General features: G+C 37.1%; 1 pseudogene; it reads right to left on the bottom strand.

The window, feature by feature from the left end:
* Positions 1-39,670: 39,670 nt before the first annotated feature.
* LOC105728509 (dnaJ homolog subfamily B member 6-like) lies at positions 39,671-47,891 on the bottom strand (annotated as a pseudogene).
* Between the last annotated feature and the right edge of the window lie 24,198 nt (positions 47,892-72,089).

The raw sequence follows: 72,089 nt of genomic DNA on the forward strand, positions 1-72,089 counted from the left end.
AAGGTTATGAGTGTAAAAAGACCATAGCAGTAGATTGTGGAGAAAACAATGAATTTAGGAAGCATTTTAAAAGTAGTATAAGGCTGGGCACAGTGGCTCATGCCTATAATCTGAGAACTTTGGGAAGCCAAGGCAGAAAGATTGCTTGAGCCCATGAGTTCAAGACCAGCCTGTCACATAGGAAGACTTTGTCTTTACAAAAACCTTTAAAAATAGTCAGGAATGGTGGCATATGCCTGTTAATCCAGTTACTCTGGAGGCTGAGGTGGGAGAGCAGCTTGAGCTCACGAGGTCAAGGCTGCAGTGAGTTATGATCACACCACTGCACTCCAGCCTGGACCACAGAGTAAGACCTTGTCTCAATAGAAAGAAGAAAGCAAACAAAAACTACAGAATAAGCAGAACTTGGTGACCTATCAGGTCAAGGCTGCAGTGAGTTATGATCACACCACTGCACTCCAGCCTGGACCACAGAGTAAGACCTTGTCTCAATAGAAAGAAGAAAGCAAACAAAAACTACAGAATAAGCAGAACTTGGTGACCTATCAGCTGGGGGACACAAGTGAAAAGGAGAGCAAAGTATGACTCTCAGATAAAATGTGATGTCATCCAGTTAGATTTCCAGGAAGAGAAGGATTCAGAAGAGAGAAAAATGGGAAAAAAAAAAAAAGCTCATTTTTAGATGAGTTCCCATCTTTGATGTAGACTTAGTCAAAAGCAGTTTGTACACCAACATAGTGCAGCCAAACCTATATTAAAGCCCCTAAATTTGTCAGGCACAGTGGCTAATATCTGTAATCCCAGCTATTCAGGAGTCTGAGGCAGGAAGATCCTTTGAGCCCAGTAGTTCAAGGCTACAGAGAGCTACAGTCAAGTCATTGAATTCCAACCTGTACAACAGTGAGGCCGCATCTCTAAAAAATAAAAATAATTTTGTAAAAACTCTAAAATTTAAGTCCAGGAAAACATCTAGGTAGGAGTTATCCATGTAAGGGAGGGCTAGGTATTATAATTTCCTAGGTTTCTTTCTCTCTTGGATTAATTTATCCCTGAGGGTAAGATAGTCTCAAAGAAACCAGCACCCAAGGCTTGTTACTAAAGTCATAGACATCAAATGGCCTACAGGAAAAACTGAATCTGAGCCTAACTTGGGGCCGAGAAGGAATTGTGGTAGCAAAGAGACTAGATGCAGTTCCTTGTAAATAGATTTTTTTTCCCTGTTTGAGCTTTCTGTTTCTTATTTTAATGTTTAAGAAAAATATCAGTAATATGTGAAATAAGTAGTAGTGATTCATCAGTGTCTCATCACTTTTAATAAATCTTAATAATTTTCCATGCATGGGCCATTTTTTAATACATAAAACACTGAAGGAAAGTCACCAATGCACCCTTCCTAATGGCATTCCTTCCCTTCTTAAACACTATCCTAAATTTGGTGTTTATCATTTTCATGCACGATTTTGTAATTTTACTACACATGTATATGTGTCCATGTTAGGACATGTGTTCATGTTGGTACATGTGCTTCGAATTAACTTCTTTCATTTCATAATGGGCTAAAATTTCTTCATCCATTCTCCAATGGTGGATATGTAAGATGTTTCCAGTTTCCCCAATTACAGACAATGAAACAGGCAATAAAGCTTATTTATATCTTTTTGTACACGTATGCTGTAGTTTCTCCGGGATATTTACCTGAATATGTGCACATGAGATTTAAGAGAATGTGCTTGTTTTAGTAGGATTCCTCTGGAAATAGAATCCAAGCAGAGATTCATGTACAGTGTATTTGGGAGATGATGCCAGGAAACACCAGTTATGGAATGGGAAGAAAGACAGGGTAGTGGAGGGAGTGAATAAAGGATACATGATCAGACAAGTCACTGGGTAACCAGAGTCTAATCCCACAGAAGGACTCTGAGAGCCAGTGGAGAAAACAAGCCTTAAAGTTATTCCAGCCAAGAGAAAAGGGAACTGGGAAAATTATACACCAACTTTATCAGTTATTGGTTGAGGAATGCTCCTGGGGATGTTAATTTCCTAGCACTCCCAGGGCCAAGCAGATTTCAGCAACCAAAGAAAGGCTTCAGGTAAAGGCATGCAAGTGTTGGCAGCTGAGTCGGGCAGGTGTGTGCTTAAATATAAGGTGAAGGGTTATGAGGAAGGCAAGGAGAGCATCTGCTATAGGGTTACATTGTTTGCTAAGGTAATTACCAATTTACACTCTCCCAAGTGGTGCGTGAGGAGGCAAGTTTCTCCCAAGTGAGTTCATCCTTTTCTCTTCCACTATTACTTGCCTTAAATCCTGTTATCCAAATATATTACTGTAGTTCTACCAGCTTTCTTTTCCATAGTATTTTGTCAGTATATCTTTTTTTTTTATTGATGTGACACGTTCACAAACCCTATGAATTTTTAATGAAGGCACAATTTCCACAGTTAGATTAGAAATGAGGTTTTCTTTGTAGGCGCTCTTTTATATATATATATATATATTTTTTTTTTTAATTGCCCTTTAGGTTTTGGGGTACATGTGCAGAACATGCAGGATTGTTGCATAGGTACATACATGGCAATGTGGTTTGCTGCCTCCATCCCTGTCACCTATATCTGGCATTTCTCCCCATGTTATCCCTCCCCAACTCCCTACCCCCCACTGTCCCTCCCCTAGTCTCCCTCAACAGACCCCAGTGTGTGATGCTCCCCTCCCTGTGTCCATGTGTTCCCATTGTTCAATACCTGTCTATGAGTGAGAACATGCGATGTTTGATTTTGTGTTCTTGTGTCAGTTTGCTGAGAATGATGGTTTCCAGATTCATCTATGTCCCTACAAAAGACATGAACTCATCATTTTTTATGGCTGCATAGTATTCCATGGTGTATATGTGCCATATTTTCCTTGTCCAGTCTATCATTGATGGGCATTTGGGTGGGTTCCAGGTCTTTGCTATTGTAAACAGGGCTGCAATGAACATACGTGTGCATGTGTCTTTATAATAGAACAATTTATAATCCTTTGGAAATATACCCAGTAATGGGATTGCTGGGTCAAATGGAATTTCTATTTCTAGGTCCTTGAGGAATCGCCACACTGTCTTCCACAGTGGTTGAACTAACTTACACTACCATCAACAGTGTAAAAGAGTTCCTATTTCTCCACATCCTCTCCAGCATCTGCTGTCTCCAGATTTTTTAATGATCGCCATTCTAACTGGCATGAGATGGTATCTCAATGTGGTTTTGAGTTGCATTTCTCTAATGACCAGTGATGATGAGCATTTTTCCATGTTTGTTGGCCTCATATGTCTTCTTTTGAAAAGTGTCTGTTCATATCCTTTGCCCACTTTTGAATGGGTTTGTTTTTTTCTTGTAAATCTGTTTTAGTTGTCTTCATGTCTCATATAAGGAACATATTTTTATCCAAACTTATAAAGCTTGCTTTAATAGTTGCTGTTAGTCCATTTACATTTAGTATGACTACTGATACATTTGGACTCACTTCCAGCACCTCTGACATTTCTATTCAATATCCATTGTCTTGGCTTCTTTATTCATTTCTCTTTTTTACTTCTCGTACTCTTCGATGTGTCTGTGAAGTTCATTTATGCTGTTGCATGTTGCCATAGTTTATTCTTTCTTATTGCTGTGTAGTATTTTGTATGAAGGTACAATTTGTTCATTCCGCTGCTGATGTACATTTGGGTTGTTTCTGCTTTTTAGCAAGTTATTAATAAAGTTGCAAAAAAATTCATGTGCATGTCTTTTAGCATACATATGTACTCATATATCTTGGGTATATAGAACCAGTTTAGGCATGTATTTGTAGGTTAGGAATATATTTATACTTCTTGTATATTGTCAAAAACTTTTCAAGGTTGATTGTACCGATTTACAAACCGGGCAGCAATGTGGTCTGGTTTCTCCACATCTACCATAACACTTGTAAATATCAGACTACTTAATTTTAGGAACTCTGATTGTGTGCTGTTGTATCTCATTACGGTTTTAGTCTACATACATCTGATGAGTACAAATATTGAGAACTTTTTCATATGCTTATTGGCCATTTGGATACCCTCTTTTGTAACTTGCCTATTTAAGTCTTTTGCCCATTTTCTTCTTAGGTAGCTTAACTTTTTCTTATTAATGTATTGCAGTTCTTCATTCTGATATATAAATATTTGCTCTCTCTCTCTCTCTCTCTCTCTCTCTATATATATATATATATATACACATACATACATATATATAGACATTACAAATATCTTCTCATATTTTCAAATATTGGTTCAACAACATCCTTTCATTCTATTCTCCTTGAACTCCTATTAAATGGAATTGGCATAAAAACCCTAGAAGGAAACCTAGGCAAAACCATTCAGGACATAGGCGTAGGCAAGGACTTTATGACCAAAACACCAAAAGCATTGGCAACAAAAGCCAAAATAGACAAATGGGACTTAATCAAACTCCACAGATTCTGCAGAGCGAAAGAAACAGTCAATAGAGTGAATCGGCAACCAACAGAATGGGAAAAAATTTTTGCAGCCTACCCATCTGACAAAGGGCTGATATCCAGAATTTACAACGAACTAAAACAGATTTACAAGAAAAAAACAAACAAGCCCATTCAAAAATGGGCGAAGGATATGAACAGATACTTTACAAAAGAAGACATACATGAGGCCAACAAGCCTATGAAAAAATGCTCATCATCACTGGTCATTAGAGAAATGCAAATCAAAACTACATTGAGATACCATCTCACGCCAGTTAGAATGGCGATCATTAAAAAATCTGGAGACAACAGATGCTGGAGAGGATGTGGAGAAATAGGAACACTTTTACACTGTTGGTGGGAGTGTAAATTAGTTCAACCATTGTGGAAGACAGTGTGGCAATTCCTCAAGGACTTAGACATAGAAATTCCATTTGACCCAGCAATCTCATTACTGGGTATATATCCAAAGGATTATAAATCGTTCTACTATAAGGACACATGCACACGAATGTTCATTGCAGCACAGTTTACAATAGCAAAGACCTGGAACCAACCCAAATGCCCATCGATGATAGACTGGACAGGAAAAATGTGGCACATATACACCATGGAATATTATGCAGCCATCAAAAACGATGAGTTCATGTCCTTTGTAGGGACATGGATGAACCTGGAAACCATCATTCTCAGCAAACTGACACAAGAACACAAAATCAAACATCGCATGTTCTCACTCATAGACGGGTATTGAACAATGGGAACACATGGACACAGGGAGGGGAGCACTATACACTGGGGTCTGTTGGGGGGAGTCGGGGGGACAGTGGGGGGTGGGGAGTTAGGGAGGGATAGCATGGGGAGAAATGCCAGATATAGGTGAAGGGGAGGAAGGCAGCAAATCACACTGCCACGTATGCACCTATGCAACAACCTTGCATGTTTTTCACATGTACCCAAAACCTAAAATGCAATTAAAAGAAAAAATGGAATTGGCACCACTGTATTTATCCTACATGACTTTCATTTGCTCTTTTATGTATTTTTTACTCTTTTCCCTGTAATGCAGTCCCAATATAGTTTTTCAGTACATAAATTCTCTTTTTGCCTCTGACTAGAATGTCCTGCCTATAGAATTTTAATCTAAATAAATGAAATTGATAATTTTTAATCACATGGCTTTCAATTGGTTATTTTTAAACAACACAGTTTAATAAACTCTTGTTTAATATAATCTTTCTCTTTTTAATGAATGTGTTTTCATTCATCTATTTGAGTACTATAACACTTATTTAAAAGTTTTATTCCAATGATGTAATGAAATTTGTTTCATTGGGTGTTCTGAGCTACCTTAGAATTTGACTTCTTACTGTGTTTTATAATTTTTGTTTAGGAATTTCTCTTATAGCTTTTTTGAAATCTCTTCCTCTTGCATTCTTAAAATCCTTTCCTACCGGGTTCAATGACTTTGCCTGCCACTCATAATTTTCTCTCTCTGGAATCCAGAAGCATCCAGTCCATCTAGGTCTTAAAATGTCAACTCAGTGATCCTGTCTAATGACGTTTGGTGGGGCATCATAGATTCAGTACAAAATATACAAATGGGGCATGATTCCGTCATGGTCCTAAAGGTGTCTGTTATTCACATCCTTTTCAGACCTGCAGCTTCTTATTAGCTAAAGACTCAGTCAGCAGGATTACTTTAAAAAAAAAAATTAGTAGGCCGCGTGCTGTGGCTCATGCCTTTAATCATAACAGTTTGAGTCACTGAGGCAGGAATATCACTTTAAGCCAGGAATTTGAGACCAGTCTGGGCAACACAGTGAGAACCCATCTCTAAAAACAAAAAATTTTTTAATTAGCCAGGCATGGTGCTGCATACCTGCAGTCCCAGCTACTCAGGAGGCTGAGGCAAGAGGATCTCTTGAGCCCAGAAGTTTGAGGCTGTAGTGACCCATGATTGTGCCACTTCACTCCAGCCTGGGGAACAAAGTGAGACTCTCCCCAGATAAAAATATTAAAACTAGGTAATTTTTACTAATGCGTGCTCTTTCCATTTCCCTACTCCCAAGTAGTGAGCTTGACCCTAGTTCTTCTCCCTGCATAGCACAATTTTTAATACTTTGCCTTACAGATATCAAATTCCTGACTACCATACCTGCTTCCAGACCCATAGCCTAGCAGCCATATGGTTTCAGACTCATTTTCTTGTCTGCATTTCTGGTCCATTGCTGGTTCACTAAGTGGTTGTCTTGTTTTTGAGGTTGCCTCTATTTAACTGTTTACATTACACTTCCTCAATCATTGCTACTACTGTTGCTTATAGAAGAGTCCATCAAAGTATAAACAAACAACCTCAGTATCTTGAGCAGAAGCCTAAAAGGCTACAAAATTATTATATGACTCAGATCCCAGGTGAGTATTCTAAGAATTACAAAAAAAAAACACCGTAATTTAAAATCAAAAATAAGGGTCAAAATCTTCATATCAAATTCTGAAATTAGGAAGGTATTTTATTCAAGCTCCCACAAAGTTCATATCTGATATCAAGGGCCATTGTATGCAAAGAGATGGACACAGCATTCTTGGGAGTTTATTTTCCTAGAATCAGAGCTAATTCTGCAATACAGATTACTCAAGAACCAAACTAAAATTATTCTTAGTTACAGATATAGCAAGTCCAAAGTTCAGAATCATAGACGCAGATTCTGTGATTCTAAACAGATTTTAAGCTTTCTGCAATTTATTTTTACTTATGACTCTAAACTTCCATCTCTGCTAGATGCAATAATAATGATTTTAAAACAACAACAATAAACCATTCACTTTCTAATAAACTGAGTGAATTCCAGATTTTCATTGCTCTTTAAGAGTACATACTTAATAACTTGATTCTTTTTCTCCTTGCTTTCTTGACAGGTTTTAACTGTATCATGAAAGTTGGAGAGCAATTTAGATATCATCCTGGAATGGATTTGGGGATGGGGAGGACAAGGGGTTCTTGGCATCACTCTCTCTCCTCTACGGCTTTCAGTGAGATGTAACTCATGTATTCTTCCCTCATGTGTATGCTCAGGCTCCCAGGATTACCTAACACAATTCTCTGTTCCTGAATGTCAAGATCCTTTCAGGCGTACAGGCCCCCTCTCAGATTTCCCAAGCTGTCCCTGTAGGCTTGAGAACTTGATCTACGCTGCATTCCTCATACCATACTGTGGTAGATACCTTCTAAGGCTATCTAATTGCCCATCTCATAGATACCTCTCAGCCTATTTTGCTTTTCCTCTCTGGCAATGTGGTGGCCTAAGACGTCTGTATCAGATGTGAAGCCTCCCCAGGCCACATATAGGGAAGTAAAGCACAGTTTTACTCGGCTTTGAGACCCGCTTCATGACCTGAGTTTATATTTTCTACCTATCTAGGCCCAGGGGTTCAGTGCAGACAGGGGACACAGTGTGGGATCCACATGACTAACAGACCTCTTGGTAATTTGCTCTGCTGTCCCTTCTCCATGGGAGATAAGAACTCTTTGGCCCATCTAAGGAAGAGTTTACATGCCCTCTTCCTGAAGGAACTGGGGCAGGAGACTAACCAGGAAATTATACCCACATTATGCCAAAACTCGAACTCTTAATATTGAAAAAAAAATTTTATTGAGCTATTGCACCTACCGCAAAATCTATGCTAGGCTATTTGGAGGAACCCAGAGGCCAACACTTGACTATCTCTCCATATTGCCCCTAATATGAGAAAGAACCAATTCCTAAATGGTGAGGAGAGGAGATGTTAGGAAAGAGCCTTGAGTTAAAATCTCAGAATTTTGTCTGAGTTCATAGGAGCATATACTGTCCCCTTTTGATGGTGTGGCAGCAGAAAATACAGGAAATCTGGCTCAGGCTTTGATCTTGTGTAAGCACTTGAAGGTTTCTCATAAAAAGACCACATTTTCAAATTTCCTAACTCCCGGACAATTAAGTGAGAATCCACTGCCTTAGGAGAGATTTTAGAATGTCAATAATTGAGTGACTAAGGACCACAGTGCCTCTGGGCTAAAACTGAATATGAAATGGCCCCAGGTCATTCACTGGGCTTTAGGGATACCTGAGTGGACATCATTTCCCACTGCCTCCTTCCCTGCCATCCTATATTTGAGAGTCCCTTTAAAATATTTTAAACCCTGTTTTTTAAAATTGAATGGGGAAGATGTTTATGCTGTTTTCTTTTTCAAAGCACAATCAGCCTCACTGTGTGGTGCTGAGGTTGTCAAGTCTCTACTTAAAGGCTACTACAGGAAGATTGAGTCCCTCTCTCACTGTCTCTTTTCCCTCCCTCCCTCTCCCATTCAAGTGTCAGGAAAATTCTCTGTGCCTCTCTCCAAAGGCACCTCAACAGCTGTGAACTCATGACCTAATTGTTCTAATGGCATTCCCAAGCTCCCCTGCTCAAGGCCAGAGAAATCTCAGGCCTTTGGACCTCTAGCCAGTAATTCATGGTACTTAGTCCAACTCCCTCCCCTCCCTGCAGGCCCCCTCCTGCTCCCCTCCCACTCCCTCCTCCTGGCCTCTGCTCTCTCCTCACACCAGTATGAAGCAGCTTGATCACCTGCCAACCGGTATTGATTTTTGCTTCCCAATCTCCAGGCTGGATGGAAGGAAAAGATTAAAAACAGTTTGTCAGTTTGAAGTTGAATAAGAATTCGGCACAAGGGACGTCTTAGACATGTGAGGAAGTGGCGGGGAGGTTGGGAGTGTGGGCAGTCAAGGCCAAAGCAAGTCTTAAGGGAGTTTAACCCTTTATTGCAATCGGCCCTAGAATTTTTGAAGAGGATACGCTGCAATCCTGCATACTCCCTTTTCTTGTGCCTCATGTACTCACATCCTCTCATGATTTTCCTTTTGTCCACAATATCAAACATGGGTTTTATCTGGACTTTCCCAGGCCCAAGGATACCACCCCTTTGGCTCGCTGACACCCATGTTAAGTTTGCATTCCTCAAATCCCTGCTACATCCTGCTAGGTCATTCAGGCCTTAACAGGAGATAGTGCCTGAATTCCTGTGGCTCTTCAGTTGTAGGGAGCCCCGACCCTATGCATCTGAGCGCTGCCAACAGCCCCTGTTAGTATTCATGGAGCAGGTCTGTCCGCTGCTGTCCTTGTCAAGACAGAGTGGGGATATCAGGTAAATTTGCCCTTCAAAAAAATGAGTATCGGTGACTCATGAAGGATCCTTTTGGCTTCTTTGTCAGCTATAGAGATGACAAATGATTTACACGCGTCTGTAGAAAAGCTGAGGGGCTACAACACAAAGCGTCAGCATGGGAAGGAGCCAAATCTAAGGTGCTAAAATGTTACTCAAGGGCCAGGTGACTAGTCTTCCAAAAGCTCAGGGGCTGAGCTGAAACAGGAGGACCACCTTTCCCTTTCTTACCTTTCCTATGAACAGAGTGTTTAGAACAAGGTCATACTAACTTGTGGCCACAGAAACAGGGATAGGAGATTTCTGCACAATAATGAGGATTTTGCCAGTTCCACAAAAAGTTCAGTGACATCTAAGCACCTCTTCTTTCCCCATTTTTTCTACCCAATTTGGTATTAATGATTTGTGCAATATGTAACTGTCTTAGTTTGTTTTCTATTGCTTATAATAGGATATCAGAAACTGGATAATTTATAAAGAAAATGAATTTATTCCTACAGCTGTGGAGGCTGGGAAGTCCAAGGTTGAGGGGCTGCATCTGGTGAGGGCCTTAGTGCTAGTGGAGACTCTCTTTGGAGTCCTGAGCAGCACAAGGTATTACACAGTTAGCAAGCTGAGCATGTAATGTGCTAGCTCAGATCTCTAATCCTCTTCTTATAAATCCAGCAATTCCTCTTTCATGATAACCCATTAATCCATGAATAGATTCATCGATTCATGAAGACAGAGTCCTCATTACCCAGTCACCTCTTAAAGGCCCACCTCTCAATACTGCCACATTGGAAATGAAATTTCAACATGGGTTTGGGGAGGTATAAATATTTAAACAATTACAGTAGCATAACAAGACAGAAATCAATTTTGTTAACATGAAAGTCTAGATGATGTGCTGTTCAGATTGTTTTGCCCACTCTGTGCACTCACATTTTGTCACTATCAATTGTATTCTACTTAGTCCAAGTAGCTTATTTATTAAAAAATGGTATCTAGAAGTATTCTATAAATCAGAATTTATAGAATTCTGATGAAGAAAACAAAAAGATATTAAAGAAAACAAAAAGATATGAAGAAAATAAAAAGATATTAAAGAATGGTTAAAACTGTGCTATTAGAAATTTTGCTCCATTTATTATAAGTATTTAAGCAGCATAAATAAGTAGAATTTTGAGTTCTTTCTCAACACTCTTGCTAAGGAAGGAAGCCTGGTCCAGTCTTGATGTCTCCTGGTCTTCTCATACATTTCTCGCCTCATACCATAAGCTTTGTTGTATCAGCTTCTTTTCCCATGATTTTTAATACTTGATCTCAAGCTTATTGTCTGCATATGCTCTAACACAAAGGGCTGTCTTGACTTTTTCTCTGAGAAACTGTTTTCCTCCAATATATTCTTCAAAATACTACTTGTGATTAGATGATGATATAACCTCATACCTCTCAAAGCCTGGTGTTTTGTCTGTTTCCATTTTGATCATGATTTTATATTACTTCTATAGTGAACAGTATAGTCTATGGCAAAAATGGGATTAAAATCTCATTGCAGAAAAAATGCCATTTGGAACTGGGAATAACTGCCTACATAAAAGTGATCCGAAAATATTTATAGCATTGGGCACACAAATAAATGCCAGGATATTGTTTATATTAAGTCCTTAAATATTCACCAACCCTTCTCCCAAAAAGAGATTTATTGGCCTTAAAGAGGAGATACAGGAAGAGATAGGGGTAGAAAGTTTATTCAAAGGAACAATATCAGAGAACTTCTTTAACCTAGAGAAACATATCAATATTCAAGTAAAAAAAGTTTACAGAACACCAAGCAGACTTAACTCAAAGAAGTCTACCTCAAGATATTTAATAATCAAACACCCAAAGGTCAAGGGTAAAGAAAGGATCCTAAGGGCAATAAGAGAAACAAATAGCATACAATGGAGCTCCAATATATCTGGCAACAGACCTTTTGGTGGAAACTTTACAGGCCAGGAGAGAGTGGCATGACATATTTTAAATCTTCAAGAAAAAAAAAATAAAAGACCTTTTACCCTAGGCTATAATATCCAGCAAAAATATCATTTAAGCATGAAGGAGAAATAAAGACCTTCCCAGATAAACAAAGCTGAGGGATTTTATCAGCACCAGGCCTGTCCTACAAGAAATGCTAAAGGAAGTTCTTCAATATGAAAGAAAAGGTTGTTTGTGAGCAAAAGGAAATTATCTGAAGGTATAAAACTCACTGGTAATAGTAAGTACAGAGAAAAATAGAGAATAGTGTAACACTGTAATTATAATGTATAAACTTTTCTTGACTTATGTAGCAACTCTAAATAATAAGCCAATCAAAAATAATAACTACAACAACTTTTCAAAACACAGAGAAGGCAATAAAACAAGAAGAGAAACAACAAAAGGTTTAAATAGGGGGTGAAGTTAGAGTGTAGAGTTTCCGTTAGTTTGCTTTTTGCACATTTGTTTGTTTATGCGATCAGTGTTAAGTTGTCATAAGTTTAAAATAATGAGTTATAGAATAGTACTTGCATGGTACCTGCAAATCAAAAACATACAGTAGATACACAAAAAATAAAAAGGAAGCTATTAAACCATGCCATATGAGAAAATCTTCACCAAAAGTAAAACAGTATGAAAGGAAAGAAAGAAAAAAAAATCATAAAACCAGAAAACAAATAGAATGGCAAGAGTAAGTCCCCACTTATCAATAATAACATTGAATATAGATGGACTAAACACTCCAATCAAAAGACAAGAGTGTCTGAATAGATTTTTTTTAAAAGACTCAATGATGTGTTGCCTACAAGAATATGCTGCACCTATAAAGATGCACATAAACTGAAAATAAAATAATGAAAAAAGATATTCCATGCTAATGGAAACCAAAAAAGAGTAGGAGTCACTATACTTATATCAGACAAAATAGATTTTAAGACATAGTAGGAAGAGACAAAGAAGATTACTATATAATGACAAAGTGGTCAATCCAGCAAAGGACATAACAATGATAAATATATGTACATCTGACACTGGAGCACCCAGTTACATAGACCAAATACTATAAGAACCAAAGAGGGAGGGAAATAGACCCAATACAACAATGGCTGGAGATTTTAACACCCTACTTCTGCATTAGACAGATGTCCCAGACAAAAAATCTACAAAGAAACATTGGACTTAATCTGCATTATAGGACATACATATTTATCCAAAGGTTGCAGAATACACATTCTTCTCCTCAGCACATAAATCATTCTCAAGAACAGACTATATGGCATGTCACAAAACAATTCTTAAATTATTCAAAAACTGAAAATAATATCAAGCATTTTCTCTGACCACAATGGAATAAAACTAGATATTAACAACAAGAGAAATTTTGGAAACTATATAAACACATGGAAATTAAACAATATGCTCCTGAATGACCAGTGGGTCAGTAAAGAAATTAAGAAAAAATTAAAAATTTCCTGAAACAAATGATAATGGAGACACAACATACCAAAATCTACAGGATACATTCAAAACAGTATTAGGAGGGAAATGTATAGTTATAAGTGCCTACATGAAAATGGTAACGGTCAGAGCAGAAATAAATGAACTTGAAAGAAAGAAAACAAGAAAAAAAATCAACTAAATAAAAAGTTAGTTTTTTAAAAAGTTAAACAAAATTGACAAACTTTTAGCCAGACTATGAAAGCAAAAAAAAGGAGAAGGCCCAAATAAATGAAATCAGAAATAAAAAAGGAGACATTACAACTTATACTGCAGAAATTCAAAGGATCATTAGTGGCTACTGTGAGAAACTGTATGCCAATAAATTTGAAAATCTAGAGGAAATGTATAAACACATAGATACATAAAACCTACCAGGACTGAACCATGAAGAAATCCAGAACCTGAACAAACCAATAACAAGTAGTGGGATAAAAGCTGTAATAAAATGTCTCCCAATAAAGAAATGCCTAGGACCTGATGGTTTCACTGCCAAATTCTAAGAATCAGCAACAAAATGCTAGAAAACTGAATTCAGTAATACATTAAAAAATCATGCATCAAGTGGGATTTACCCCAGGGATGCAAGGATGGTTGAACATACACAGATCCATCAATGTGGTACATCATATTAAAAGAATGCAGGACAAAAACCATATGATCATTTTAACTGAAGTTGAAAAACCAACAAAATTCGACATCCCTGCATGACCCCATCCCTTCATTCATGTGAAACAACTTAAATACAAACAATGTTCATTTCAGCTGAAAAGATGTCAAAAATTTATAAGCAACTATAGTGTCCAAGAATAGAAATGTGGTTAATTATATTACACTACATTTTATATGTTACCATTAAAAATTTTGTTTTAGAAAACTGAGAAAATTAAAACATATTGACAATAGAGTTGACCCTTGAACAACACCGGTTTGAACAACCCAGGTCCACTTACAGTCAGATTTTCTTCTGCCTCTGCCACCTGAGAAGAAGCAAGACCAACCTCTTCTCTTTTTTCTCCTCAGCCTACTCAGTGTAAAAATGACAAGGGATTTATGATAATCCACTTCCACTTAGAAAATAACACAATGGATAAATGCTTTAGAGGATGGATACCCCATTTTCCATAATGTGATTTTCTCTTCTTTATGGTTTTCTAACTTTTTTTCTTTAGTTTACTTCATTGTAAGAATACAGTATATAATACAATAGCAACAAAAAGTTATGTTAATCAACTGTTTATGTTATCAGCAAGGCTTCCTGTCAAAAAATAGATTGCTAGCAGTAAGGTTTTGGGGGAGTCAAAGTTATACACAGATTTTTAACTGTACGGCAGGGATGAGGAGTAATAGGAGGGGTGTAAGCATCTCAACACCTGCAACAAAACCTGTATATTGTTGAATTCAGTGTAGTTATAAAACAATCCTGTAGAATTATAGTACTAGCCCAGTTTCCAAAACGTGTGTGTGTCTGTGTGTGTGTGTGGGTGTGTAAGAGAGTGCGAGTATGAGAGAAAGAGAGAGAGGCTATTAATGAAAATGCTAACAACAGCTATTGCTTTTACTAAGGAAGGTTTTTAATTTTGTTCTGTTATCTATATTTTCTGGATATAAAAGTATAACTTTTATAATAAGAGAAAAAAGTATATTTAAATCTCACTTATTCAGTCCAAAGGACCTTGGAAATAACTGTTTATAGTTCCCAAATTTGAAGGGATAAAAATTTATGTTTCAAAGAAATAGTTTTGTTATTTTAAAATATGCTTAAATCTCTTTTATTTACTTAAAGATACAAATTTTTCCCACTGTTTATTTCTACATGCTGCTTTAAAAATACAACCAATATTTCTAGGACTGAAGTATAAGTTTTGAATACTCAAGCATGGCATCTAGGCATGATTTTAAAGAAATCAGTTATGGGGAAGAGTTTTCAAATTATGATGGATTCCAAATAATTGGATAATGAGCACATAAATATTTCCTGTGCCACCAAATATCAAGTTATAACACAATAGATAAAAAACTTGTACAAAGTTTTGTTTTGAATGCTTAAGTTCAAACAAACAATCTGAAATTTACTATTTGTCAAAATCATAAGTTGTTTATAAATCTCTGCACTTTGGTTTCCTCGCAAATGGATTAATAATAATACCTCACAAGACTGTTGGAATAAACCAGTGTGATCATTCATGTGAAATCAAATTATCAGGTATAAAACATCATAGAGAACATTCGTCATTATTGAGAACAACCTACTGATTTCTATAAGCAGAAAAGTTATAGGTCAAATGAACAAAAGTCTAACCTGAATCAGAAAAACAGAGTCATGCATCAAGTCAATTCTCAGACTTGAGCCAGCTTACCAACCTAGAACCCTTGAATGAAGAAGAGACTAGGTCCCCTTGAGGAAGGAAACTAGTAAAAGTGTATACTGCTCATCTTTCTCCCAGCCTTTCCCAAAAGGATTTATGGCCTTTTGCCAGGGCAACTGGGCACTGGGGAGAAAGAAACAGCCCGATATTTTGGGGACTACTATAAACTGTCACTGAGCTGACACTAATTTCTAAAGATTCAAAATGTGTACTATGGGCCATCAGTCAGAGTGGGGACTTATAGAGAAGGTAAGGTGATTCATGGAGTTTTGGCTTAGGTACATCTTCTTGAGAGCCTGGGCCCAGTGGTCCCTCAATTCATCTTGTGATTATTTCCCAGTTCTGCAATTTATAACCAGAATATATTTACCCAGCAGCTGGCAGAATTCACACTGATTTTCTGACTTGTGGAGTGGGGGCTATTATGGTAGAAAATGCCAAGTCAAAGCCATTAGGGCTGTCTCTACCCAGGAAATAGTAAACCAAGCCAATGCTGCAATCCTGAAAAAAGTACAGAAATTAGTGTAACCATCAACGACTTGAAGTTTGCAAGGGTGGTCATTTCCACCAGCTCCCCATTCAGCTCACTTATTCAGTCTATGCAGAACATAAATGGAATCTGGAGAATAACCGTGGATTAATAGAAGTTTAACAAGGTGGGCCGGGCACGGTGGCTCAAGCCTGTAATCCCAGCACTTTGGGAGGCCGAGGCTGGCAGATCACGAGGTCAAGAGATCGAGACCATCCTGGTCAACATGGTGAAACCCTGTCTCTACTAAAAATACAAAAAATTAGCTGGGCACGGTGGTGCGTGCCTGTAATCCCAGCTACTCAGGAGGCTGAGGCAGGAGAATTGCCTGAACCCAGGAGGCGGAGGTTGCGGTGAGCCGAGATCGTGCCATTGCACTCCAGCCTGGGTAATAAGAGTGAAACTCCGTCTCAAAAAACAAAACAAAACAAAACAAAACAAAAAAAAAACAAGGTGGTGACTACAATTCCAGCTTCTGTATCCAGTGGGGTTTCATTCCTTAAGCAAGTTAACACTCAAGTACTAACTCTAACACACCTATTGATCTGACAAATGCCTTTCTCTCCATTTCCATCCATAAGGCTGACCGGAAGCAGTTAATTTTCAACTGATAAGGCCAGTATACACCTTCATTATCCTACCTTAGAGATATACCAACTTTCCAATGTTGTGTTATAATTTAGTTCTCAGGGATCTTGATAATCTTTCCTTTCCACAAGATATCACACTGGTCCATTACATCAATGGCATCATGCCAGTTGGACCTAGTGAACAAGTAGCAGCAAGTCCTCTAGACTTACTGGTAAAGCAGCTGTATATCAGATGGTGGTAAATACATCTGACTAAACTTCTGTGGCCTTATACGTCTGTCAAATTTCCAGGGATCCAGTCATCTGGGGCATGTCAAGATATCCCTTCCAAGGTGAGGGATAATCCATTGCATCTGACCTCTTTTAGAAGACAAAAGATGCAAAATACTTAGTGGACTTTATTTTGGATTTTGGAGGCAACATATTACTCATGTGGGTTTTTTACCCTGACCCATTTACTCACTGATCTGAAAAAATGCTCGTTTTGACTGGGGCACAGAACAAAAGAAGGCTCAGTAATAGGTCCAAGCTGCTATGTGATCTGCTCTACCACTTGGGCATGTGCTCCAGCAGATCCACTGCTGATTGAAGTACCAAAGGCAGATGGGGATGATATATGAGTTCTTTGGCAGATCTCTATAGACGAATTGCCCACAGACCACTAGAATTTTGAAGCAAAGCCCTGCCATCCTCCACAGATGCTCTCCTTTTGAAAAACTGCTCTTTGCCTACCACTAGGTTTTAGTAGAGATTGAGTACTTAACCATGGGCCACCAAGTTACCATGGGACTGGAGCTGCCCATCATGACCTGTGTGTTTTTTGACCCATGAAGTCATAAATTTGGTCATTCACAGAAGCTCTCCATTATTAAATGGAAGTGGTATATATGTGACTGGGCCCAAGCAGGCCCTAATGACACAAATAAATTCCATGAAGAAGTGGTTCACACATGCATGTTTCTCATTCCTGCTATCCTGACTTTCCTCTCTAAGCCTGTACCTATGGCTTTATGGAGCATTCCCTTAGATCAGGCCTGCTTTGTAGATATTTCTGCATGATATGCAGGCACTGCTTAAAAATGGACAGCTACAGCACTATAGCCCTTTTCTGACACATCCCTAAAGGATGAAGGTGAAGAAAAATCTTCCCTGTGGGCAGAACTTTGAGCAGTGCACCTGATTGATCACTTTGCTTAGAAGGAGGCATGGCAAGATGTGCAATTTCTATGCCTATTCCTGGTGGTCAGTAGATTGGCTAGATGATAAGGACTTGGAAAGGACATGATTAGAAACGGGTGAAAAGGAAATTTAAGGAGGAGATATAGTGATAGACATTTGTGTTCCATGTGAATGTTCACCAAAGGGTGACCTCAGCAGAAGAGAATTTTAATAATCTAGTGGATAGAATGACCTGTTCTGTGAATACCAGTCAGCCTCTTTCCCCATTCACTCCTGTCATTGCCTAATAGGGTGAGGCCCAAAATAGCCATGGTGGCAGGAATAGAAGTCATTTTTGGACTCGGCAGCATTGACTTTCACTCACTAAGGCAAACTTGGCTACAGCCACTGCTGATTGCCTAATCTTCCAGCAGCAGACACCAAAACTGAATCTTTGACATGATTCCATTTCCCAGAGTTGCCAGCCAGCTACCTGGTGGCAAGTTGATTACACTGGACCACTTCCACCATGGAAAAAGGGCAGTATTTTGTTCATACTAGAATAGACACTTACGCTGAATAAGGATTTGCCTTCTTTGCATGAAAACTTCTGCCAAAACTACCATCTCTGGACTTACAGAATGCCTTGTCCACTGGTATGATATTCTATACAACACTGCTTCTACCCAAGAAACTCACTTCACAGCAAAAGAAGTACAGCAATGTGCCTATGCTCATGAAATTCACAGTCTCACCATGTTCCCTAGCATCCTGAAGTAGCTGGTTTGATAGAATGATGGAATGGCCTTCTGAAGTCTCAATTACAGCACCAGCTAGGTGGCAATACTTTGTAGGCCTGGGGAAGGGATCTCCAGAAGCCTCTATGTGCTCCAAATTAGTATGGAAAATATGTTTCTGTTTTTCCTATTGCTAGGATTCATGAAGTCAAAAATCAAGGGGTGAAAATGGGAATGGCATCACTATTTCCCCTACTGACCCAGTAGCAATATTTTTGCCTCATGTTTCCATGTCCTCATGCTTTATCGGCCTAAACATCTTAGTGCCAAAAGCAAGAATACTTCCACCAGGAAAAACAATAATTTCATTGAACTAAAAGTTAAGACTAATGCATGGACACCAGATTTCTCATGCTTCTGAATCAACAGACATGGAAGACAGTTACTATGCTGTCTGGGGTCATTCATTCTAACTATCCTAACTACCAAGGGGGAACTGGACAGAAGACCCTTTTTGGCTTGATTACTATTGTCATAACCTCAGTTAAGGTCAATGAAAAACTACAACTTAATTGCCATTAGTAGACCAGGCAGGACTGGTATAATTATCAAACTTCGAATATTATTTATAGAACACCATTCAAAATAACTGGAACATAAACATTTTCTGAAGCAAACAATATTCATAAATACTAATCATTTGTTGGACCATGACATAAGTCTCTATGAATTTTAAAGATTGAAATCATATACAGCATATTCTCTGACCATAGTGAAATAAGTTAGAAGTGTTCAAAAAATAGAAAAAAAACTTTCCAAATATATGGAACTTGTGAAACATACTTCAAAATAACTTATGTGTCAAAAAGAAAAAACAAGAACATTAAAAAATGCTGTAACTGAATGATAACATAAATCATATAAGTTGACTATTTTGGGATGCAAATAAAACTATCTTACAGGAAAATTTTTTTTCTATAAACTTATATGTTAGAAAAAAAGAGGCCAAAAATTGAGAAATTATGTATCTATCTCAAGAAGTAAAAAATACACAGCAGAATTACCAAAATAAAATAGAGGGAATAAGATAATAAAAATAGAAATAAACATACAATAAAAAGATTAACAAAACAAAACTTTATTTTTTAAAAAAATTCATACCTTTGACAAGCTCTTGATAAGATTGATCAAACAAAAGAAAAGATACAAATGAACAATAATGGAATAAAAGTTTTTCGAAATACTAGGTAGTATGAAAAGAAGCATGCAAGTAAATTTGAAATTCAGATAAAATTAAAATATTTATTGTTAAAAAGTACAATTTACAAAACTTACCTAAAAACAGAAAATTTGAATAATCCTGAAGCTACTAACAACATTAAATTCATTATATAAAACCTTTGCCAAAGAAACCTATAAGCCAAGTGATTTCACCAGTGAATTCTTAAAAACATTTGAGCAACAAATAACATTAATGTTACTCAAACTCTTTCAGAGAATGAAATGAAAACTGTTCCTGAATTTATTTTATAAAACCAAAATAACTTTGATAACAAAATCTGATAGAATTACAAAATTACAGGCTAATATTATTCAAGTACCAGAAAAAAAATTAATCATAAAATTAGTAAAAATGATTCAGTAGTAAAAGTCTATTACACAAATTGATTTCAAGAATGCAAGGAAAATGAAAATTTGAAAATTATGAATTGTGTTTTATATTATCCAAAAGATGATAGAGGTAATGCTGCAAATCAAGTAGGAAATAATAAACTCTGTCGGGTCAATTGAAATATTCATGTAAAAAAGAAAAGATTGTCAACATTTACTTCAAATACCAAATAAATACAAATCACGTCCAGTTAAACTATCAATCACAATGGAAAAGATTTATTAATAAAACTTCTAGACTATAACATAGAAGATAGTCATGAACTTGTGGTAGGAAAAGAGGATTTACACAGGACAAAGGAACACATGCAATAAACAGCAAGATTGATCACTAGAGTATGTTAAAACTACACACTTCTTTTCATCTAAAAGCACTATAAGAGAGTGAAAAAGAAAGACATGGAGTGGGGAAAGAAATTTCAACACATATAATGAGAAAAGAATAATACATAGAATATGTAAAGAGCCCCTATAAATAAATTAGAATACACCAACAACTAAAAAACAAATAAAAATATGGGCAACATTTGAGGAGGTACTTAAAAAAACTAATATTCAAATAGATAATAAATATTTTTAAATGGTGTTCCATGTAATTACCAATGCAGGAAATTTGAATTAAAATCGCAATGTAATGCTACTACACACTCACAAGATTAGTTAATTTAAAAATAAATAAACAGGCTGGGCACAGTGGTTCATGCCTGTAATCCCAGCACTTTGGGAGGCTGAGATGGAAGGATCACTTGAAGCCAAGAATTTGAGACCAGCCTGGTCAACACAGAGAGAACCCCATCTCTAAAAAATAAATAAATAAATAAATAAAACAATACTGATTGTTGGCAAGGATGTGAATTAATTAGCACTCTCATGCCCTGCTGGTAAGAGTGTAAACTCAGTCACTTTAAAAACATTTTGAAATTATCAACTCAAATTTAACATTCCCATACCCTATGGCTCAGAAATTCCATTTCCAGGTTTATTTCCAGAAAAAATCCATGCACATAATATGAATGAAGACTCACGTATACAAATGCTCATAGCAGCATTATTCATAATACTTCAAATCAGGAACAACTCAAATGAGCACAAAGAATAGAATGAAAACAATAAACTACAAATAATCACAGAATTGAAAAATACATTGCAATGAAAATAAAGAAACTAAAACTACATGCAATAAAATGAATGCATTTTAAAACATAATGTTGAGCAAAAGGAGTCAGGTGAGAAAACAATTATAGACAGTATGATTACATTTTATGTGAGACTCAAATAGCAGACAAATTTAACTATACTGTTTAAAAATGCATGTTCAGTTGGTTAAAAATTTAAAAACAAAAATAATTCCCATAAAATTCAAAATACTCGCTACCTTTATAAAGAAGGAAGGCATTAGCTATTAAGAGCAGGTTATAGGTGCTCTGCAACACTGGGGTGCTGACAACGTTTCATTTCTTAACCTGGGTGATAGTGAAACAGATGTTTGCTTTGTGATAAATTAATGAATTCTACACCTTTGCAGTGTACTTTTCTGTACTGTTATAAATTATAATTTAAAAGTTTCTCTTGAAAATAGTATGGGGAAATAAATATCAGAAATTGTTTTGGAATTAGAAACTATTTTTAAATATTTTACTTTTATACATATATGTGTGTGTATAAAACATTTTGCATATTATTATCAAGGAAGCCCTCTCTGACAATATGAAATTTGAGCAGAGATTAGGATAAAGTAAGGAGTAGAGTTACATAGATAGCTGGGGGAAAGGCTTGATAGGGAATAGGACATGCAAAGGCACGGAGGTGTGGAATATGCTTAGTTTTTTGGCAGAACAGCAAGCAGAACAGTGTGGTTGGAATATGATGAGTGAGAAACATAAAGATAGGAGACAGGATCAGAGAGTTTTCAGTGCATCAGATCAAGAACAGCCTTGTAGGACATTGTAACGTGTTTTAACTTTATTCTGAGTTAGATGGAAAATCACTGGAGGGCTTTGAGCTGAGGAGTGACATGAACAAAATTGTATGTTAAGGGTATCATTCTGGTTGCTGTGTGACAAATAGAAAAGTCAGAAGAGAGACTAGCTGGGAGGCTACTGCAATAGCCCAGGCAGGAAATGATGGTAGCACAGGCTAGGCAGTAGTGGTGGAATGGGTAGAAAGAGCTAAACTCAATTTCGTGGTAGAGCTGATGAGCTGGAGAAATGAAGAAGTCAAGAAAGACATGAAGATTTTTGTTCTGAGAAACTAGATAAAGAGGATTAACATTTAGTGAAATGGGGAAATGGAGGAAGTATGATCATTCTCTGCTAGGATGTAATACAATATAAAGTAATCTAAATGGAATTTTTTCTTATGAAAAAATTAGAGGCTCCTTACTATGGTTTGAATTTGTTCCCCCTAAAATTTATGTGTTGAAACTTAATTTCCACTGTGGTGGTATTAAGAGGTAGGGCCTTTTGGAAAGTAAATCTTGAGAACTCTGCTGCCATGAATGAATTAGTGCCTTAAATAAAGAGAGTTAGAGGAAACTAGTTTAGCCCATTTTTCCTCTCTTCTCTTTTACTATGAGGACTCAGCATCGGTCCCCTCTAGAGAATGCAGCCACAAGGTGCCACTCTGAAGTAGAAACCCAGTCGTCACCAGACACTAAAACTGTTAGCATCTTGATCTTGGACTTCTAGCCTTCAGAACTCTAAGAAATAAATTTCCATTGTTTATAAATTACCCAGTCTGGAAGACCTAACCAGAACAATCAAACAAGAAAAAGAAATATAAAGGGCATCCAGATTGGAAAAGAGGAAGTCAGACTGTCCCTATTCTTCGATGATATGACTGTATACCTACAAAACATAAGGACTCACCCAGAAAGCTCCTAGAGCTGATAAATGAATTCACTAAAGTTTCAGGATATAAAATCAATGTAAACAAATCAGTAGCACTGCTATACACCAACAACACCAAGCTGATAATCAAGTTAATAACTCAATCCCTATTACAACAGCTGCAAAAAAATAAAATACTTAGAAATATACTTAACCAAGGAGGTGAAAGATCTGTACAAGGAAAACTACAAAACACTGCTGAAAGAAATCACAGATGTGCAAACAAATGGAAATAATCTCATGCATGTGGCTGGTAGAATTAATATTGTGAAAATGACCATACTGCCAAAAGCAAACTGCAGATTCAATATAATTCCCACCAAAATAACATCATCATTCTTCACAGAACTAGAAAAAAAAATTCTAAAATTCTCCTAAAAAGGAGCCCACACAATCAAAGCAATACTAAGCAAAAGGAACAAATCTGAAGGCATCAGATTACCCAACTTCAAGTTATACTACAAGGCTTATAAAAATAGCACTTAGACCAATAGAACAGAACAGAGAACTCAAAAATGAAGCCAAATACTTACAGCCAACTGAGCTTCGACAAAGCAAAGTGGGAAACAGACACCCTATTCAATAAATGTGCTGGGATAATGGGCAAGCCACATGTAGAAGGGTGAAACTGGATCCTCATCTCTCACCTTACATAAAAATCAACTCAAGATGAATCAAAGACTTAAATCTAAGACCTGAAACCATAGAAATTGTAGAAGATAACATCAGAAAAACTCTTCTAGACATTGGCTTCAGCAAGAAATTCATGACTAAGAACCCGAAAGCAAATAAAACAAAAATAAATAGACCTAATTAAACTAAAAAGCTTCTGCACAGCAAAAGAAATAATTAGCAGAATAAACAGACAACCCAGAGAGTGAGAGAAAATCTTCACAAACTATGCATACAACAAAGAACTAATATTCAGAATCTATAAGAAACTCAAACAAATCAGCAAAATAACAAATAGTCTCATTGAAAAGTGAGCTAAGGACATGAATAGACAATTCTCAAAAGAAGATAGACAAATAACCAACACACATATGAAAAAAGTATCCATCACCAATTTTCAGAGAAATGCAAATGGGAAACACAATGAGATGCCACCTTACTCCCACCAGAATGGTCATAATTAAAAAATAAAAATGATAATAGATGTTGGCATGGATAGGATGAAAGGGGAACTCTTTACACTGCTGGTGAGAATGTAAACTAGTACAACCGCTATGGAAAAGAGTATAGAAATTCTTTAATGAACTCAAAGGAGAACTACCATTTGATCCTGCAATCCCACTCCTGGGTATCTACCCACAGGAAAAGTAGCCATTATATGAAAAAGATAAATGCACAAACATGTTTAGAGTGGAACAATTCGCAACTGCAAAGATGTGAAACAAACCTAAGTGCCCATCAACCAACAAGTGGGTAAAGAAAATGTGGTATATATATACCATGGAATACTGCTCAACCATAAAACAGAACAAAATAATGGCATTTGCACCAACTTGGATAAACTTGGAGGCCATTTTTCCAAGTGAAGTAACTCGGAAATGGAAAACCAAACATTGTATGTTTTCACTTATAAGCGGGAGCTAAGCCATGGGAGGCAAAGGCACAAGAATGATATAATGAACTGTGGGGACTCAGGAGAAGGGCGAGAGGAAGGTGAGGAACAGAAGACGACATATTGGGTACAGTGTACACTGCTCGGGTGACGAGTGCACCAAAATCTCAGAATTCACCACTAAAGAACTTATCCATGTAACCAATATCACTTGTTCCCCCAAAAATTATTAAAATAAAATTTTTAAAATGACCTGGTCTGTATTTTGTAGTAACACACAAACTGACACTCTTGTAAAAGACTATATTAAAATCATACGGTCAGTGACAAGTTGAATGTGCCACATTCACTAAAATATCTAAATGTGTAAAGGTTCTGCAGTGTTCAGGAGGTTTGATCAGTATGTTATCTGATTTCTTATAATCTGTAACATACAATCCTTTATTTCATGGACTTCAATGGCGTATATTCTTTATTTTTAAAATTAAGAGTAAAATGAGTTAAATATTAACCAAACTTTAGGCTAAATCTCAAAGCATATTTTCCCCCCCACAGAGATAGCTTGTTCCTTAATTTTTCTTCTATTTTCTGAAACTGAGATAACTATTCAGGAATCCTGGATTTAGAGATAAATAACTCACCTGGAGGCATTATCGTTATATTGTCTTATCATGGTTAGTATAAAGTTTCATTGCTTAGGGTCCCTAAGAGCAAAGTTCTGACAAGGGCAAGGTATGAGGTTCAGCCAATAAATGAACTGGCAAACTTAATACATAGAAAAAACTAAACTAATAATTTATGGTACCTGAGCCCTGGAGTTAGGCAGTCATAAGCTCGAATCCCAGTTCTGCCACTTAACAGCAGTATGACCTTGAGCAGGTTACCCAACCACTTCGTGCCATAGACTCCCCTTCTGAAAAATCAAGTTAATAATAGGGTCTTTCTTAGATAATTGCTTTGGATATTAGATAAAATGATCTGCATAAAGAACTTGCAGAGTTTGTAGCATATAATTAGATATCCTCAATAAATGTTAGGTAGATATGTTTACCAGAAAACAGAGGTAAGGTCCAGCCAGCTAAGTTAGGAGTAACCAGCCCATAGTAGGCAGGCAGTCTCACTTTCTTTTTTCTTTGGAGACAGAGTTTCATTCTGTCGCCCAGGCTGGAGTGCAGTGACACAATCTCAGCTAGCTGCAACCTCCAACCACATTCCCCGGACCCGGTTCAGCCTCCTGAGTAGCTGGAATTACAGGCACCTGCCACCACGCCTGGCTAATTTTTGTATTTTTAGTAAAGACGGGGTTTCACCATGTTGGCCAGGCTGGTCTCGAACTCCTGACCTCAGGTGATCTGCCAGCCTCTGCGGCATTACAGGCATGAGCCGCTGTACCCAGCCGTCTTTTTAATAAAATTTAACTAAAAATATCTCCACTGCTAGAAATACATAGCCTACAGACACATTTTTCATAGGTAGATGGGCATATTTATTTGAAGACATTATTTTCTATGATTAGAAGGAAAAAAGAGGACAATCTGGAATAAAGATTATACTCCACGGGTTTGAAAAATCACAGTTGTTGCCACTGATTCAGCTCACACTGGCACCTACTTCCCTGAATAAAGTTATTTTCATTTAAGCCACATTTGATTCTCCACTCTTAAAACAGGGAACCCCTGCAGATGATTGAAGCTTGGTATAAAAAAGATGTATCTTACACCTTTGCTTGAAAATTATTATGTCAGCACCATACCCGAATGCCAGTTGAATTGAAATGTATGATTTCCTTAGGAACATGTGTTGACAGTTACTTTCCTCACTGGTCTCCGCTCTTGGTTCCAAGAGCCCATAAAATCTTACAACCACACAAACCAAAATTATACAGGAGACATTTAGCTATGTTTGGCACAGACTAGATATTATATGAGTGGAACCTAACTTCTTCCTTCCAGGGACTTACTAAACTCTACTCCCAGACTCTGTTTTAACCTTTCCTCTGGTTCAGCTGTTGCTTTCCAGGGAGCCTTACCCATTCCTCCTCTTACACACCTTCTGATCCAGGAGAGACTGTCCGCCTCTCTCACTTGTTAAGGTGAACAGACAGGCTCGCGTTCTCACTTAACAATTCCTGCGACATATCACTGAAGTAAACTTAAGCTCTGGATTATAAAGCTTTCTGGCACTTCAGTGATTTTCAAGGCCACTCAAGGAGCTTTGCTAATACAAGGAGGTATTTAACAGACAGCTCTCACTCAATTCAACATCTCCAGCTGCACAGGCCTAGCTGTCCCTTGAAAGAAAGACTTTGCTGTCTATGCTGCAGAGCTATTATCTCTTTCTTTTTGCACAGTGACACAAATCAAATCCGATCCCCTCCAGAGCACTGTCCCCAAATATTATTTAATGTGTGTTAGGTTTGATAGAAATGGCAGGAATTTAGATGTTCATGGCAAAAATTTATGCATATAATCTGCTAAGCTCTCTGGCCAGAAACAAAGGACTCATCATGTTACTTTCTGTATTAAAAGCTTTCAATGGCTTCAGGATAAAATAAAAGTGCCATAGATTGGACCACAAACCCCTTCCTGAACTGATCCTTCTCTCCTCTACAGCCTGACTGCGTCGTCTCTCTCCACCCCCAGCCCCTAGAACGTTTGCATCTTCTTATTCTACTGGGGCTCTGCCTGGAATGCTCTCTCCTCTTTCTCTACCTGTTGAATTCTTCCCTGTCCTTCGTGATTCTGCTTAATAGTCATATCTTTTGGGAAACCTTCTTGACGCACATAGTGATCCTGGAGGCTGCTGCTCTAATGTGCTTCTCGGCATCTTGATAGAGTTGAAATTCTAAATAATCTGGTTCTAAACAATCTTTACTCCTTATGTACTCTTCAGTTTCCCAAATGCACTCCTGAGAATTTATGCATAAACAGAATTTCTATAAATCAATTATTTTAAATACACATAGGCAGTGTCAATGTGAAGAAACTAAATTATGCATCTCATTCTTAAGAAAAACCTTCAATATTTATATCAATTATTATATATGTATACCATGATATATAACATATATATAGTTAATAGAATATGTATATATCATAGTATATATATTTATTATATATTATGCAGTATTTTTTCATACTTTTAAAATCTAGATTAAAGCACATCAAAAATATTTGGTAAGTTCTTCCACCTTAGAGGTTTAATGTAAGTAATGAAGAGTTTACAAAATGGCAGATAATCTTTTAGTTGTATTGTTTTCTGCTGTCTTTATAGATAGTTGCTAATGAGGTCTTTGAATTTCTGAAGGAGACAAGAGACTGGAAATCTATTTTCTTTACAATGGAAACAGGACCCTTTTTTGTATTTTCTTAAGGGCAAAAATACATAGAATGCCAACATCATGCAGGGTGGAGATGGAGAATATGATATTGTAAAGGGATCCAACAGGCCTGTTATTTAAATGCCTGAGTGTAGGTCATAAGAAAAAAGCTATATCCCTTGAGGAAGATATGCCCTATGGTAAACCTACCGTATTTTATGATAACTCCTGCATCTAATAAAAGCATCATAGACTTGTCCAGTTCACACAACATTTTAAACAATTTGTTTTACTTGAATGAAATAATAACCTTGTAATTAAACAAAAAATACGCTATCTTCTTTACATAACTGAGGCAAGGGAGGCTTAGCAATGTTAATTGCTTACTCACAAAAGTTAGCAAGGGGCAGATCCAGCACTAGAATCCATTGTCAGACTCCTAGATCATTCCTGATTATAACTGGTCCCAGTCTTGAGGGATCTGAAAAACATCAAGAACCAGCTGAGTAGAATACACATACCCTCAATGATTCCCCTCTACACCTCAATTATTCCATATCAATAGAGGTCAAAGGCGTCCCTGTGATTTTTCTGATTTGTTTGATTTGGTGGGCTCCAGCTCTTCAACCCTCTGTTGCATCTGACAGAGGGAACACTGGGCAGGTACATGTTTGCTCAGAGGCACTCTCGCCCTTCTGCCTCCACCCATAAATCACAGAGTCTTTGAGAAGGCAGCCACCTCTGGGCAGAACACAGCAAGTGTTGAACTGTGAGTAATAATTTATACCGCAGAGTAATTTCAGACCGAAAGTGAAAAAGATTTCTCGACCCTCCCAATGCTGAAAGAGGACGTAAGTCATGTAATTTTATGCCAGCAACACATGTATCATATGAAGAGGGAAATATTCTTTCGATGACCTGAATGTTATGTGTTGTCATTAAAATATGTTTAGCCAAGGCTGTGGCTCAATTTGAAGCCCATTTGAGGGTATGTGTCATACTTGGTTTCAGGCAGGACTTGAAGCCAATTTAAGAGAGTGTATGTTATGAGAAGTCTTCATGTTAGAGGTGTGAAATTTACAGTCAATAGAAAGTAACTTTCTGATTGGAACTTGGCCCAAACATTGCAATGAATGCAGTGAGAATGTCATGGGACTGGTAACATCCATCAGTGACAGATTCTGGGGTTTAAATGCTCTCTCCCACCAGAGCTAGGGAAGGCAGGATGCCGAACTGGAAAAAACCATAAGGAAACTGTATACATTAATTAAGCTCTTCCCAACACTATTATATAAAACTTCTCTTCAAAGTTGCCAATAAGCTTTTGTTCATTATAACATTGAAAAGTAGATTTCTAATAGGACCCATTTCCTTTATCCTTCCCTCCTGCTTTTAATCTTTGCAATTTGGTAACTTTTGCAGTCTCACTTAAAACATCCATATCTCCAGGCATTCTAAGATTTTTGGCATGGAAGTTATTTCAGTATCCAGGCACCAACCGAAGTCATCAGGACCATTTTCAGAACTTTCACATTTACAGACTAGAGAGTCAGAAGATTTTCTCAGAATCTTAGAAATTCATCTCACCACATTCATTCTTTACACCTTGATGTACAGCAGCATAAAGCGCCCGAACAATCTAACAATCTAATATATGCCTGTAGCTATACCAGACCACTCACTGGTACCTGGATATTCTAAACATCTTAATGTTTGGGCTCCATCCAAAGACAATTTGATGGAAAACTCTGGATAGAGCAACCTTGGGCATTACTTTTTTTTTTTTTGCAAAACTCCCAGATGATTCTAATGTGAAGACAAAATGAGAACCATCACCCAAGCCATAATTGTAACTCACACTCTAACATACATATAAGTCATCCGGAGATCTTTTTAAATGAAGATTTTGATCCAATACTCCGGATAGAACCACAAATTCTGCATTGCTAACAGGCTACTACTGTGAGGCCGATGCTATTTACTGGTGTGTGGATCATGTTTTATGCATCAAGGTTCTAACTTATTCCTTCAAAACTTAGCTCCAATAAAATATCTTTTGTAAACACTTTCCTTATGTTCTTAGGCAGAAGCATCATGCTTTTTCTTTTATGTTCCCATACCTTGGTTATTGTCTTGCAAATGTCCTTTAATTATTCATTTACTTGTCTGCTTTCCCACACATGCCCAATGTACCGTAAGCACCTTAGGGGAAAGCAATGGATTACTGCACCTTAGGGAAAAGCAATGGATTACTGCACCTTAGGGGAAAGCAATGGATTACTCATTTATGCTGTCATTTCCTATCATGGGTTATTGATAAATTTTACAAAGGGAGACAGAGAAAAAGAAAGAATTTAAAACTGTTCTTGTGTATCTTAATCACTTCTAAGCACGGAAAGTAAAGATATGTCCACAATAACTTAATTTCACACTGTAATAATTCTGCTCAACCTATTGCTGATTTTGTGTGTTCAGCAGTTAAAGGGACCTCTGAAAGAATTTTTCAGCTTTGGAGAAGCATTTCAATTAGCTACTACTATGTAACAAATCACTACAAAATTCAGCAGCTGAAAAGTAAATATTTATTATTGCTTACAAAGAATGGTTCAGCTGGTTGGCAGTAGGATTTAATAAAGAGTTTAATAAGTACTCCTTTCTCTAGTAAGAGTATAGTACTTCAATGCAAATTTAAACCACAATGAGATATTACCTCACCTCAATTAGAATGGCTATGATAGAAAAGACAAAAAATAACAGATACTGGCATGGATGTGGCAAAATGGGAACCCTTATAGGCTGTCGGTGGGAATGTAAATTACATTTACAGCCATGATGGAAAAACAGTATGGAAATTTCTCAAAAACCTAAAAGTAGAACTACCATATGATCCTAGAATCTCACTACTGGGTATTTATCCGAAGGAAATTAAAGCAGTGTGTTGAAGAGTTATCTCCACTTTCATGTTTATTGCAGCACTATTCACAATAGCTAAGATATGGAATCAACATAAATGTCCATCAGCATATGAATGGATAAAGAAAACGTGGTTTATATACACAATGGAATACGATTCAGCCATAAAAAAGAATTAAATCCTGTTATTTGCAGTAACACAGATGAACGCAGAGGACATTATGTTAAGTAAAATTAGCTAGGCACAGAAAGATAAATACTGCATGATCTCACTCACTTGTGGAATCTAAAAAAATTAAAAAATAAATATAAAACCCCATCTCATGAAGTAGAATAGAACAGTGGTTACCAGAGGCTGGTAAGGGGAGGATGGTGGGGGTTGGGGGGCAATGAGAAGAGCGGTCAATGGCTACAAAATTATAGTTATATAAGAGGAGTAAGTTCTGGTATTCTATTGCACAGTATGGTGACTATAGTCAACAACATTATATTGTATATTTCAAAATAACTAGAAGAGAAGGTTTTTTAATGTTCATACCACAAAGGAATGATAAACACTTGAGGTGACAGATATGCCATTTACCCTGATTTGCTCTTTATATGATGTATACAAATATTAAAACATCACACTGTACCCCAAAAATGTGTACAATTATGTGTCCATTAAAAATAAAACAAAAAAGAGCATAGCGCTTCAATTACAATTCTTTATCAATTACTGAGTTGATACAAATTCCATTCTGCATGGTGATTAACCTACTACTTTATATACGCATCACCTATTGGGCAATTTGAGGTCTAGGAAAAATGAAATATAGGATCTTTCATTTCTCAAGTTAAGTTTGTTTTTTGAAGAATACTGTTGAATAAGGCTTATTATCTTATCTATGTAAATGAAACAGAACAGACGCTATATATCAAACTGATCCCAATAATACTAAAATTAAAGAACTTATCTCTCTCTGTTTCTCTTTTAAGAAGACATTCAGATTAAGTTACTAGATGTTTTTATATAACCAAACATAAGACTTTCTCTTGGAAAAACTTCTGTATTTAAAAATATCTCTCTCTCTAATCCTGTCAGAATATCTAAAATTCCAAGCAAGATATCTAAAATTCCTTTGTGTATTAAAATTCAAATATCACTTGGGAAGATTAATATGTGGTTTAATTACTACCCACTAGTGGCTTGAGTTGATCAATTTTACACATGTGGATGGAATCCTGAAGGAAAGGAACCTCTAACAGATAGATAACTTTAGATTAGAATGGAAGGTCCTCCACACCCACCCCTTAAGAAGAAAGGCCAGAAAAAAAATCCCCTTGAGAAGTAGTTCAGCATCCCAGGGAAGCTGATGATCACAGCAAGGCTACTGGGTCGCACAGAAGCAGAGGTGGAGCTGAACGATGCTCAAGAAAAACAGGAGATGGATAAAGTGGGCAAAGGAAAAGTAACGCAGAGAAGTCTGTCTCCTGTTATACAGTCCCAGCATTTAACTAACAATTGTCTAGGCTTTATATATTACAGGAATGATTCTTTTTCACTGGAAATCTATTGATTTTGTAATTATCAGCCACCAAGATAGCATTTTCTGATATTTTCAACTTGGAGACCTAGAATTTATATTTATTATAGAGACAAATTTATCTTCTCTATCTCCTTCACCTTCTTTTTTTATCTTATCATAGTATTGCACTACCTCTTTTTCTCTCCTGTGTTCTCTTTTTTATTCTTCCTACCCCTTCCTTGCCCCTTCTATTAGTCTCTCATAGTTATAAAAGCAAAGTGATTTCCAGGGGAAAGGAGAAAACTGACAGAACAAGTGAAGCACAAACAGCTCCCTTAGAAAGGTCACAAGGACTTTTAAGCAGCAATGACATTATTACTCTGCCACAAAAATAATAAACCTAAACTGTCTGCACTAGAGGTGGAGTCCACTCTTCTGGAGCTGGAAGAAATGCTCCTTTTGTGGTTTGACTTTTAATCCAGAGTTGTGTTTGAACAACGCCTTAATCTATTATTCTCCCCATACACTGTTTCAGGAATGCAGTGTCTCATTTGGCTTTGCCTTCATTAGTTAATCATCCCCGGGATGAAACAAATGCAGGAGGTACCTAGAGTGCTTTCATTTTCCCTTCCCTAGGCTGTTGGAGAACCTCTGGTTGACTCCACCTAACAATTCTGATTGGTGAGGGAGCCAGAAGCCAGAAAAACCTTAGCCCCACCAGACTCAACGTTTTGCAGGCTTGTGATCCATTAGCATCTCTTTCTTTTTGTCTCTCTCTTAGCTCACCAAAAACCAAAAAAAAGCTGATGAGTAGAAGACAAGAACCTAGTAAGATGAAGCAGTAAAGGAGAACAGATCTTAATCTTTCGACGGTGTATGTACATTAGTGCCTTCTCCTGTAAGCTTGGTCTATTTTTTTTTTTTTTTTTTGTAATCTTGGTTAAGAATTAATGGTGAACAGAAAGGATGGTACTTTAGGGTCCTCTTTCCCACAAATAGCAAACAACTATCTTCCCTGACTTGTTGACTGGAAGAAAATGGTCAACATTAACCCAAACACCTAGAGGCAAAATCAGGAGAAAGCTGATCAGGTCTAAAACGCGAAGAATCCACGTTTAAATGCACTAGTCAAACCGTGGTCAGTTTGGCAATAAATGTCTCATTTGAGGTCAAAGACGTCCAAGCTTTAATACCAGTGCTGCCACTTAATACCAATGCTGCCTTACTGTGTGAGTTTAGACCAGTTAGGGACTCCTCCTTTCCTTAGCTTCCACATCTATAAAATGAGTATAATCCTTCACTGGGACACTATGAATATTAAGGAGATAATGACTGTAAGTGTCTGCCACATGGTAAGCACTCAGTAAACGGCACTTATTATTACTTTTATTATTATCCTTATAACTACTTTTGTATTCCTTGGTGTATAGGCTAGAGCTAACCAATAAATCCAAAAACATAATGGATACAAGAGAAGTTGATTTCTCTCTCTCTCCAAGCAATTGAGAGAGGAGCAGCCCAGGGCAAGGGGTGTAGCTGTGCTCCCAGAGGTCATCCAGGGTCCCAGGTTTCTTCTAGCTTGTGTGTCAGTCATTTTCTAAGATCTGGTTATTTCAAGTGCAGAGTCCTGGACTAGCAACAACAGCATCACCAGGGAACTTGTTAAAAATGCAGAAGCGCACTTTGGGAGGCCGAGGCGGGTGGATCCCGAGGTCAAGAGATCAAGGCCATTCTGGTCAACATGGTGAAATCCCATCTCTACTAAAAATACAAAAAACTAGCTGGGCATGGTGGCGCGTGCCTGTAATCCCAGCTACTCAGGAGGCTGAGGCAGGAGAACTGCCTGAACCCAGGAGGCGGAGGTTGCGGTGAGCCGAGATAGCGCCATTGCACTCCAGCCTGGGTAACAAGAGCGAAACTCCGTCTCAAAAAAAAAAAAAAAAAAAATGCAAAAGCTCAGGCCCCACCCAGATTTTCTATATCAGAATCTGTATTTTAAGATTCTTTGGAAAACAAATTAATGTTTGAAAAAAACTGCTTTAGGGCATTAGCCTCACCTGTTTGGTTAGAGTTAGCCCAGCAGCAGCACGTCCAAGAAACGCAGAGAGAGGAAGTAAAGACTAAGCCGTTTCCTTTTCAGAGGATGGCGTGGAGAACACACGTAACACTTCCAGTCACACCGACCATGCCTAGCTGCAAGGGAGGCTCCATGAGACAGTCTACTGCTGGCACATAACACTTCCAGTCACACCGACCATGCCTAGCTGCAAGGGAGGCTCCATGAGACAGTCTACTGCTGGATGGTGACATGCCAAGCTCCAACTCATCTGAGGGAAGAGAGAAAGAGAGAAGACAAGAATAAAGGAGGACAACTCACAGTGTTTGCCAAAGTTGTTATCGTTGTTTTGCTGTAGTTATTATATAATGAAGGAGGGAATAATATGGTCATAGAACAGATTTAACTTACCCACAATAGAAAAAAAGATATAGCACTACTTTAGACTATATACTGCTAAGCTATTCAGACACAAACTTATCAAACAATGACAGAAAAATGGTTTTCAAACTACCACCAATGTGCTCTCTTTTAAAGTCATACATTTCAGTACAAAAATATGTATTTAGCAGGAACCAAGATACCTTGTTTTTTAAGGAATATAAAAATCATAAAGAATATCTTGATGCAATTCAAAAAAGTGGCACTTCTCTTTGGATAGTGGAAAGTTCTTACTGAATACCCTACGTCTGATCAGTAGTGTAAACCGAGTAGCTGCAGCTGGATTCCCTGGTTCCCACCTCAGGAGTCAAACCCTGGGCCACCTGGGTGAAAACCAGGAGTCCTAACTGCTAGACCACCACCGGAGTGGAGTACTTGTAGCTGGAACTGAGGCTCTTGGCCTTCCTAACCAGTAAGAACGGGGAAAGGGGCCTGGGCAGCACATTGAGAGTTACAGCTCAAATAGAACTTGTGGACCCAAAGGGTGTGTGATAGTGCGATTAGGCAGTGAAAGGACGGCTTCCATGCTGTTGTGGAAGGGGACCCAGAGAGAGGGTGCCATCCAGGCTGAGGCGGCTAGAGCTTTTACCCTTGAGTTATTCCCTCCCCATTCATGTTCCTGTTGAGTGAGAGGGGTTCTTTCAAACTTCCTCTGGATTAATTGCTTTGAATCCTTTCCTGGATTGGCTACTGTTTTACAACCCTGAGTTGCAGAGCCCCCACCTCCAAGAGCCAAAGGTGGGAAAACTGAAGACAAAGCCCCTATCTAACCTGCCAGAGGTGGGAAAATGGAAACAAAGGGCCCTAGCCGCCCCAGGAAATCCCTCTAACAGTCCCTTTCTAGGAAGACATACATATCAATGGGCCCCTAACCGACTCAGAGAACCAAAGGAAAAGAGGGAAAGGGTAGTGATGATAATGATTGTAAGAATGAGTAGTTAATGTCAACTGCCCATTCAACAAGCCCCAAAATCTGAATGGCTTAACATAGCAAAGGTTTATTTCTTGCTAGAGAACGTTCCATGTGGGTAGGTAGTCTTATACCATCTTGTAGAAATGTTTTCTAGCAGACAGTTTCTAAGGTTGTCACAGCAAGAAAAAAGAAAAAGGAAGGCGGCCTATTGGCATGTAATCGCCTTGGCCTAGAATGTCTCTAACAATAAGTACAATGACGTATAATTTGCGAGCATACAGAAGAGAAAGGATAAAGTAAAACAATCATTCCTTACGTTACACTTAACCTAAATTACCTCACACTAATCTTTTCTTTTACACCTAGATTTCCCTACACTTAAAATTCCCATTGAGTTGGGGACTTTTAGAAGTGATTTAAACCAGCGAACAATTCTTTAGTTAGGACTGCACCCTCACTTCCAAATCAAAGAATACCTAGCTTAAATTTCCAACAAATATTCAAAAATTTAGTCAGAAAACACAATGGTTTATTTCTGGGTATGTTTTGGAAATTTAATTTTTTTTTTACATTTCTGTGAAGTTACTCTTTATAAAGGGAACTCATTTTAGAGGCAAGAGCCTAGGCTAAAAGAGGGAACCCAGTCTCTTTTCTTATTAGCTGGGAGTGGCTGGCTACACTGTGATGATCCTGTTTCCTAATATAGTAAGTCAGACAGAAGGAGAGATGATCCACTACAACACTTAAATTTCAAGAATTTCGCACTAATAAAAGACAGATGGAAAATCAACCCTGAGTAATCTCAAGTTCAATTTTTTATATCTGCCTTCTAGAAAAAAATCTATAATATCCAAATTGAGAAACTTTTTTCCCACCTTATTTTAAAAGTTCTATACAGGTCAAGAAAGAAAAATCAACCACATAAGACCAATAACCCACAATTTTGATAGTTATACATCATACAATAGTCATGAGCTATTGCCTAACATTTTTTGAAAAGGATTAATTTTAAATTAAGCACAACCCACAAACTAGAACTGGACTGCCAATGATTACAACTCAAAATCATTGCTAGTATCATTGAACAGCAAACAGCCAGCTTCTCACAAACAGCTATGCTTCATACTATAGACTAGATATATTCCTAAAAAGCAGGCTTTAAAGAAAATTCTAGTAAATCAAATTTGATTTTTCACATTGATTTTCATTTAGTTACAAAAGCCAGAATGAATACATATTTTCTACTTGAGTATTGCAAAGAACTAAGTTCCGTCTCAATGGTTTTTCAGATGTTTCATTCAACAAATGTATATTCCTGACACAATTTTATGTGTCATATGTTTTATTTTCATTTCTTCATTTGCCGGAAGACAAAAGTAAGAAGTCCTCATCTCTGGCACTTTCGATTTTTTATTTATCATTACTACCTGTTTTGTTTTTATTGTTGTTCTTGGTTTTTTTGTTTTCTTGGGAGGGTGGTCTCTTTTATAATTTAATATCACAGCTTTCTAAGGGTTCCTAGTGGAATATTATATATATATATGTAAAACATGTTATTTATGTATATATATATTTCTTGTACAATAAACCTTTCTTACCCTCACCTTATAATATCTTCAAAATAACATGATTACATCCAACATTTATTGACATCCTTTCTACCTTTCATGCCCAAGACCTTGATCTGACAATATAGGCCTATTTAAATGCAAGACTGAGCCCCATAGACAAGCCTAGGTACTGCTTCACCAACATATATTCCTAAGAGGATACTTAGGAAACCCATCCAGTAATGACACTTTATTTCGAATGCTATGTTAACTGATTTTTCTGAACAGATTCTCATACTCCATTGTACCCTCACAATGGCTCTAGGAGTTTAGTGACCCCATTTGGAAGACAAGGAAGGAACCTGAGATTAAAGGGAGTGAGAAAACTGTCCTGGTGTCCTACAGTAAGCTGACCTGAAGAAAAGATCATGGAAACACCTTGTCCGGTGGCTGGTGTCAGCAGAAGGTCAGTAAGCATTAGCTGAATCTTCACGGCTGCCTTAGCACCTCACTTTATCCCCACAGGAGACCTTCGGAGTTATATGTGTGTGTCTGTGAGTGAGTGTAGAAGCCAGCGATGTGTTTTTTCTTATCAAAAAACCGAAGTGATATTTATGATCAGACCATGATTTAGAGAAATACATTTCTCCCATATCCAGTTCCAGAACTGAAGTAATCTCTTTGATCTTCTACCTTTAATTACTACGTTTTCATATCATCTCAACTCTTACAGTGGCATTGACAGGGAACGCTGGAGTTGCATTCCTGGTTGCCATCAGAGACACGCCACTCCGTCTGGAGGATGCCTCTCATAACGTTATTTTTTTACTCCATCTCATAAAGCCTGTTCTGTATAAATATATTTTGATTAATTAATAAACAGGATGTAATGAATTCTGGCAGGGTGACATTTGAGCACAAAGCAAGGGGCTTAAACAGATCCTGACATGTGTTAGCCAGGAAAACACCCCACACACATGTATACACACACACACACACACACAATCTCTCTCTCTCTCACACACAGTCACACTCACAAAGAGTCTTTTTATTCATTGGAGAGATTACGTAATAAGGACGTTCTGAAGGTTAATTTGAGATTTGAGAGGAACTAGGCAAGAAATACAGAGGAACAGCAGAGGCAAATGTTCCACAATAGCTGGTTACTGATCAATAGTGGGGCATCTATATTTTAGAACTAAAAACTCTGACAACATTAGGACTGATTGTTTCTAGTAAACCTGAAATGGCTCATAAATAAATCCATTTTTTGAGAAAGGAGTTTTATTGTTTCTTACCAGTGTTCTCTAGTAAATCCTATCTTGGTATTGAGGGACAGGAATACGGGGACTTATTTGGCACATTGGTGTGTTCAATAAATATTAGTTGCATCTTCATAAAATCAGTATTTCCTAAAGCACATCAATCTTCATTTTGAAGATCTTGAATGCCCCACTGTAGCAATTCTTGTCCTCAAGGTGTACAGACATGGAATTTTCTGGATACATGGTTGGCAATTCAGCTCAATATTAGTAAACTAGTCAGTATAAAATCTAGAGAAGTAAAGTTGCTTTTATTGTTGGAGAACCTTCCTTATTACTTCTCTATGTACATTTTTTTTTTGAATGCACCAACACATTCACATTTATTTTCTTTTTTTTTAAGCAAATGACAAAGACCCAGTTTACCAGCTTTACTTTTTTAAACCTAAGTTTAACATTACGTATTTAAACAATTGTCAAAATTACTAAGTTGCCAGCATCCATGCACAACTAGAAAACATCCGTAATTTATATTAAACCAGAAATGTATACCATTATTGCATTAATATCTTTCACTATTAAATACTGAAAAAAATTGAAATTATTTCTGTAGAAGATTCATCCTGGCAATGTTAATTTCACAGCAGGCTGACACTACATGGCTCACGTTTCAGACACAATGAAAAGCAGGTCCATACTGGTGTTAGTGTACCATCTTGTCCTACACTAAAGAGTCAAGACTCACCTTGGAGAACATTTAATAAAAAAGCAAAGTACCTACAGAGATTCACAACAATTTTAAAGACAAAAAAAAATCGTCCTATTATGTGGTCCCAACAATAAACTCAAAAGTCTATGACAAATAGAGGCTCTGATGAGCTGTTTGTAAATACTTTAGGTACAATTACACTGAAAGTCGATTTCCTTTTAAGTCTTCAAAAAAAGTTCCTGTTAGTCCTCAAATGGTGCTTCTTATACTTTAACAGTTCTGTCAAGTGTGGGCATTGAATTACTTGCTATCCAAGCGCAGCAGCTGCTCCTTACCATTTATTGTTAAGGACTTTAACTGGCAGTCTTCAACTTCTACTCTTTCTTGACCATTCTGGACAATTCTCTTTGTAGTGATTTTTCTGCCATTAACTATTTTAGTTGAAGTTGATATCGATCTGAAGTTGCCCATCCAATTACCACCAAATGAAGTGGAAGAAAATGAGGTGAGGCCTCCGTAACCCAGTATCAAAAGAAGGAAATCTACTTCCAAAAGACGGAAATCCACTGACCAAGGAGAACGACCCTGTCCCTCGGCTTCTGCTTCCTCGGGGACCCCCCTGCATTCTCAAAGAAGTCCTCAAAAGTGTCTTCAAAGACGTCAAATGAAAATGGGTCCCTTCCACCAAAAAATTCCCTGAAGACATCATCTGGGTTACGGGATGCGAAGCCAAATTCAAATGGACTGTCAAAATGACTTCCACCTCCTCCTCCACCATTTAATCCTTCTTTGCCGTTGTCATAGATGTCCCGTTTCTTAGCATGTGACAGCACCTCATACGCCTCTGCTGCTTGTTTGAATTTTCTCTCTGCTTCTTCTTTATTCTCAAGATTTTTATCTGGATGCCACTTCAGGCCAGTTTCCAATATGCGTTTTTAATATCCTCGGGTGAGGCACGTCTCTGCACACCTAGAACTTCAGAGAATCCACCATGTTTTAAGAGATTGTTGGAATAGTCTGGAGGACAAAGTCGGCCAGTGGCTATGCTCTGTCACCCAGGCTGGAGTGCAGTGGCGCACTCTCGGCTCACTGCAACCTCTGCCTCCCGGGTTCAAGCAATTCTGCCTCAGCCTCCTGAGTAGCTGGAATTTCAGGCACACACCACCACGCCTGGCTAATTTTTGTATTTTTACTAGAGAGGAGGTTTCACCATGTTGGTCAGTCTGGTTTCCAACTCCTGACCTCATGATCCGCCCGCCTTGGCCTCCCAAAGTGCTGGGATAATAGGCATGAGCCACCGCGCCTGGCCTCTGTGCACTTTAAAAGTCTATTTTTTCCATAAGAAAAATTCTTTCATATTTTAAATTTCAATTTAGATATTCCTCTACTGCAGCTTGTAACAGTATGTAGTATAATTATGCTTCCTTCCTCCCTAGCTATACCCTGAATTCCTCTGTGGAAGAGCCTCTTACTCATCTTGTTTCCTTCTTGTCTAAGTACCAAACGTTCCTGATATGTTTATCAAATGAATGAAAAGTTAATCTCAACTGTATTTTTCAGGTCAGAATTATTACTTGAACTTTTGCATTCAAATTTCCTGCTGCTATTTAAAAAGGCTTTAGAAATATTGTCAACCTTAAGCAAAATTTAAAAATGAGTGATGTGTCCTGAGTCCCTTCCATTGGCCTTTCTATTCCTCACCCAAGGCCTGTTATCTAACCTGGTTTCTCACCCTCTAGTTGCCTAAAGGGTTTATGATGTTGCCCTTGAGCCATAAAGATGCTCCTCCAAACTCCATGCTGCATTACTTCCCAAATGTTAACACCATCAGCACCAAAAGTAACACCCCAACACACGCAGGGGTGTGATTGAGGTCAGATCGCCTCCTCTGTGAACCTCAGTTCTCTCATCTGCAAAAGGTGAGTAACAATACCTACTTGTGTTGCCAAGAGTTCCACCCTTCTGAGTTGGACCAAACATTTATATTCCTGGGTTGTCCTGGAAGAACAAGTTTACGCCACTAATCTAACCATGGTCTGCTTTCAGCTTTTTGCATATGGAAGATCATACATATTAGAAAAAAGCTTATGGAGATAGATAAATAGATAGATATAATTAATGATTATTCTGCAGTCAACTTTACTTATACAGAATTTCAAGTCCATAATCTGCTATCTTTCCCAAAGTCCCTATTTCCAACAGATCTGTTAAGTGCTCAAAAGAATGGCCCTCACATATTAAGCACTATAAAAGTGTTGACTAAATACAATTGATTTCAAAACTCTTTGAATACCCTATATCCAGATACGCATGAGAATATTTACAATAAAATTTAATCACAATACAGAAAATTTGGAAACCAGAAAAAGGAAGGAAAAATCATTGAATCTCATCACTATTAGTATTTTATATTATTCCTTAATATTTTTCTGAACTATTATAGACAAAGAAAACATGATTATCATGATCTTCACTGTCATCACATAAAGCACAATGTAAGTGCTTTACTGTGATTATTTCATGTAATTCTCACAATCTACTTATGAAGTAGATACTATTAAATTTCCCATTTAATCCTTAATCTGATTTCAGAGCCTCGGTATTTGACCACTATAATAATTATGGCAGAGACATGGATTTTTTTCCGCCATAAAAATCTGTGTTTGCCTCCCTTAGTGTACCATTATTGTTGCAAAGCAGCCTTCCAGCCAGCAAAGTCATATTCTCCAATGCACTTGTCCAGGTGAGATCATGTAACTAATTTTTGCCCATAGAATTCGATTAGGAGGGTTGTGTCACTTCAGGCCCGAGGTGAGCAGTAGGTGTGGCTTTCCATCTTGCCTTTCATTCCTGTGAGCTGTAACTAATGAACCTCATGGTCCTGGAGAAGATGGTGGAGTTACGGAACAGAAGGACGTTGAATCCCTGAATCACATAAAAGGTTCTCCTCCAAGCACCAGCACTGAACTAGTGTGAACTTGTATGAGTGAGAAACAACCTTTTATCATAAAACCAATGGAATTTCAGAGTTTGATATTTTAATTAATACCTTAAAATAATACACTAATACTATGTACTGACATTACTCACTTCCAAGAAGATATACTTGTAAATATACCAACATCCAAGCTTTCAAATTACTTTCTAAATTTTACATCATTTATGAGCATTAGATACATAATGTCACATAATTTCTATTTCTATTAATTTAAATATTTGCAAAATAGCAAGGCATGCCACACAGTTGTATCATAATTTCTTATTGGTAGACTTCTGTGTTGTTTACTTTTTGCCAGTAACTATGAAACAATGCTCTATTTAACATCCTCTTTTATATATTATTTTCTTTTTTTTTTTCTTGAGACACAGTCTCACTCTGTCACCAGGCACCAGGCTGGAGTGCAGTAGCACAACCTCGGCTCACTGCATCCTCCACTTCCCATGTTCAAGCAATTCCCCTGCCTCAGCCTCCCGAGTAGCTGGGACTACAGGCACGCGCCACCACGCCCAGCTAATTTTTTTGTATTTTTAGTAGAGACAGGGTTTCACCATGTTGGCCAGGATGGTCTCGATCTCTTGACCTCATGATCCACCCACCTAGGCCTCCCAAAGTGCTAGGATTACAGGCGTGAGCACCGCACCCAGCCTATATATTATTTTCTATGTAACAATTAGGTAATTACAAATATTCCTGCAAATGAGATTACTGTCCCAAAGTTTGTGAACATTAATGTATACAAATTTATTCCAAAAGATTTTTTACCAAACTTTTTTGCAAATCACAATGCACTGGAGTGTGTGTCTTATCATAACTTACCAGGACTGAATAATCTTTTTAAAAAACTATTTTCAAGCTTAATAAAGAAAAATGATAAATTGATGTTTTGATTTGGCTTAATATGCCTACTAGTGAGTTTATTTTCTTACTCCTCATATGTCTTACTAGTGACATGGCAAATATATTTAGTATCTGTCATTTCCTTTGATCCTTAACTAAACAGATATGTATATGTTGATAAACTTGATTAAGTGTAAGAGACTCAAACAACAACAACAAATTAACTATATAGCCGTGTGTTTGGAGGATATCATACAATCTGTAAGCAGGAAATTAAAAGTCCCAGTTTGGCATTACTGAAGGAGAAAGAGAGATGTACATGGAAATAGCCTGGATAAATATGGAAGAGTCCATCTCTGTGGAGCTAGCTCCCTCACTGTAGGGACTGAAGTTGTCTTTCAGGATTTACACAACAGGAGAGCTAATACTCAATATATAGCCCATTTCACACTGCCATTATCTAGAATGCCAGCTGTTACATTCAATGAGCCCACTATCTTTTAAAGGACTAGAACAAAAATCAGAAAGCAAAGAAATGGAGACATGAGAAACACCAGATGTATCACCCACTACCCAGATAATTTTAATGACAGTTTTATTTTGACCACATTTATTCCAATAATTGTCATATTTTCCCACTTCACTGGACTCTATAGACACAATCACAGATATAAAGATGCCTTTTTAAAGTGGGGGTGGGAAGAGAAAGCACCGCTGTATTCCATGTATAACAGAACTTATCCTTACTGTTCATTAGGAGACACCACAATGCTGATTTAAATTAAACTTAGGTCAGCTGGTCACCTAGCAGGAAGAACTAACCTCTTATCTATCTGAATATAAATCTTAGTTGTTATTTATTTCAAGCTTGAACAACTGCGGTTTGTTAGTTTATTTCAGGGGCATTTAGTGGCTTTGACATTCCTTTCAGCAGGGCATACAGAAATTGTTCTTTATGTTATCAACTGCACTCATTCTTTCTCAATATTTAAGCTAAACCTTCTAGAAAATCCACAATGTTCTTCGCCCAGCCCAGTGATATGGTTTGGCTGTGTCCCTACATGAATCTCATGTTGAACTGTGATTCCCAGTGTTGGAGGAGGGGCCTGGTGGGAGGTGATGGAATCATGGGGGCAGATATCCTCCTTGCTGTTATGATAAAGTTTGCAAGAGATCTGGTTGTTTGAGGGTGTGCAGAACCTTCCCCTTTCTCTCTCTCTGTCTCTCTGTCTCTGTCTGTCTCTCTCTCTGTCTGTCTCTCTCTGTCTCTCTCTCTGTCTCTCTGTCTCTGTCTGTCTCTCTGTCTCTGTCTCTCTGTCTGTCTGTCTCTCTCTCTGTCTCTCTCTGTCTCTGTCTCTCTCTGTCTCTCTCTGTCTCTGTCTCTCTCTGTCTCTCTCCGTCTCTCTCTCTCTGTCTCTCTCTCTCTGTCTCTCTCCGTCTCTCTCTCTCTGTCTCTCTCTCTATCTCTGTCTCTGTCTGTCTCTCTCTCTCTGTCTCTCTCTATCTCTCTGTCTCTGTCTGTCTCTCTCTGTCTCTGTCTCTCTCTGTCTCTCTGTCTCTGTCTCCTCTGTCTCTCTCTCTTTCTCTCTGTCTCTTTCTCTGTCTCTCTCTGTCTCTGTCTCTCTCTGTCTCTCTGTCTCTGTCTCTCTCTCTGTCTCTCTGTCTCTCTCTCTGTCTCTGTCTCTCTCTCTGTCTCTCTGTCTCTGTCTCTGTCTCTGTCACTGTCTCTCTCTCTCTCTATCTCTCTCTCTCCTGTAAGCCATGTGAAAGACATGCTTGCTTCCCCTTCACCTTCCACCATGACTGTAAGTTATCTGAGGCCTCCTCAGGCACACCTCCTGTACAACCTGCAGATCTGTGAATCAATTACACCTCTTTTCTTTATAAATTACCCAGTCCCAGGTAGTTAGTTATAGCAGTGTGAGAATGGACTCATATGCCCATCATAATTGTCAAATCAAAGAAGCTCTGATAGTTTATTTTCTGTTAAACTGAGCTACTTAAAGGAGACGATCCAAGTCTCTGCATCCTGAAACTGAATATGAATAGAATTATTGTTAGAAGTTTGCCAATTAATTACAAATAATTCAAGAATTTTAACCCAAATCACTTTACTCACAATTTGATGTTTATACTAATTCTATGTATCATTTGAATCAAAACAGTAAAGTAAGAAAATAACTGGATGACTTGTACTTATTACAGATTTTTCACATAAATATAAATGACTAGTTGACGAATCATTGATTTTTCAGCCTTGTTCATGTTGCCCAAGACAATTAATGTAAAAGCAGATGAACCCATACTACAGTAATTCTAAGTTATTAAATGTCATTAGAACCTCATTTATCAGGAAAAAATAATACTCCTAAATCATTTTTGGTGGATTTCATTTTAGAGATTTTTAAAAAGCATTTATTATCATTTTAAAATGCAAGAGATCCATAAAGGCAGGGATACTATCATTCCTCCTGTCTACTGGAATATAGGGACCTGCATATTCTTAGCCTTATAGCATGTGTAATTATTTGTTGCATTTTTAAATCTTGCTGATATTCAATCTCTCATTTTAGTTCCAAGTAGGACCACAAAACTTCAGAGCTCAGAAGGCTGATTTTAACTTATACTCCAAATTTTAGAACATATGTCAAAACTACATAACACCTCACTAACTCCAATACAATGAGACTATTTTCTTGCATGTCGTTAGGAAAATGTTACCTCGCAAAGCTTTAAAGGACATTTTTAAATAAATTTATTTCCTGAGCATCTATTTTTTAAAGATTCAAATTCAAGTTAAAGATTTGATGTATTATAATTAAAAGAAAAATGAATGCATGTGAATTCAATGCAAAGATCTAGAGAAAAATCTGTGCAACCAAATCAGTCATAAAAAAGAATGAAATCAGATTTTTCACAGCAACGTAAGAGATGGAACTGGAGGCCATTGTCTTAAATAACTCAGAAACAGAAAATCAAATACCACATGTTCTCACTTATAAGTGGGAGCTACATAATGTGTACACATAGACATAAAGTGAGGAGTAATAGACACCGAAGACTCTGAAGGGGAGGAGAGTGGAAGGAGGGTGGGGGATGAGAAATTACTTAAGACAGACAATGTATACTTTTTGGGTGATGTTTACTAAAAGCCCAGATGTTACCACTGCACAATATATCCGTGCAGCTGCACTTGTGCCTCTAAATTCATACAAATTTTTAAAAGATAGCAAATATTTATCTATTGTAAAAGATAACAACATTTTATTCTATAGTGGGCTTTAGAAATCAGATTAGACTTTAATGCAGACCTGGAGCTGAAACCCGGCTCTTCTGCTTATTTTATCTATCCTTTTGAAAACCCATTTTTTTCATCTACAAAGTGATACACTAATCCTTACTTCCCATGGTTGTGATGAGAATTAAATGAAATAATGCTTGTAAGACACTAGCACAGTGTTTGACAAATACAACCACCTCTACTATTATGAACTGAATTTGTTTCCCCAAAAATCGTATGTTGAAATCTTAATCCCCAATATGATGCTATTTGCAGATACGGCTTTGGGTGGTCATTAGGGTTAGCTTAGGCCATGAAGGTGGGACCCTCATGATGAAATTAGTGGTCTTTCAAGAAAAGGAAGAAAGCCTCTCTCTCTCTCTCACCTCCCCCATATGTTCACCAAGGAATAGTCATGTGAGGAAGAGAGAGAAGGCAGCCATCTGCAAGCCAGGAAGAGAGACCTCACTGGAGCTCAGCCATGGCTGTGCCTTGACTTTGGACTTTCAGCCTACAACACTGTGAGAAGATAAATTTCTCTTGTTTAAGCCACCCAGTCTATGGTATTTTACTGTGGCAGCCCAAAATGACTAAGATAACTATCATTCGACACTCTTTAAATGCTCAGGTGCAGCTCTTCATGAAGGCAGGTAAGTCCATAAAGTCTAAAGTCTGCTCCAAGCCATAGACTTTTGATTATCTACTGTAAACAAAAGTCGAGCTGAATTCCCACAGGGAGACTTGATCAACTTTCCAATCATGTTTATCCTGTCAGCTTTGAAATGACTCATGAGATTCCAGATTGGAAGTAAAAAGTCTAGATCTTAAAGTATATTCTTTATTTTAACCACATCTTTTGAATAAATCTAAATACTATAAAATTTTATACATATAACATAAAATAATTGTGAAAATATAACATCGTTTTAAATTTTAAGGTAATTTTTCACTGGGAAAATTCAAGCTATTTTGATGTTTTAGGAACTACGTCAAGATAACTACGTCAGAAACCCACTATTTGGCTGAAACAAACAGGAGAGTATTATTAGCTAAAAGGGATCTACACAAAAGAACTCTACTTTTAATTCCATCACTGTGAAATTTGGAGAACTGTTACATCATTCTGTGGGATGTTGTCAATTGTTTTATCATTTACAGAAAGAATACTGATGCATACAGGTGTGTGTATACCAGATACAGAAGTGTTGGCAGTCAGACTATTTCACTGTGGAATAAATCTGTGATTACTTTTTGGTCTGCTACAGCACAAACCAAAATAAGAGTTCTTTCCACACTTCTTCATGCTTGTGTAACCGTCCAGAAAGAGCATGACCATGGAGGATGTCATTAGGCCCAGTTTTCATCCCTGTTAAACTGCAGGCCACAGTTCTCTGCAGCTTCATGAGGGTCAGGCTGCTGTAATGTTTAAGGGACATTAAGTAAGGACAGTTGGGAATGCCAGCTCTGCCAGTCAAGCAGTAGGAAGGGTCACAGAGTAGTCACCTGCCTATTCCCTCTTCCCCTCATCCACATTACAGATTGTGACACTAATCTCTGAAGCCAATCTCAATTTACTACAAAGAAGTGTCTCCTATGTTTTCTTAGCCAGTATAATTCTCAACCTGAAGTTCCAACTGCTTCTAGGGCCAACACAGTTGTTAATAACTGGGCTGGATTTTACGTTTTTACCCTTGATTTATTTTTCTGTTGATCTTCAGAATGGTGGAGAGTGTTGTGGTATCAATTTAGGCTCTTGCACAAGATTAGTGAAATGAAGAAAATGCAAAATCTAGATAATTTTAGTCTTTCCTTCTTTGAGAGGGCTGGTATTTCCTGTCTGCCTCTTCAGTGATTAATAATGCACTGGCTGATTCTTCTTTACCCAGAGGGTTATTGTCATCCTTGGTAGAGTTTGACATTTTACACTTTAAGTAAGCACACCCTTAGGCAAGGAGACACCAAGAGACGGATTTCCTTATTAAAAGATGTCACCAAAAGAGCAAGTCAACAAATATGCCCCTGCCAAGAAACAACGAACAAACTAAAGAAGGAGAAAATAAAACAGAATGAAATGGGAGAGGAGGGGAGGATAAAGAAAGGAAGAAAGAAAGATGAAGAGTAGAGAAAAAAGGTTGTGTATCATAGCATAATATGAATAAAGGAAGTGATAAGCTATCCTCAATGGGAAGGGCACAATTCAGGATACTCAATTATCTGGCCACTATTAAGTGTGAACACAGGGCTCAATATCTGTATCATCTATGGGTGAGTGTTGGTGGGCTTCAATTGTGCTGTCATGGCTAATTTAAAAGGAAAATATTGTGTTGATTTTATTTGAAATTTTCTGGTAGTTAATAGAGAAACAATGGCACATCATAAGCTCAAGGTCATGGCATGGATAGCAATTCACAACACTAAAGTAGAAAGGCTGAGAGATTTGATGAGGTGTCTCAGGAGCAGGAGGCAGAAGGGAGAGAGTGAGGGCTCCACAGGAATGATTCACATTGATCTTCTCTGCTAATCCTTTCACTAAAATGAATTTCTCATGTGGCTATATTAGATCAGGGCCCCAAATCTCAGTCATATATGAAGTGAGATTATAATTACACCAATTTTGCCACTATGGTTTATTTATTTATGTATCTAATATTTATAGAGCATCTACTCTATGGCTAGCACTGTTCTTAGGACTGGAGATAAAGCAGTAAAACAACAACGACAAACACCAAGAAAAGTCTTTGCCTTTACTGACCTTAAATTCTTGCAGAGAAGAAAGAAATTCAATGAGATAAGTAAAATATATTACATAAATAAGTAAAATATATTATGTAATATTAGACATTGATTAGCACTAGGATAAACAAAACAGTAACATGGGGCTAGAAAATGTTGAAAGTAACAGTAAAAAGACCTGAAAATAACAAGCAAGCTGTGTGGATTTGCGGTTCAAGAGAAAATGAGAAAAGTGACATTGAAGACGGTGAGCTATACAACTCTTCATACTTGTATCTCAAGTAGGAGAAATACTGGAGTGGTATATGGAAAGCGACCAACAAGGGTTATTGGTTTTTGTTTTGCTTTGTTCTACTTTAAAAATTATACGTATACATGAATTTTAACATTTGTCACATTTTTATGTCTATTTTCCAACTTAAATGGCTAGAGGAGAACACAAAACTATGCTTATTGGTATCATTTTAAAATCATTATTGCTAACTTCAAATGGGCTCTCTGTATATATGTATGGTATGATGGCTTGATAGCATTAGGAGCGCATATATATACATACATACATACACACACACATACACACACACGGCATGTATATATACCCCATATATATGATGTGTACATATACATGTGTATGTACACACGCCCTATTATCCTAAACCCATATAAACTTCAAACCCCAGGCTCCAAGAGCAGATGAATAGAAGAGTGACAGAGCAGAAAAATGGTATGGCAGAGGAGAAGAGAAGAAATGTCTGAACATCAAGAGGAGTTCGAACGGGTCAGAGGGGAGTTTAGCTGCTGGACAGCCAAACTCCAGGGAAAGATCACCTTCCCACTCCAGCCCCTTTCCAGCTCCTTAGCCATCCTGCTGAGAGCCACCTCCATCACTCAATAAAACCCCCACATTCACCATCCTTCAAGTCCATGCATGACCATATTCTTCCTAGATGCCAGAGAAGAACCCGGGTACCAAGAATGCACTGAGCTAGTTAACACTTAAGCCATCTGTGAATGGTAGAGCTAAAGGAGCATTGTAGCATGCCCATGGGGCCTTGGGAGTCACGGGCACCCATCCCTAGATGCTACCATGGGACTAGAGCCCAGAAGTACTCGCCTCAGCTCCTGCATCTGCCTGTGTGCTCTCCTTCCCATAAGGGGTTTGAACACATGGTGGCCCAAACAGACGAGCAACACCCCTGTCATACATCCTGTGAGAGGTGCCAGGGAATGCTCCCACTTCACTCTCATGCTTCACTTTTCTTGTTTAGAAAAATAAAAGTAATAACTGAAAATATCCCATATCCCTGAGAAGTAAAAATCCATTCATGTGATAATATGCAAAGTCTCTGTAGAGTAGTACTACACTAAACAAATGGCTTACTCGCTGCATTGATATTCCACATAACTTTTGTTCTTTCTTCCCAGAAGTGAATTTTCAATGACTACCTCTGAAATTAGTAACTTTCCTTTGTATATTAATCTGCTTTTTTTCAGATTATTGAGGATTGCTGGTAATATTTCATTTCCAGGGAGCTGCAAGATTTGTTTTCATTCACAAGGTCTGTTCATTAGGAGTTCAATCTAAATCTGATGGTGTTTCACAAGATATTTCTCTTTATTACTAATCCATTGTGCTTGTATGACTGCTCATTGAATAGTTAAATCAGTAATATTTGAGATTCAATAATTATAATAAATTGACTTCAAAACATTCAAAATGTAAAAGTAGCTTAAGGAAAATAATCCTCAAGATAACTGAATTGTGGGGATGAGACTTGTAAGAGAAAATATAGGATATTTGCTTATTATAAACTTAATTAAACCAATATTTATAAAACTTAGAATTTAAACAAATACTAGAAATAATTTTCATTTCATCCTGACAATTATCACTTATAGATGTTGAAGTGCTAAATGATAGAGAGTTTTAGACTCCTGAAAACGTCCCACTACTGTTTATCCTCTCTTCAATTCTTACCACATCAAAATATACATTTTTCCTTTTCTCTCCTATTCCCTGCCCTTTATTTGAAGGTAAGAAGGAGGATAGAGGGCTGAGACTGCAGTGGGCCAAAGAGGGAACAGCAGCAGCCAGTGCTGAGGGGACAAGAAGATGAAGGAAAGTGTGGTGAAGCTAAGGGTTATGGAGACAGCCAAAATGACCGAGAGATTAATCATTGTATTAGCCTGCTCTCACACTGCTAATAAAGATATGCCTGAGACCGGATAATTTATAAAGGAAAGAGGTTTAATTGACTCACAATTCCACATAGCTGCAGAGGCCTCACAATCATGGCAGAAGGTGAATGAGGACCCAAGTCACGTCTTACATGGCGGCAGGCAAGAGAGCGTGTGCAGGGGAACTCTCCTTTATAAACAATCGGATGTTGTGAGACTTATTCACTATCATGAGAACATCATTTGGAAGAACTGTTCCTGTGATTCAATTACCTCCCACCGAGTTCCTCCCATGACACATGGGAATTATGGGAGCTACAATTCAAGATGAGATTTGGGTGGGGACACAGCCAAACCATATCAGTCATCTGCAGGGGATGAATCAAATATGTCAATATTGCACATAATGGGAGTCAGGTTTCCCTGTCCCAGAAGAACCTTACAAATATGATTTAGGTCATCTGGCAGAGGAAATTTCTAAGCAGCAAAGCATCCAAGATGTGGCCTGACTGCTTCTAATTGTTTGTGCTCATTTGCATATGCAAAGAGATAGTCTGAAATTGGAACTTATATTTAAAGTGGAAGCAGAGCATAAAAGTTTGGAAAATTTGCAGCCTGATCATGTGGTAGAAAAGAAAAACCCATTTTCGGGAGAGGAATTCAAGCTAGCTGCAGAAATTTGCATAAGTAAACGGGAGCTGAATATTAATAGCCAAGACAATGGGGAAAATGCCTCCAGGACATTTCAGAGATCTTTGAGGCAGCCCCTCTTATCACAAGCCTGGAGGCCTAAGAGGAAGAAATGGTTTCATGGGCCAGATCCAGGGCCCTGCTGCTCTGTGCAGCCTCAGGACATGGCCCCACAAGTCCCAGCCACTCCAGCTCCAGTCATGGCTAAAAGGAGCCAAGGTATAGCTTGGACCATTGCTTCAGAGGGTGCAAGTGCCAAGCCTTAGTGGTTTCCATGTGGTGTTCAGAAGACAAGAGTTGAGGCTTGAAAGCCTTCATCTAGATTTCAGAGAATGTGTGGAAACGTCTGGATGTCCAAGTAGAAAGCTACTGCGGGGGCAGAGTCCTGATGGAGAACCTCTGCTAGGGCAGGGCAAAGAGGAAATGTGGGATGGGACCCCAGAATGGCAGATCCACTGACAGCTTGCACCACGCACCTGGAAAGCCACAGGCACTCAATTCCAGCCCTTGAAAGCATCCATGGGAACTGAGCCCTGCAGAGCCACAGGGGCAGAGCTGCCCATGGCCTTGGAGCCCACCCCTTGCATCAGTATGGCCTAGATGTGAGACATGAAGTCAAGGGATATTGTTTTGCAGCTTTAAAACTTAATGACTCTCCTGCTGGGTTCTGGACTTGGATGGTGCCTGTAGCCCCTTTGTTTTGGACAATTTCTCCCTTTTGGAATGGGAGAATTTACCCAATGTCTGTACCCCTATTGTATCTTCAAAGGAACTAACTTGTTTTCGGTTTTACAGGTTTACAGGTGCCTTGTCTCAGATGAGACTTTGAACTTGGATTTTTAAGTTAGTGCTGGAATGAGTTAAGACTTTGGAGTACTATTGGGAAGGCATGATCGGTTTTGAAATATGAGGAGGACATGAGATTTGGGAAGGGCCAGGGGCAGAATGATATGGTTTGACTCTGTGTCCCCATCCAAATCTTATGTTGAATTGTAATCCCCAACACTGAGGAAGGGATCTGGTGGGAGGCGATTGGATCATAGGGGCAGATTCCTCCCTTGCTGTTCTGGTGATAGTGAGTTCTCATGAGGTCTGGTTGTTTCAAAGTGTGTAGAACTTCCCGCTTTGCCCTCTCTCTTGAGTGAGTTCTCATGAGGTCTGGTTGTTTCAAAGTGTGTAGAACTTCCCGCTTTGCCCTCTCTCTTGAGTTCTCATGAGGTCTGGTTGTTTCAAAGTGTGTAGAACTTCCCGCTTTGCCCTCTCTCTTGCTCTATCAAGGTAAGACATGCTTACTTTCCTTTTGCCTTGTGTCATGATTGCATTCTGTCATGATTTCTATGGCCTCCCAGCCATGTTTCTTGTACAGCCTGTAGAACCTGTGAGTCAACTAAACTTCTTCATAAATTACCCAGTCTCAGGTGTTCTTTATAGCAGTGTGAGAACAGACTAAATTATGCTTCTATTTTTTTCTTGAAACTGGAGGGTTTTGATTAATCTATATCACCTACTGAAATTAATAGAGAGTTTATCTCATTTAATTAAAGACATCACAGAGCAGACTTTCTGTTCCATATTGAGATTTTCATCAGGTGGATTTGGCCAGAGAGCATTAGAAGCTGGTAGAAAGATTCCTGCAGATAATGGCTCTGTTTTGTGTGGGATGAATGCCTCTGGCCATGTCTATTTTCCCTACATTGCTGACAAAGGTATTTTGCTCCACTTTATGGAGTATAAGTATCATACACTTAATAGCCGTTAGTGATGTCAGTGCTCTTTGGTATAGTAAATCTCTAGTGTGAGATAATCTTAGTTAATGATCAGCATAAAGCAGAGAGAGGTCATTTTTTTTAACGTTGCCATAAAGCCTGCGTTTACTATGATAGAGTTGGAAGGAGGCAATCCCATTAACCTTTGTATTGTATTGATAAAATTATATACCCTCCTGAATATCAAGCGTGGCAATGCTGCTGCAGTTCTCCAGTAATCCTGACTGGCACATTGACATAGGATTCGGCCTTAGGCCACTTAGGGTTGTACCCAATCTTGTCCTTTATCTAGGAATATGACCTTGGGCAAGTCTTAACCTCTTAAAGGCTCAGATTTTTCATCTATATTTTCCTTCTTTCTAAACGTAGTGTATGAGGGTTTCTGTGTGTTTTACACATTTTTCACATTTATCTATTATGACTTCTTTTTAAAGAAGAAAAGCACTTCTTATAGCATTTAAAAATGCTTTAAAGGCACTGCTTTTTTAAAAAACCACATATTTATATTTTATATAGAGAAGAAAAGGCATTTCTATTTGAGTAACTAGGTTCTAATAATCCTCTATTTTCTTACTTGCTTCATAAACTGGTAAATGAATTGAATAAAAAACAGAACATAAAAATGTTGCATGAATGTGAGTTAGTATTATCACTGTACACACAAGAACTGAAGGGCTGTTCCTTGAACTCTTCAAGTCATTTTGTATGGATATTATAGGGCAAAATGAGAGGTACCATGGGAGGGGTAGGACTGCTCTCTTTTTCTTTCTGTAGACTAATTCAAGATGATGTGGAGTAATGGCAAAGAAGTTTTCCCAGGGCGTATGAAGACATATAAATGAAGTGGCAGCTTGGATCCGCCTGCAAGGTACACTGCACAACAAGCAATACCATTTGGCTGTCACCTAGGAAACAAGAGGTGGCTGCCCTGTTGACTTATACAAAGGTGCTGTGGGTTGGGTGGTTCATTTCTGGATCACAATGCATGGAAGAGGTTCTTGGTCTGAGTCCTTAGGCTCATCTTCAGTCTCAGGCTATGAGAGTTTTCAAATGGTGAAAAGAAGATTAATGCAAAGTTATAGTTCAAAAACCTTAAAGGTTATGATGCCTAAGGAAAAAAAAAGTGGAAAGGATAAATGAGGTCAATTAGTAGAAACTCCACTACTTAAGTAGCATGCCTATAAATTGTATCAAAGATGGGCATGCATTTGAAATGCCTTTATGGTATAGGTTAACTCTTCCTCTGTGATTAAAGAGAATAGTGACAGTAGTGCTGTATCCTAGGTCACATTCCCCACAATCGGAATTAATTAATTCTTTGAATTAATTAATGCGGGGGTCATTTTACCTACATCTCACCCATCTTTAAAGATTCATTCCCAGTTCTATCATTTCAGCAAAGGTTTTTCCGACTATTCCAGGTCTCAGGGTAACCTGCTTCTTTCTTATAGTTCTTAGCATCTGAAACACACAATTTAACATTTATTCTAAACTGCCTCTTACTATTTCTTCTCTCCCCAGTTGGAGCATAAATTCTTTGCGGGCATGGGTTCTATTTTACACTTCTTTTATTATCCTACCACAGCCCCAAGCATGATTCTGAAAATAGTGCTAAATAAATACTTGTTGATTAATGAATACTTCTCAAGTTGCCTTTAAGGCACCATTTCCACTTTCTTTCACCTTAGGATGAGGACGAATTTTCTGCCTCAGGGAAACATGCGGAAGTCCTCTAACTCTCTTTACCTTTATCTGTTTATTTGTTCTTAAATCGGTAAAAGAATATCTTGCACAGAAGTGGGACTCTGATAATGTGCCAACATTCAAGAACGCCAATTTCTTTCTGCAAGGAAATTTTTCTTTCTTAATTTTTAGGCATGCAGGTAGTCTTACAGAATTATCATCAAGACTCAGTGGTTTCTTCAGTTATTCAGGTTAGATCTAAGATCAAAAACTAAGGTGCTTCACATCCAAGGTCATAGAAAATTGGGCCATATGTAAGCCCAAGAAAAAATGAATAAGGAGAAGTAGTCACGTGGTTTCCTGTTGCTCTAGCAAGAGGAATCTCAGATAGTCAAATGGTCAACCAAAAAAGAGCTGGCTGCTGTGACAAGGAATCCTTCTCTAGAACTTAAGTTGTTAATTTTTTAAATTTGGAAATGGACAACTTGGACATCAGACAAATACAAATTCAGAAGGCTAACAGGATTAAACAGAGGTGCCAAAGAGAAAACTGAAAAGGTAATTTCTGATTTTACTGTAAGAGACTGCTTAAAGGAACTAGAACACAAAGAAGCAGAAGGCAGTTCTGGAGTTCCATAAAATAATATGTCTATGAAAGAAAGAAGTGTGTTCACATTTGATGCTTAGGTAAACCTAAAAATTCTACACTATACCTCAGATGAACTTGCTTTGCAGAGTATTTTGTGGATAATAGAAAAGAAAGAGAGAAAGGATCTTCTCTACATAAAGATATTAGAAATTTAAAAAAAAAAAAGATGGTGGATCAGAAGCCTCTCACAGAAAGTATATCCAAAGCTTTCTTTATCTATCAAAATTTCCCATGGAAGTCAGAATGTCAAGTGAATTAGCATCTAGGGCATTCTCACAAACATTTACTCTAAATAGTTAATCTACTGGTCACCTGGCAAGCAGAAGACTGGAGTTACATCTTGGCGTATTTGCAAAATAAAATACGTCCTTTTAGACACAGACACTAGGAATAAGCTCAGAGTTTCCACATTTGAACAAAGGCATAATCCACATCAAATATGAATTTTCCTCCCCTAGTTATCATTTTACTACTTTCCTTCCCTCTGAAAAGACAGCAGAGTTTTATTATTACCCTACTTTCCTCTGTGCTGGATTCTGTTGTAACATCAATGATAAAATAGCTACAGATACTCCAGGTCTTTCTAATGACTGATGTGATTAGCCAAAGTAACAAATGAGGATTCTCGTGCTCCATGGGAGTTTGAGTGTTGCTCACGTGAATTCTCTCTATGACACCAAAAGCATATGGTCACAGAGATGGGCGTGTCATTGAACAATTAGATCATGGCAATGAAGAGGCTCTGAAAATTATGGGCATGTCACTGCGCACAGAGCCCTGGCCAGGCTCGGGTTTTACATATGTTCTAGAGTCTCCCTTTCAGCAAGAGAAACACACTAGCTACATTTAAGATGAAGGTAAACACAGTGCTGATGAAGTTGGGCAAATGCAGTGTGGCATTGATTGATGACATCGCAGTATACAGTCAAACATGGGAAGACTACGTGGAGCATGTAAAACAAGGATTTGGGTAGCTTTTACAAACAAGCCCGACAGTGGGGCCAAGCCATGTCAGCCTGCCATGCTGAGGTGACATATTTAGGACACAAAGAGGGGAAGCAGACAGCCACCACTCTGTGATGGTGGCCTGCCCTGTTTCTCAATGGGCCATTTCATGAGAAGATGCTAGGCAAAGATTACCGGACATTACAGACTGATTGCTAAGGGTTTACATGTACTCAGTTTAAATGCAGTTTTACCAACTCATGAAGACCACCCAAGAAGTTGACAGGACAGGAAAACTTAAGTTGATTTTTCTTAATCTCTAAATATACTTTTTCTGGAGTTAGAGGATTGACAAGTACTTCACGATGATATCATCCTGCCTCCAAGATTACCTGCTATACCCATTTTGGTTTCCAATAAAGGTTCAGAGGATGGGGATACAGTCAAAACAAGTATGCTATTTGATCAATAGAACCCTGTAGTGAATGACAGAGCAGATGCACTTTCTACTGTCTTACTGATTGGCTGTTTTTCATAAAAAGTCTACCTTTAGAGCCAGAATGGGGTCAGCAATCCAGCAGCCCAGAAATCATCTCCAGTTCAAATAAAATTAGCCAGTTCCATAAAGATTTTTCTGGCATAGTGTGTACTGCAAGTTTCTGTTCTCCTAGGGGAAAGGATGACCTCACATCTTCGCATTATTCGTTCCTACCCTGAAGGTATTTCTTGTCATCTATTATCATATAAGCCCTGTGCTGTTAGTTACCCTTGATGTGCACATCTTATTGCCCCAACTGCATTATACAGTCCTTGAGGGCAAAGCCTGATTCTCCCACTTCTTGGAACCTGCTATAGCACAGAGCCTTGTGTCATGCACAGCATACGTATCAGTAAAGATTGGTTCATTTATTGCACCATGGACAGCTGTGTTCAGTTCTTCTATTAAGCATTTGTCTCTCTATATATTCTATCTTAGTGGGTCAAGCTGTATTACAAGTAGCTGTGACTGCCAGAACCTCTCAGTCATACAAGAGGCAGGATGATGTACTAGTTAAGAGAATTCATGGGCTTTAGAGAAAAAGGCACTTGAATTTAAATTTCAGTTCTGCCACTTCCTAGATGTGTGATCTGAGTTTCTCTGAACCTTAGTCTACTCACCTATGACATGTATACAGCCAAAGTTTTCTCACACAATAATCAGAAGGAAATTGAATAACTATGAACACGTTTGGCACATAGTAGACACTTAATAAATATGTGGCTTTGCATTACTCACTTTTATACTCTTTGTTCAGATATTATTCAGGTTAGTAGACCCCTTGTTTTGGTCATTTACTTTAGCACAGTATTATGATATCTACAGTTATGCAACAGTGATTTCATAGGGCCTAATTCTTCCTTTGTGCAAAAGGCAAATGAGATCAGTTACATAGACTTGTGTGGGGCAAAGGTGATGTAAACAGGATACAAGTGGTGATTTGTGAATGGTTATGACACTTTGCCTCAGGCAAATCCTCCAAGCTGAATTTGCAGGCTTTTTGCTCAATGCGAAAAATATACTACAGGTGACAACTCAATTAAAACTCAGCCATCTCCAAGAAAACAACCTCATGGCATATGCAATGCACAGAAATAAAAATTTGAACCATAAAGCTTAATTTTGACTTCGTTCAATGTGCTTACAATCTCAGAGTTTACTCTTATAGCCTCGGTTCATGGGCTATGATTTCTGAGTCTTTATCAACTTCTTAATTAGGAGACATTCATGACTTCGAGCGCAACATATTTCTATTTACTGAAAGGCTAGACTGATATCTAGACCCTGAAGGTTGATGTGCATCAATTTCTAAGATATAAAATTTTAAAAGCTCAAATCTGGGCAGATTGTATTTTTATTTCCCACTTCTCCAGTATTCTCATATTACTGGGAATCAAAGCAACACATACTTAATTCTCCAATGAATCTCAGTATCTTGCAGCCCATCCCCCAGCCTGCAGGTAAGCCACTGAGCTACCTGCCCTAAAACAATCCACAAGGAAGGAAGGTAGCTGATAGGTAAGGAGGAAAGAATGCTGGACTAGGAGGCAGAGAACTTGGTATCAGCTTCCTGCTCTGTGCATAATAATTAGTGGTCCTTGGAACATCATCAGGCATTCAGGCCTCAGCTTCTTCTACAAAATGAGAAGACTGGATAATGCTCCCTAAAGTCCTATGAGCTCCAAAATATATGCCCCAACAGCAGTCTTCACGCCACATTCCAATATTAAAAATAATTCTGTGTATTTCATTCACAGCCTTCTTCTTCATTTCACCCACAGCCACTCCTACCAGCTTCTTTGACACTGCAGTGGGAAGTAGGTAACTGTGTCATGGGTCAAAGACATTCCTCTTTATGATCTTTACTGAAACTCTTTTCTATAACCTGACAGCAAGAAGCATCCGAAGTTGGACAGCTATGTTTAGCGGTACCCATAACAAAAAAATTGTATGTGTGTTTCAGCATTGTTACAGCTCTTGATAAAACTATAAATATACAGAGGGCTCTTGTGCTTAAAATAGCATTTTCTGGGGATTGTGAGGCTTATTTGGGGTTTATTGATAATGGGTTTTGTATGATTTAAGAAAGAGAGACCCATTCAAACTGCTTCCAGAAATTATTGGTTTGGGCTTTTTTTTTAAATGCGAAGGTACAGGAACCTCACAGAAATCCAGCCTCTTGCCAGGCAGTCTCACAGAAACCACAGCAGGAAGCTGGGAAGCCTTCTGAGGCAAGGGAGTGCATTCGCTGGCACCACAGGGTCTCTCCGACTCATGGTGTTTGTCTTTGCACATCTAACGTGTTCTTCTCTTCCCATCTCTCTACTGACTGGTTTCTTTATGCTTACTGTTAGTGTATGCTGTCTTCCAAGTTTGCTTTAAACATGTTTTCAGTTTACTTTAGTCATAATTCTATTTCGTGTCTTCTCTTAATCCCTCTATTCATCCTACCTACCACTATCTGTCCTTTCTCTTTAGTTTTCTAATTGAAAATGGTTGAGAGATAAATGTTATTGGGCTGCCACATTTTTGGTAAAGCTAGGTCAAACAGGAAGTACCTGACTCACCAAATCATGACCAGACAGCCCAGAATCTAGTGGCCTCTCTTGGACCAATTTAATTGGGCCAAATTTTAACAGTACCTACTGCCTATCAGAATGACTGTGCATGAGGTGGTCTTCCTCAGATTGGGGTACAAGCAGTCATGCATATGAAATTCTCCAGTTAGTCTCTATTTTGCACCTATATTCCCCAGAATTTTGGCAGAATATACTTCTCTGAAAAATAGTTCTGTGAGTCCAGAACTAAGGATTTGTATACATTTGGCCCTGAACAGCATAGGGGTTGGAGTGACAACCTTTGGCACAGTCACAAATCTACATAGAACTTTTGATTCTCCAAAAACTTGACTATTTGTAGCCTATGGTTGATCAGAAGCTTTACTGCTAACATAAACAGTCGATTAATACATATTTTGCATATGTATTATAGACTTACCATAAAATAAAGAAAAGATGTTATTAAATTCATAATGAAGAGAAAATGTATTTACTATTCGTTAAGTGAAAGTGGATCATCATAAAGGTCTTCATCCTCACAGTTTTTGGGTAAGATGAGGAAGAAGAAGAGGAGGGACTGGTCTTGCTGCCTTAGGGGTAGCAGAGGTGGAAGAAAATCCATCTATAAGTGAGCCCACACAGCTCAAACCCATGTTGTTCAAAGGCCAACTCTCCTTACTATTAATTTCATATCCTTTCTTATTTAAAAACAAGGACAACAATGTTGCACTGACATACAATCTAACAGTCATTTCTTGGGTACCCTATGTGTGTGGTCCAGCCAATGCATATATTAATACAATACCTGATTACTGTTTGCCTCTAAAACCATTTAGTTTACCATTCTTTTATTATTTGAAAATGTGTCCTAATAATCTACCTCTGAAGATTATTTTGAAAGACACTTACCACGATATTGTAACCCTATCTAATAAATGCTGCTATTTATTAGATAGGGTTACAATATCGTGGTAAGAAAATACTAACAGAGTAGCATTTTCTTATTAATGCTACAAATAACCTCCTTACACCTCTTTATTTCATGTCCAAGGAGTCTTAGTTGAGAAATTGACACCTCGTTTCTGAGAAATGTGATCTTTTTACACCACACTAGGGTTTTCATAAATCCTCTGCTACATCTTTATAATTTGTTTTACACCATCAACTCCCACATCATTCCTATATTATTATAAAATTCAAACAGCTACACTATAAATTTTAAGACATGGACTTTGAAGCCCTCAACTTTCTAGTCATCAGGGCTTTATGTATTTTAAGAAAACAGAGCTTGGAGGAAAGCAAAGGGAAGAGGGTTTGGGCATTTACACACACACACGCACGCACGCACACACGCACACACGCGCGCGCGCACACACACGCGCGCACACGCGCGCACACACGCACACGGAAAAGGACATTATTTGCAGAAACACTGCATGAGGGGAAGACAGACAAAGACAGAACGGATATTGGTGATTTAATTCTGTAAATCCTCCCAAATATTTCTTAGTTAAATCCTATCCTAAATGTTGAAATTTAAAGTCCATATAGTTTTATGTCATTAGAAAAGTTTAAAGTTTATCAGATTCACAAAATCTTAAGATGCCTTTTGCCAAAAAACTCTGAAATAGTAAAACCCTTCAGACTCACTTTGTTTTGAAGCAGGTGTTTGAGTAAAACAGTCTTCTCTACCTCTCCGAATTCCTGGAAGTTTGTCTGGCAGAAGCTGCAGAGGGCTTCATCATGGAGCAACAGCTCAGGATTGGCCAGGCCATCATGAGACTGTTTTAAGGAATCCGGGATTAAACATTAGAGTCATGTAAAGATTTGCCCCAGCATTTTTGTTTTTTGTTTGTTTTATTTTGTCTTGTTTTTATCTGAAGCATTTATTAAAAATCCTGATAAATTAAAATAAATATTTTATTACCACTTTTAAGAAAAACAAAATGTATCATGATAATATCAGCTATTGTGTCTGTTAAAGATGCCAAAACTCCCAAGCCATTTTTGAAACCTCTGCACAATCTACTCAATCTTCTGAAACTTCTCTGCTTATAATTATCTCATAACTAATTGATGCTCAGAATTATGTCACTGAGAAATTTGCATGTCCTCAGAAATACAAGAAAGATGTAATTAGACTTGCTGTACACTTCAAATTAAAGCAGGGGCACCTTTTATTACCATGTTATTAGTTTGAGTTTTATGAGCTCTCAGGAGGGCTTGAAGTCTGTCTGAACACCCAGTGTTGCTCATAATACAGGCTACTTAATCAATAGATAAATTAGTCAACTTTTCAACTCAATTTCCTCTTTTTTTAATGAGAAGAAAAAAATTATACATACACACAGAGGTAGAAGACTTGTACACTGAAAACTATGAAATGATGCTGAAATAAATTTTAAAAGACCTAAATAAACAGAAAAACCTCCTGTGTTCATGGATAATAAAACTTAATATTGCCAAGATGTTAATGCCACCCAAAGTAATTTACAGATTCAGTGTAATCTTTATCATAATTCTAACAGCCATTTTTGCAGATATGAAAAAATCAATCCTTAAATTCATAAGGAATTGAAAGGGGCTGTGAATAGTCAAAACAATATTGAAAAAAGAAACAAAGTTGGAGATCTCACCCTTCCCAATTTCACAACTTACTACAAAGCTATGGTACATAAGACAGTGTAGTACTGATATTAAGATAGATATACAGACCAATGGAAGGAAACTGAGAGTTCTATATGGAATATAAATCAATGTATCTATGGCCAATTGACTTTTGACAGAAGTGATGAGTTCATTCAATGAAAGAAGACTATCTTCAACAAATGGTCTTGGAACAAATGGATTTTCATCACATGAAAACAGAGTTGAATCCTTAGTTCACACCATATGCAAAAAAATAATTTAAAAATGGGTCAATGACTGAAATATAAGAACTAAAACCACAATGTTTTTAAAAGAAAACCAAAGTAAATCTTCATGACCTTAGATTCGGTAATGAAGACTTAGATATAACACCAAAAGCATGAGCTATGAAAGAAAAAAATACATAAATTGAGCTTCATCAAAATTAAAAACTTTTATGCATCAAAGGACACTATCAAGAAAGTGAAAAGATAGCCTTTAGAAAGGGAGAAAGTATTTGCAAATAATATATGTTAAAGGCTTAATATCCAGAATATATAAAGAACTCCTACAACTCAACAACAAAAGACACAAAAAAATTTAAATAGGTAAAAGACTTAAAATTCTCCAAAGAAGATATACGAACAGCCAATAAGCACATGAAAGATGTTCAACATCATTAATTATTAAAGAAATGCAAAAAAAAAGCCATAATGAGAACTGTTTCACACTTTTTAGAAGACCATAATAATTAAAACAAAATAAAAACAGAAAATAGCAAGTGTTGCCAAGTAAGTAAAGCAGTTGGAACCCTAATACATTGCTGGTGGGAATGAAAATTAGGGCAGTCACTGTGAAAAACTGTAAGGCAATTCCTCAAAATTGTAAACATATAATTATCATATGACCCAGCAATTCCACTCCTTGGCACATACCCAAAAGAATTAAAACAGGTAGTTAAACAGATATTCATAACTGAATATTCATTGCAGCATTACTCACAGTAATCAAAAGGTAGAAACTATGTAAGAGCCCAACAACAGTTGAATGGGTAAAGAAAATGTGGTATATACCTACAACGGAATATTATTCAGCAATAAAAAGAAGTGAAGTTGTGACACAAGCTACAACATGGATAAAACTTGAAAATATTATGCTGTGTGAAATAAGCCAAACACACAGAAACAAGCACAATATGATTCTACTTACATGAATTATCTAAAATAGGCAAATACATAGACCCAGAAAATAGATTAAAAGTTACTAGGGGCAAGGATATGGAAGATTGATAAGTTACTGCTTAAAGGTTAGAAAGTTTCTGTTTGAGGTATAAAAAGCTTTTAGAGAGAGCGATGATGGTTCCATGGCATTATGAATGCAATTAGTGCCACTGAATTTTATACTTAAAAGGGTTTAAAATGTCAGATTTTGTATTATATATATATATTTACAACAAAAAAGTGAAAAAAAGTGTTAATGCTACTAGAAAGCAAGTTAACCAAGAAAAGCAGTTCCTCAGTATAATTTTGCTCTTTTTGAATTAGTCTTCAAAAGTTATCGATCTCTATTTCATCTAACCTTGCTTTGTTACACAATGTTGAAAGGGTCACTTTTTACCACTCACCTGGAATTTTTATATTATGTCAAAATTCCTCCTAACACTGTTCTAAGATTTCAGTCCAGATTGAGGTTAAGTGACCTCCTAGTAGCTTGTACTCAACTTTCAGCTGGTTTTTGTTTCCTCAATTATTTGTACGCTGTTTTGATGTACGTCAGCCACCAACTAGTCCCCATTCATGTAATAAAGTTAAATAAATGTATGACCACCTGTCCACTCTTTTTGACTTTTCTGCTCCTGTCTTTCTTATTTTTCCAGCCACCAAAAGAAGTAGAAAGAGCAAAATAAGTAGGAAGTAAATTCCCTTGTCACTGGAACCCTATGTGATTAACTGTTTGGCAGTCATAAGGTTTCTCTCCTGTTTCACATCAGGACTTAACGTCTCCATTCTGGCAAGAACTGCAAGCTGTTAGACGGTGCTTTAATTTGCTAATAATTTAAATACATAAATACCACTTTCATGCAGAGAAACTCTGCTTCTAATTACAGCCTAAGTACAAAAACTTTACTACATAAATATTAAGCAATATCTAAACATAACCTAGCAAAGATACCTAAATAACCTTTATTTTTTTGATATACAATAGATTTTTAAAATATAGAAAATGCTAGCAGGTATAAGGTAGAAAATTAAAACTATCAAAAACCTTACTGCTCACAAGGCATCAAAATTATCTTTGCATATTTATTTACAGTTCTTTTCTGTGTTAAATGTGTACACATGTATACACACATAAGTAAGGTTATGAAGGGTATCTCATTATAAAAATTATATATTCATTATAGAAAATTTACAAAATATGATTTTTAAGAACAATTGTTACTTTATCATTACTTAGATGCAATAATTTTTATGTTTTCACTATGTTTCCAAATTGTTTCCGTGTCAGTTAATAACTACTCCTGATTATAGAAGACATATATGTTAATTAGCTAAACTTGGAAAATGGGACATCTTATTAAGAAAATCTATGACTGGGGTATATTCTTCCTGAAATATAGATATAGCTTCAGTGACAGATAAAATTATTTTAAATTATTTTAAAGCAATTCTACATGTCACTCAAAAATTGATCATCAGTATTTCCTCATGTCATCAAATATCCTGCTAAAGCCTGAATTTTAATATTTATACAGAATTTTATAGTCTGTGCCAATTATAGTTTAACTATGCTATCTTCTGTTATCTTTTTTATCTTCTACTCAGATTATGAGGGCACAAATTTTTTGCACTCTCACCAAAACCAATAATTATTATACTCTTAAATCTTTATTGATTTGTTAGGTGAAAAGGTATCTTACTTTAATTTTTAATTTACCCTGGTTTGATTATTAGTGACATTAAACCTTTCCTATGCATATGTTGATCACTTGTTTTATTTCTTTTGTGAATTGCTGTTATGTATCTCTTATGCATTTTTGCTTATGTTTTCTATTTTTTGTAATAATCCTTTGTCTATGAAGTTATTTTCTTTCATAAAAATTATACAAATTATACAAGTTGTTTGTTTTAAATTTGTAGCTATTCTTACATAAATGATTTTTTACTTAAATTAAGATCTATCACTTTTTTCAATTTAGTTTTATAATTATTCTTAGGCAGGCATTCCCTGCTTTCCAATTATTTAATATTTTACTCATATTTTATTTTTTATAGTTTTGTTTTACTTCTGAATACTATTATAATTTAATTTTATTAAATCATTTGATGTAGACAATTGAACTTCCTAATTTTTTTCAATTACTTAGTATCGTTAATTGGAATGTCTTCATTTATTTGAAATGCTAGCTTTATTACATGTTAAGTGTTCTATATATGACTGGGTCTCTTTCTAGGCTTTGTATTCTATTGCATTGATAGGTTTATCAGCACTGAATTACTGAAATTATTGTCAAAATATAAACACTCTAATGTCTCTCAGTCTGAGTGGCCTCTTTTGTTATTCAAACTATTTCTGTAAATGTATTATAAAGTTTTCAAAAAACTTTAAACTTACTTAACCTTAGAAGTAGTAAAGTGATTATTACAATTTAGAAAATCTTCCTCCCCACCCTAAAAAATATAAAACTTTTAGGAAGTTTAATGACCTTGGCCAAGATACCCAAAGCTTAACTTTCATCATAATGATCATTAAGGCATTTTTTTCTGCAATATTCTTTAGATCTATATAAAAAGTAATGACCATGATACAGGAAGTAGCTCTAACATCAGTCATAAGAGCATCCTACTTAATTACATGCTTACTGATTACACACATGACGACAATGATGCTTCTGACTTTGACCTCTACCAACACATGGGTAACATTGAATAGATCTATAAGTAGTGGTGCTTTTAAGCTCCTCATTGGCAGTTTCTGGCTTTTGGTCAAACAATGTAATATTGTATCCTTAAAGGGTCACAGCATTTCTGGTGGCAGTAGATAGGTTAGTAGCTTTGAGTTCTCTGAAAATTGAAGTTTTGTTTCAGAGTCTATTTAGAGTTTTCATGGAAGGTACCCTGCAAAGTTTTTAGGAAGCCTGCTGACATATACCCTTTGCAAGCACCGACTAGAAGAACCAGGCTTTATAAAGAATTGTTTAGATTAATCCAATAAGAAGGCCCAGGAATAGAAACAAATAAGAAAATTTCACTATTATCACTTAAACAGGGTTTTCTTATGAATTATAAATGAGTCATTTATATTGCCCAAAACCAAAGACATTACAAGAAAAGAAAACCACAGCCCAGCATTTCTCATGAATATAGATGCAAAAATCTTTAACAAAATATTAGCAAATTAATTCCAACAATGTATAAAATGAATTATACCCCACAGCCAAGTGAGATTTATCCCAGGTATGCAAGGTTGATTCAGCATTAGAAAATCAATTAATGTAATCCATCACATTAACAGACTAAAGAAAATTCACATGATCATATCAATAGATGCAGCAAAAGCATTTGATAAGACCCAAAACCGATTCACAATAAAAAAAATTCTCAGTAAACTATAAAAAGAGGGAGAACTTTCTTGACTTGATAACAAATATCTACAAAAAAAAAAAAAAATCCTACAGCTAACATATACTTAATGGTGAAAAACCCAAAGCTTTCCCATTAAGGTCAGGAACAAGGCAAGGATGCCCCCCTTCACCACTGTTTTACAACATCGTACTGGAATCCTAACATTGCAATAAGACCAGAAAAAGAAATAAAGGATTTGCAGGTTGTGAAAAAGAAATAAAACTGTCTTTGTTCACAGATGACAGAATTATCTACATAGAAAAATACAAAAAAGAGACAAAAATATTCTGTAAATAACAAACGACTATAGCAGGGTTTTAAAATAAAAGGTCAATACATGGGCCGGGCGCGGTGGCTCAAGCCTGTAATCCCAGCACTTTGGGAGGCCGAGGCGGGTAGATCACAAGGTCAAGAGATCGAGACCATCCCGGTCAACATGGTGAAACCCCGTCTCTACTAATACAAAAAAAATTAGCTGGGCATGGTGGCGCATGCCTGTAATCCCAGCTACTCAGGAGGCTGAGGCAGGAGAACTGCCTGAACCCAGGAGGCGGAGGTTGCGGTGAGCCGAGATCGCGCCATTGCACTCCAGCCTGGGTAACGAGCGAAACTCCGTCTCAAAAAAAAAAAAAAAAAAAAAAAAAAAAAAAAGTCAATACATAAAAATAAGTCATTTTCCTATAAACCATCAATGCACAAGAAGCATTTGAAATTGAAAATACAATAGCATGTGCATTAGAGACCCCAAAAATGAAATACCTAGGTATAAATCTAACAAAATATGTATAAGATCTATACAAGGAAAACTATAGAGCTTAGATGAAAGAAGTCAAAGAATAACTAGATAAATTGAGACATTCAATGTTCATGGAAAATAATGTTCAATATTGTCAAGATGACAGTTCTTTCAAACTTAATATACAGATTCAATGCAATACCAATCAAAATCCCAGCAAATTATTTTGTGAACATTGAAAAACTGATTCTAAAATTTATACAGAGACGAAAGATCCAGAATAACTAACATAGTAATGAAGGAGAACAAAGTTGAAAGACTGACATTAGTTGACCTCAAGATTTACTATACAACTGTATTAATTAAGACAATGTGGTACTGGTAAAAGAACAGATAAATAGATACATGGAACATACAGAGAGCCAAGAAATAAACTCACATAAATATAGTCAACTGGTGTTTGACAAAGGAGAAATAAAACTGATAAAAGTATTTCAACAAATAGTGCTGGAACAATTTGAATTAGACATTCATATGCAAAAAAAAATTGAAGATGACCTCTTGGGTAGACATGGAATTCCTTTCTGGGTGAAAAAAAGGTACTGGATTTAGATTGTGATGATGTCTGTACAATTTTTTAATAAATTAAAAGATCATTGAATTGTGCGCTTTAAAAGGTGAATTTTATACAATGTGAATTATATATCAGTGAAGTTATTAAAAAGAAACTTGCAGATGATATAGGTACTGGAGTTATAAATAGAGTGTAAAATAGCAATTATTAATATTTATTCCCATTCTATTTCCCACCAAGCCTCTGACAATCAATCCACCTTCCTTTCTTATGGGTCTGCCTATTTATAGCATCTTATATAAATAGAACTGTACATTATGTGGCCTTTTGTGACTGACTTCTTTCACTTGGCATAATGTTTTTAAGGTTCATTCATATACTAGCATGTATCATATTTTTATTTCTTTTTATGGTTAAATAATATTCCACTGTATGAATTAGCCATATTTTGTTTGTACATTCATCAGTTGATGAACATTTAGAATGTTTCCACTTTGGAGGTATTGCAAATCATACTGCTATGAATATACAACTATTACATAGAAACTTCATGTACAAGTTTCTATGTAAATATATTTTCATTTCTCTTAGGCATATACCTAGGAGTGAAATTACTGGGTCATATGGTAACTCTATGTTATCCCACAGAAGGAAACAACAAAGATAAAAGTAGAATTAATGAGGCAGAAAATCAGAAAGAGCAGATCTAATTGAAAATCAAAATCCTGGGTTTTAATTAATAAACATAATTATCTAATCAAAAAAGAAATATATGAGAAATTATGTGAGGAAAATGACCATAGAAAAAGTCCCCTGAAACACAGAAATATAAGAAAAACAAACATACAATTACAGCTAAAGATTGCAATAGGGCCGGGCGCGGTGGCTCACGCCTGTAATCCCAGCACTTTGGGAGGCCGAGGCGGGTGGATCACGAGGTCAAGAGATCGAGACCATCCTGGTCAACATGGTGAAACCCCGTCTCTACTAAAAATACAAAAAATTAGCTTGGCATGGTGGCGCGTGCCTGTAATCCCAGATACTCAGGAGGCTGAGGCAGGAGAATTGACTGAACCCAGGAGGCGGAGGTTGCAGTGAGCCGAGATCGCGCCATTGCACTCCAGCCTGGGTAACAAGAGCGAAACTCCGTCTCAAAAAAAAAAAAAAAAAAAAAAGATTGCAATAGAACTTTTTAGTAGCTGATTTAAAATACAAACCAAAACCAGTAGACAATTAAAAGATCCGAAAACACCAGTAAATAAACTTCACCTAACTGATATTACTAGAATCCTGAATCTAACACCTGCATGAAACACATTATTTTCAAGTGAAAACTAAACATTTACCAAAATTGATTATATGCTGGGCTATAAAGCAAGTCTCAAAACATTTCTCAGTATTTGAACCATATATAGTATGTTCTCTGATAACAGTGGGATTAAACTAGAACTAAAAACCAAAACGTAATTGGAAAGTCTTCAAATGTTTGTAAATTAGGTAATTTATTCCTACTTAACCTATAGGTCAAAACAGAAATCTTAAAGGAAATGAAAAAATTTTTTAACTGAATGAAAATAAAAACATAACAAGTCCAGTTTTATGGGATGAAGTTAGAGCTAAGCTTAGAAAAAAAATTTCAAGTTCTTAAGTACGTATGTAAGAAAAAAATCCCTCATATGAGTATCAATCTCAAACAGGTAGGAGAAAAACAAGCAAATTAAATAAAATCTGTAAAGAAGGAAAGAGCCTAAGTAAATCAAATAGAAAAAAAAAAGAACAAGGGTGAAAAATCCAAAAGATAAAAGGTTTTTTAAAAATGGTAACAAAATTCATAAACCCTTAGCAAGATCAATTAAGAAAATAAAGAAAAAGCATAAATTCTGGTAGAATGAAATGATATCATTACAAGTCCTATAAGTTTTGCAGACATTTAAAAATAAAAGATTATGAAAAACTGCATGCCAATAAATTGAAAACTTTAGATGAAATATATAAAATTATTGAAAAAGGCAACTCTGTACTCATAAAGAAAACTTCAGACCCTCATGACTTTGCTGGTAAATTTTTCTAAGCATTAAAGAGAAACAATATCAATTTGATTATATATTTCAAACAATAGGTTCAGAAGAAAATAAAAAAATAAAATACTTCCTAGTTTATTCCGTGGTTTATTCTGTGGTTTATTCTGTGGTTTATTGATGCCAAGACTAGACCAAAACCTCACAGGAAAGGAAAATTTCACTTACAAGGTAGGTCAATATTTCTTATGAAAATAGACATAAATATCCTATGCAAAATGTAACAGTAAATCTCAAAACATACAAAGGAAAAATGCATCTCGAAAAAGCTTTATTCTATGACTATAAGACTGACGAAACTTTGGTAAAGAATCAGTATATTTGACCATTTCATCAGAATAAAGAATTACATGATTTTCTTAGCAGTTGGAGAATATACATTTAATCAAATACAATAGCCATATGTAAGTTTTTTTAAAACTTTGGCAACCTTGAAATGGCAGGAAACTTTCATAATCTGATAATGCGTATGCACAAAAATCTGATAACAAATAGCTACTTGATAATAAAATAATCAAAACATATTAAGATAGGAATTCCCAGTGCTTCTGTTTATCATGGTCTTAGAATCTACAGGAAAATATCTAGAATTAATAAGTCACTTTGGCACATTTTCTGTCTATAGGGTCAATATACAAATATTAATTTTATTTCTGTATCATAGAAACAAAATAATAGAAAATAAAAATTATGTTTAACTTTTGTTTCAGGTTCAGGGCACATGTGCAGGTTTGTCACATAGGTAAACTCATATCATGGGGTTTTTTTGTGCAGATTATTTCCTCACCCACTAAGCCTAGTACCCACTAATTATTTTTCCTGATCCTCTCCCTCCTCCCATCCTTCACCTTCTGAAAAGCACCAGTGTGTTTTAGCCCCTCTATGTCTATGTGTTCGCATCATTTCTCTCCCACTTATAAGTGAGAACATGCAGTATTTGATTTTCTGTTCCTGTATTAGGTTGCTAAGGATAATGACCTCCAGCTCCATCCATGTTCCTACAAAAGACATGATCTCATTCTTTTTTACAGCTGTATAGTATTCCATAGTGTTATGTACCACACTTTCTTTATCCATTCTACCATTGATGGGTTATTAGGTTGATTCCATGTCTTTGCCACTGTGAACAGTGCTGCAATGAACATTTGGGGGGATATTTCTTTACAGTAGAATGATTTATATTCCCTTGGGTGTGTATCAAATAATGGTGTTGCTGGGTC

The sequence above is a fragment of the Aotus nancymaae genome, unplaced genomic scaffold, assembly GCF_030222135.1.
Source record: "Aotus nancymaae isolate 86718 unplaced genomic scaffold, 86718_ANA_hifiasm-v0.15.2.pri h1tg000108l, whole genome shotgun sequence".
NCBI lineage: Eukaryota > Metazoa > Chordata > Mammalia > Primates > Aotidae > Aotus > Aotus nancymaae.